The sequence below is a fragment of the Cibotium barometz genome, chromosome 59, assembly GCF_041138505.1.
Source record: "Cibotium barometz isolate CiBa-2024 chromosome 59, ASM4113850v1, whole genome shotgun sequence".
In the NCBI taxonomy this organism is placed as follows: Eukaryota; Viridiplantae; Streptophyta; class Polypodiopsida; order Cyatheales; family Cibotiaceae; genus Cibotium; species Cibotium barometz.
Genome location: NC_141104.1, coordinates 11,320,644 through 11,392,732, shown reverse-complemented (window position 1 = coordinate 11,392,732; position 72,089 = coordinate 11,320,644).

The following is a 72,089-nucleotide window of genomic DNA, read 5'->3' as shown; positions in this document are numbered from 1 at the left end:
TCATTCTGATTCAGGCTCAACCTATTTTTGAAAGGGCTTACATTGCTCCTCACAACGGCTTATTTCCTCTGCTTCATAGAAGTCAGCAGCCTGTTGATACTGCTCTTGCTCAGTACAGAGAAGTGCTTCCTAGCCTTCCTCAAATGTGACCCTTAGCTCCTCTTCTAGCTACTGAGAGAGTAGGGCTTGCTCTTGCTCTCTTCTTCCATAGCCTTGCATGCTTGAGACCAAGCTCTGCATTATTCCCACGATAAGTGGTGCATTCACAAATGGCCTTCCATATCTCATATTTTGTGTGACTATTGTACCCCTCGTAATTTGAAAGAAGTTGTCTAGCTTTGGACCCACCCATGCATATTTTGTTTGGATTATCCGGACCTGTCGGTCCTGACTTTTTAGTATCCTTAGTTAACTTTACAGCACCACCATGAAGCCCCACGCTTGAAAGGACATCTTCTAGCTTACTGATGCATTCGTTTTGTGAAGATGTTCAGGCTCCATATTCCATGGCATAATTGATATGTAACTTCAGTAATTTCTCCATTATGTGTAACCTAGCATGAAGCGTGCAAATATGAACACGGGAAAGTGGAATCTCTAATATAGGGCTCCATGAGATATCTTCTTGATCACGATTAGGCAGACAATTGGTATTACAACTCATAATGCCATTAACCCACTGCATAGGTTTCTTTGGATCTTTGTTTTGTGTTGTACTCATTGAAGGTGGTTGTACATTTTTCTTGCCCTTTGCATGAGATTTGGTTGTCTTGGTGGCTGCAACCTTGCCTGAAGCTTTGCCGCGTTCAATATACTCTGATTTTGAATGGCAGCAATAAATACATGGAAAAAAAGTATTTGCTCCTAGCTTGCATCCTAGCATACACTTCAATGTCTTTAAATCCCCTGCCATGTGCCATTCAACTGTAAATGTTCCTACATCTTCCACATGCAAAGTCTCTCCTTTTGATTACAATGATATGACATTTGGGATGCCTGTTCGGGTAAGGTACCAGCGCAATGTATCATTCGTCTCTTGTTGTGGAAGCTCAAATGCTGACAACCACCATATATTCTTATCTGATTGCACTCCATAGTAATCTTTTCCCTGAGATTGCCTTCCCGTGTTGGAATTTGAGGCTTGTGCACTACAGTCAAGAAGATTATCAACCTGTTCCAGATTTCCTTTGATAGCCCTGTTCATAAGTGTTAGGCTGACTCTTTCTAATTTTTGTCCTTTTACAATTTGACACTCATCAAGCTTTAACACAAACACAGCCTGACCTTGGCACTCATCAAGCTTTAACACAAACACAGCAGCCTGACCTTGGTACTCCTCAATGCTTAGACCAAAATAAGAAATCATAGCTCTTTGAAGGGTCCTTAAATCAATAAAGGCATTGTTGTACTTGTTGTATTCAAATACCTTAGAAGTACATACAGGCAGAGCATCCTCCACATGACGGTAGCCACCTAACATGTTCGCAATGTCTGAGTTTGCACTTTTTCTTGCCATGGTTACACTGTATGGAGTTGGTAGTATGGGTCGTAGAAGTCCTTTAGCACGATGACCTAGTGTAAACACCCTGTAAATGGCTTCATATCCCTTCCTACTGACACCAGCACTATCACATGCATCCATAATTTGTATGGGGCTTACCATATTTTGCAGCTCTCCATAAATTTTGTTTTGGATTTGCTTAGCTATTTTGCATGTGGGATCTTCTAGCAGCTTTGATATGTCTGATAACTTAACATGTTTCAATATGCATGCTCTACATTCCTCAGCACCACCTTCATATCCCATCATATCCCCAGCAATATCTCTACATGGAACATAAATACAAAATAACATCAATATGTTTCACAAAACAGAATGGCCTGCAAAACAATGGCAAGAATAGAAGTTACCTTGTTGCTCGTACACGTCGTTTTCTTGCTCCACTTAGAGTTGCCAAGGTTTCTAGGGACTGACGCTTTCTTTTCCTTTGTCGAAAGCCTACTAGTAGCTTCTTCAGGCTTGCAAGATGTCGTTGCTTGTTTCGTGCATCTTGATTGGCTGCATTCATCTTGTTCCGTTCAATATCAAAGGCCTGCTTAAGCAACAAGTTGTTCTTCTGGAGCTCCTGATTTTGAGTTTTCAAGTTGTTCACCACTTCTTCAAGCCTATCAATGTCCTTCTTGTGTTGCTGCTGCAACTCATGCCATAAGCCTTGAAAATGCACTCTTGAATGCGATTCCTGAGCTGCAACAAAAGAAAGCCTTCTACAATAGCCAAATAGACCATTAGTTCCATCACCTACATACCTAAGAAATGTAGTGATATTAACAAAAGGAGGTGGAGCATTGGTGAGCGGGTCAATAGGGTATATGAATCCATTCGTTAGAGGTCAATACATTTTCACCCTTGTGATCAAAAGTATCCAATGGCACATTGGTCACACCACTTGTTTTTGAGCTGCGAATGGTAGCATACTCAGTAGCCAAATCTACATGTAACCTGAACTTTGGTGCTCTGTTAGATATATCTTCAAGTGGCATTTTCTTTAGGGTTAGGCAATGCTGAAAAGTGCTTCTTGTAGAACACAATGCGAGAGTGAGGAGAGGGTATTCTGAGGAGAGTGCAATGAAGTTTTGCTGTAAAAAATATTAGAAGATCATAGATGGATAGTAATTAGGTAATAGGAGAAAGGACAAGGAAGATGGCAAGAGGCATAGAAGATGGTAGATTGAGGTTTTGCAGCATAATACAGTAAAGAGAGAGAGAGAGAGAGAGAGAGAGAGAGAGAGAGAGAGAGAGAGAGAGAGAGAGAGAGAGAGAGAGAGATGTAGAATGTAGACGGAAGTAGGGGGGATATGTATGCTAAACAATGCAAGAATGGAAAGTGGTAAGCTCTGAAGCTATGGAGGTTGACAGAGGGATTTTTTGCACTTCAATGTGGGAAAGACATGAGAGAGAGAGAGAGAGAGAGAGAGAGAGAGAGAGAGAGAGAGAGAGAGAGAGAGAGAGAGAGAGCAGAAAATGATAAAAAGATGAGGCATGGAGGATGAGAGAGTGTGAGATATTAGCATTTGGAAGTGCAGAGGTTATGGAAGCTTACTAATCAGAGATGCTTGGCCATGGCACGTCCAAATGTGAGAAAGAGGAAGAGAAAGAGGGTTTTAGTGAGATGAGGGCGTCTTAGAGAGAGAATGTAGAGAGAAAGTGGTGGGGGGTCCGAAAAGTGGAGGGAAGGCTTTTCAGCCATTTTGAATTTGGTAAAACCAAAAAGTTACCCCCAATTTAGCTCAAGCAAATATATATTTGAAAAAATAGAAATTCAAATAATGATTGCATAAAGATCCCCTTTTCAAGCCTAGTCAAAGTTTGCTTAGAGTCCTTAAGCAAAAGTACTTAAAAACATAATGTGGCAGCTTAAAGGGCCCCCATAGACCTCAACCTTCCCCTGATGCATCCACACCCATCCTTCACATACATCCACATCCATTCTTTAACATACATCCACTTGTATTCTTCACATACATCCACATCCATCCATCCATTCATTCCCCATCTATCAGATTCACATTACTTCTCATCACATCTATTCACCTCACATTCTCGTCACTCCTATTCTCATCACATCCATCCATCCATCCATCCATTCATTCCCATCTATCTGATTCGCATCCCATCTCATCACATCTATTTACCTCTCATTCTCATCACATCTATCCATCCATCCATTCTCATCTATTTGTTGATTCGCATCACATCTCATCACATCTATTTACCTCTCATTCTCATTCATCTATCCATCCATTCATTCTCATCTATTTGATTCGCATCACATCTCATCACATCTATTTATCTCTCATTCTCATCACATCTATTCTCATCACATCTATCCATCCATTCATTCTCATCTATTAGATTCGCATCACATATCATCACATCTATCTACGGTCTCAATTTTCATCACATCTATTCTCTATTCATTCTCATCTATCTAGTTCACATCCATTCTTAGAATGCAAGAGAATTCTTATTTTTTTTATAAAGATTCTTTACACATCTATTTATGCATAATTTCAATTTTAAGGAGAATAACACTTTCGAAATAAAAATAAATCTTTTATGCATCTTTCTATGCATAAATTCAATTTTAATGAGAATAACTCCTATATTAGGGTAAAATCGCACGTAGATTCTAAATTTGGACTCGGAATTTTAAGATTCTAAGTAGAAATGGCTTGTTTAATAAAATCATTGATTTTTACACCATAAAAACTCATAAATTCATCGATTACAGACATTTCTTTATTAATGAAGATCTCTGATTTTATATTCACGTGATCACAAATTTTTTTTTGTTAATAACATGTGTGAACATGTTATTAACATGTTCACATGTTAACATGTTCTCAAAAAAGCCGGTGGCAAGCGACCTGGTAACCGGGAAAAATCCCGCCGGGCTTTTGCTGTACCCCGGCGGGCCCGCCGGGAAAACCCATTTTCCCTGCGGGAAATTAAAAAAAATAAAAAAAAATAAAAAAATAAAAAAATAAAAAAATCATGTTCACAGTCATTCTTACCATTTTTGGGCCTTCTGGACTCATTTATGATGTCAAAAGTTCAAAATTCTTGGCACAAAAAAAGTTTTGTATAATTTGCTGGCCTTAAGTTCAATTGACACACCAATTAAATCTAACTATACTTACATCAACTGACTCAATTGTCCATGACATCATTGCACTCAATTGAGCCCAATTGGACTCAATTACACTTGATTTACACTCAATTGATATTAATTGGGTGTGAATTGATATCAATTGTGCCTAATTCGACGCAATTAAGCCCAATTTACACCCAATTTGCATAAATTGGGTGTAAACTAAGTATCAATTGAGTCGAATTGGACTCAATTGATAATAATTGGATGTTAATTGATATTAATTAAGCCCAATTGACTTCAATTGGGTGTTAATTTATTACAATTAATGTCAATTAAGCTTAGTTGACATCAATTGGGTGTCAATGGATATCAATTGGGCTCAATTGCGGCTCAATTGCACTCAATTGTGTGATCGATTGTGTGTCAATTGATGTCAATTGAGCCTAATATGATACAATTGAGCTCAATTCACACCCAATTGGATGTAAATTGAGCGTCAATTGAGCCGAATTAAACTCAATTGATAGCAATTGGGTGTTAATTGATATTAATTAATATCCAATTAATACAATTGAAGTCAATTAAGTCTAATTGACTTCAATTGGATAATTTAGGTGTCAATTGAGCTCAATTAGACGTAAATGACATCAATTGGGTGTCAATTAACATTAATCAGGTGTCAATTAACATTAATTGAACCTTATTGACATCAATTGGGTATCAATTGGACTCAATTGACATCAGTTGGGTTTCAATTGAGCCAAATTGGATGCAACTGACATCAATTGGGTGTCAATTGATTACAACTGAGCTGAATTGGGCTCAATTGCACTCAATTGATATTAATTGGGTGTCAATTAAACCTAATTCCATGCAATTAAGCTCAATTGACATCAATTCACGTCAATTGCACTCAATTGATATTAATTGGGTGTCAATTGATGTCAATTGAGCCTAATTTGATGCAATTGAGCTCAATTCACATCAGTTCACATCAATTGGGTGTCAATTGAGTAAAATTGAGTCTAATTGGGTATCAATTGAGTCAAATTGAGTCTAATTGGGTGTCAATTGATATCAATTGAGCCAAATTGAGTCTAATTGAGTTCAGTTAGACTTAATTAAGCCAAATTGAGTCTAATTGGGTGTCAATTAATGTCAATTGAGCCAAATTGAGTCTAATTGGGTGTCAATGGAGCCTAATTGACATCAATTGGGTGTCAATTGATGTCAATTGAGCCCAATTGAAGCTAATTGTGTATCAATTGGATTCAATTGACACATAATTGATGTCACATGGGCTCAATTGACATCAATTAACACCTAATTGATGTCAATTGATATCAATTAGATGTCAATTGATTATAATTGATGCTAAATTGAATGTACCCAATTGATATCAATTGAGTCCAATTGACATCAATTAAGTCTAATTGGATATTAATTGATCAATTGGGCTCAATTGATATCAATTGACACCCAATTGGACTCAATTGACATCAATTGGACTCAATAGGGTGTTAACTGATGTTAATTGAGCCCAATTGACATCAATTGGGTGTTAATTGAGCTCAATTGGACACAATTAATAATAATTGGGTATGAATTGAACTCAATTGACATCAATTAGGTATCAATTGAGCCTAATTACATCCAATTGAACTCAATTGACATCAATTGAGCAAATTACATCCAATTGAATTCAATTGACATCAATTAAGCCTAATTGCATCTAATTTAACCCAATTGGACTCAATTGAATCCAATTGGACTCAATTGACATCAATTAATCCTAATTACATCCAATTTAACCCAATTGGACTCAATTGAATCCAATTGGACTCAATTGACATCAATTAGGTATCAATTGAGCCTAATTGTATCTATTTAGACTTAATTGACATCAATTGGGTGTCAATTAAACCCAATTGGAGTCAATTGATATCAATTGGGTGTTTATTGATGTTAATTGAGTTTAATTGACATCAATTGGGTGTTTATTGATGTCAATCGAGTCCAATTAGATGTAATTGGACTCAATTGGGTGTGAATTAGACTCAATTAATATCAATTGGGCTCAATTGATATCAATTAGGTGTGAATTGATGTCAATTGAGCCCAATTTGATGTAATTGATATCACTTGGGTGTCAATTAGACTCAATTGGCACCCAATTGATGTCAATTGAGTCCAAGTGGATGTCAATTGATATCAATTGAGCCCAATTGATCAATTGACACCCAATTAGACTTAATTGATATCAATTTGACTCAATTAGATATTAATTGATATCAATTGGACTCAATTGGGTACTAATTGATGTTAATTAAGCTCAATTAGACTCAATTGACATCAATTAGGTGTTAATTGAGTGTAATTGATATCCATTAAGCCTAATTTAGCTTAATTGACATCAATTGAGTATCAATTGACTACAATTGATGTCAATTGAGCTCAATTGACATCAATTGGGTGTTAATTAATGTCAATCGAGTCTAATTAATATCAATTAGGTGTCAATAAAGCCAAATTGATATCAATTGGGTGTCAATTGAGCCCAATTCACATCAATTGGGTGTAAATTGAACCTAATTGGACTCAATTAACATGAATTAGGTGCGAATTGATGTCAATTGACCCCACTTGGATGCAATTGATATCAATTTGGTGTCAATTCGACTCAATTGCCACCCAATTGATGTCAATTGAGTCCACTTGGATGTCAATTGATATCAATTGAGCCCAATTGATCAATTGATACCCAATTAGACTTAATTGATATCAATTTGACTCAATTAGGTATTAATTGATATCAATTGGACTCAAATGGGTGCTAATTGATATTAATTGAGCTCAATTAGACTCAATTGACATCAATTAGGTGCTAATTGAGTGTAATTGATATCCATTAAGCTCAATTTAGCTTAATTGACATCAATTGGGTATCAATTGACTACAATTGATGTCAATTGAGCTCAATTGACATCATCAATTGGGTGTTAATTAATGTCAATCGAGTCTAATTAATATCAATTAGGTATCAATAAAGCCAAATTGATATCAATTGGGTGTCAATTGAGCCCAATTCACATCAATTGGGTGTAAATTGAACCTAATTGGACTCAATTAACATGAATTAGGTGCGAATTGATGTCAATTGACCCCACTTGGATGCAATTGATATCAATTTGGTGTCAATTCGACTCAATTGGCACCCAATTGATGTTAATTGAGTCCACTTGGATGTCAATTGATATCAATTGAGCCTAATTGATCAATTGATACCCAATTAGACTTAATTAATATCAATTTGACTCAATTGGGTATTAATTGATGTCAATTGAACTCAATTGGATGTTAATTGATGTTAATTGAGTCTCAATTGACATCAATTGGGTACTAATTGAGTGTAATTGATGTCAATTAAGCCTAATTTACCTCAATTAACGTCAATTGGGTGTCAATTAACACCCAATTAGACTCAATTTGACTCAATTGATATCAATTGACACCCAATTAGACTCAGTTTGACTCAATTGACACCCAATTAGACTCAATTTTACTCAATTGACATCAATTGACACCCAATTGATGTGAACTGATGTGAATTGAGCTCAATTACATCGAATTAGGCTCAATTGACATCAATTGACACCCAATTAATATCAATTGAGTGTAATTGATGTGAATTGATGTCAATTGAGCTTAATTGCATGGAATTAGGTTTAATTGATACCCAATTAATATCAATTGAGTGCAATTGAGCCCAATTCAGCTCAGTTGTAATCAATTGACACCCAATTGATGTCAGTTGCATCCAATTTGGCTCAATTGAAACCCAACTGATGTCGATTGAGTCCAATTGACACCCAATTGATGTTAATTGGCACCCAATTGATGTTGCCAATTGATGTTAATTGGCACCCAATTGATGTCAATAAGGTTCAATTGATGTTAATTGACACCCAATTGATGTCATTTACGTCTAATTGAGCTCAATTGACACCCAAATTATCCAATTGAAGTCAATTAGACTTAATTGACTTCAATTATATTAATTGGATATTAATTGATATCAATTAACACCCAATTGCTGTCAATTGAGTCTAATTCGGCTCAATTGACGCTCAATTTACATCCAATTGGGTGTGAATTGAGCTCAATTGTATCATATTAGGCTCAATTGACATCAATCGACACACAATCGATCACACAATTGAGTGCAATTGAGCCGCAATTGAGCCCAATTGAGCTCAATTGATATCCATTGACACCCAATTGATGTCAACTGAGCTCAATTGAGCTTAATTGACATTAATTGTAATAAATTAACACCCAATTGAAGTCAATTAGGCTTAATTAATATCAATTAACATCCAATTATTATCAATTGAGTCCAATTCGACTCAATTGATACTTAGTTTACACCCAATTTATGCAAATTGGGTGTAAATTGGGCTCAATTGCGTCGAATTAGGCACAATTGACATCAATTCACACCCAATTAATATCAATTGAGTGTAAATCAAGTGTAATTGAGTCTAATTGGGCTCAATTGAGTGCAATGATGTCATGGACAATTGAGTCAATTGATGTAAGTATAGTTAGATTTAATTGGTGTGTCAATTGAACTTAAGGCCAGCAAATTATACAAAACTTTTTTTGTGCCAAGAATTTTGAACTTTTGACATCATAAATGAGTCCACAAGGCCCAAAAATGGTAAGAATGACTGTGAACATGATTTTTTTATTTTTTTTATTTTTTTATTTTTTTTATTTTTTTATTTTTTTTATTTTTCCCGCCGAGAAAATGGGTTTTCCCGGCGGGCCCGCCGAGAAAACAAAAAGCCCGGCGGGATTACTGGCAGAGAAGGTTTTTGCAGGTCATAAAAAATTGCCCGTGAATATACAATGTGATCACAAGTTTTAATATGTTAACAATAGGTTTTGTTAACGTGATCACGAAATTGTGAAGACGTTAATGAAATCCCTGATGAAGATGGGCATGTTACATCCTTCCCCCCTTAAAGAAATCGAGATATCCTCATCTTGTCATGAATTGGGGATAATCCTTTAAGAGTGTAGCTTGATCTTCCCAAGTTGCATCCTCTTTATGATCGAGACTGGGTACATAAGGTTTTAACAAACTTACATGAAATACATTGTGGATTTTGATATGGGCTGGGAGCTGGAGTTTATAGGCACTTTTACCTAGACACTTGATAATTGTGTAGCGACCACAATACCTAGGGCTGAGCTTCTTATATTTCCTAAGCGATAGAGAACTTAGTTTGGGTCGCACTCGTAGAAGAACTTTGTCTCCTTCCTTGAAGATCCTTTCAGACCTCTTGGTATCAACATAATGCTTTTACCGATCTTGAGCAGCTTTAATATCCTTTTGGATTGCCTTGGTCTATTCCTCCATCTCTTCGTGCATTTTCTTGGATGCCTCAACTCTTATGGTCGAATCAAGGAAATTTAGAGGAGATAAACATTCTTGCCCATAGAGTGCCTTAAATGGTGACATTCCTATGCTTTGATGAGATAAGATGTATTGTAGGCAAATTCTACCACAGGAAGGTATTAAATACATCTTCTTGGTTCCCGGCCACAATATGCTCTGAGAATGTCTTCAATTACCTGATTGACTCTCTCAGTCCATCAATCTCTAAATGATAAGCTGTGCTAAAGCAAAGTTGAGTGCCCAAGGCTTGAAATAAGGACTGCCAGAACTTTGAAGTGAAGTTAGAGTCCCGGTCACTTACTATCCTCTTTGGGAGACCATGAAGTTTGAATACTTCCTTGATGAATAATCGAGCAACATCAAAAGCTTTGAAGTTCTTCTTTGTTGGTATAAGATGAGCTACTTTGGTAAGTCCACTACTACCAGAATGGAGTTATATCCTCCTTGTACAGTGGGGAGACTTGTGACAAAATCCATACTAATGCACTCCCACTTCATTTGGGGAATATCCATGGGTTGAAGTTTCCCAGGCATCTTGACCCTTTCAGCTTTGATCCTTTGGCATGAGAGACATTGCTTCAAGTATCGAAGGACATCATTTTTCAGGCTTGCTCAATGAAAGCTCCTCCTTATGGCATTTAATGTTTGTGCATAGCCTAGGTGCCCTACAGCAAGACTATCATGAGCTTCATGGAGGATTAGTTTCTTTAAAGCAGGATCCTTAGGGATACATAGCCTGTGATTGAAGTAGAGGCTTCCTTCATGAGTGGAGTATCCCTTGATTAGATTCTTCTCTTTCTCTGAATTTCCCCCTTCTTCTACTAACTTCACCATCCTGTGATAATCTAGATCATGAGATGAGACTTCTTTCACCTTAACAAGTACGGGATCATTCGGCATCGAAATTGCACTTAAGAAAGATTTGCGACTAAGTGCATCTGCTACCACATTATCTTTCCCAGGGCAAAATTTGATGTCGAAGTCATATTCTTGTAGAATTTCAATCCATCTCCTTTGTTGCATGTTGAGGTTAGGCTAGGTGAAGATCCACTTTAAACTTTTGTGGTCAGTTTACAAGGTGGAATTTGCCCCCCCCCCCTAAGAGATAATGTCTCCATAATTTGAGGCAATGAACAACTGCTAAGAGCTCCAAATCATGGGTGGCATAATTTTCTTCATATTGCTTCAGCTTGCGGGAAGTATAAGCAACTGGTCTTACTTCTTAGCCTAAGACACCACCAAGTGCTAGACTACTAGCATCAGTAAAACCACTTCAAACTCCTTGGTGAAATCAGGAAGTTTTAGGACTGGGGTAGAAGTAATAATGTCCTTGAGCCGACCAAAACTATTTTGCTGGATTGGCAGCCACACTATTTTGCAATCCTTTTTAAGAAGATCTGTCAAGGGTGCAGCTACCAGGGCATAATCTTTGATAAAATCATGTACCATCCTGTGATCCCCAAAAACCCACAAATATCACAAACTGATTTAAGGGGTGGCCACTCTAGTATATCGTTGACCTTGGCAGGATCTACTGAGATGCCATCTTTGGAGACGATGAACCCAAGATACTCAATTTGATGAGTAAAGAAGGTACATTTGCTCTTCTTCTTGGCATAGAGCTTATGTCTGCGCAACAATTGCAGAACCCTATGCACATGCTCTTCCATTGAGTTGGAGTAGACTAAGATGTCGTCAATAAAGACAAGCACAAATTCATCCAAGTACAGATGGAATATATCTTGCATTAGGCGATTGAAGGTTACAAGAGCATTGGTTATGTAAGATTCCTCCCTTCAGCTTTTGAGGTGTGTAGGTATAAGAACCTCCCCTTTTGATCTTATAATTATTCCCCTCTCTAAAATAAAAGAAAGATCTTGTTTTACCCTGTTTTATCCTGGGAGAGAGAAAATGTCTAGAGGGAGGTAATTCAAAATTGAGATATTTTTTGATATAAAAATCCTCCTAGTGTCTAAAATGGTTTCCCCTGAAACAGAAATTCAAAAAGATTTTTCCGATGTGCAATTGGAATTAATTGAGAATAGGTATAAAGGACCTTAGCCTAAGGGTCCAGATTTTCAAAAATTTTTGGATTATGGTCCAATTAAGGTTCCTATGGACCAATAAGATTAATCCAAATGCAAGGAGGAGATAAATTGAAGAATAAAAGAAAAATCCACCAAAAATGAATTCGTTGCACGGAGGAGACAGGGATCTTTCAGCTGGTATCAAAGCAATTTGGCTAAAGTGGATCAACCGAGAAACCAGAAATGTCAAAAAATTTATGAAGTAGCAGAAGTAAAAGGTTGTAATTGTGTGATGAAATTCATACAAATTGATATTCAGAATGAAGATTCATAAATAGGTAATTGGGTCTTCAAAAGGAAGTACCGCAATTGTATGGAATCCCTGACTTGCTTGAGGCGGCCTAGACATGATGGTATTTACCTTAAAATTCCAAGGACCTTGACTAGCCGTATATACTGAGGGTATAATTGCAGCTCTTTACTGGCAGTATATATGAGTAAATCTAAAACCTTGAAATTATAAGCAAAAATGCTATCCAGATGAAGAATTCGAATGTGGTTGATATGATTTTAAAATTCTGGTTGAGAAATGATGAGTTGAATTGGATTCTGATTGAAAAAATGATGATTCCTGAATTTTGGTTGAAAAGCAATAAGCTGAGCAAAACCACAATGAGGATGAATGGGACGAGTCCCTGTGATGATGTTCGTAACTAGAATGATGATAATGACTTCAGCAAATCACTATGAGATTAGTGGATTGTGCTGACAGATTGCTATTGTTAACACTTGACCTAGTGGATCAAGTTAAGGGTTGACAAATTAAAAACCTATATAATTGATATTCCCATGGAGGAATGTTCAGATGGAAATTTCGATCGAATGTACCATTATTGTGTTAAGGATATGAATGATATGATCTAAATGAATTGTTATCTGATGATGAGTTCTATATAAGGGATCTTTATCCCAGGATTCTGTTGGGTTCACCAGAGTTGTCCTCTAATTTGCAAGATGAGGACATCTCGCGTTCTTTAAGTGGGGTAGGATGTAAGATTCATTCCTCGAGCTTTTGAGGTGTGCAAGTATAAGAACCTCCCCTTCTGATCTTATAATTATTCCCCTCTCTGAATTAAAAGAAAGATCTTGTTTTACCCTGTTTTGTCCTGGAGAGAGAAAATGTCTAGAGGGAGGTAATTCAAATTGATATATTTTTGGATATAAAAATCCTCCTAGTCTCTAAAATGGTTTCCCTTGAAACAAAAATTCAAAAAGAACTTTCCAATTTGCAATTAGAATTAATTGAAAATAGGTATAAAGGACCTTAGCCTAAAGGTCCAAATTTTTAAAAATTTTTGGATTATGGTGCAATTAAGGTTCCTATGGACCAATAAGATTAATCCAAATGTAGGGAGGAGATAAATTGAAGAATAAAAGAAAAACCCCCGTAAAAATGAGTAAATGCTCACATAAGATGAAGAGTGGACTAAGGACTAAAGAAAAGAATTAAAAAACTGAATTTTGACACAGTGTGGGGATCTCCCCTCATAAAGTAGGTGCCTTTTTCTCATCATTATCCCCAATTTTTAATCAATAAAATGAGATATTTTCATCTCTCCTCTCTCCTATTTCAAAACTAGATCCAAAAAGTAAGTTGAACTGACCCAAAAATGGTCAAAAATTGACCAAACTAATCTGGAAAATTCTAGAATCAGTTTGCTTGGTTAGAGGCTCACTTTTTCCTGTAAATAGAAACCTCCCCCTTTGTAAAAGCTTAATGGCATTTATGCACTGCTACTCTGCTCCTGTCCTGAGCCATCTACATTGAATTTTTTAATAATTCAATTATTTTTGGCCTAATCCTCTCCAAAGTGAATTGGTGGCCACTCTTGCTTCAAACAAGAGTAGAACCCTCAATCCCTCAAGCCAAAGGAGAGCTTACAAGCCCCATAGCTAATTTTCTTACTTGTTTAATGAAAAATCTATGGTTTTCTTAATTTTTATGTTTTGCAGATGTTGAATTAAATTCAAATGCTATGCCTTTGATAAAAAGGCCACCCCCCTTCTTCTTCTCTTTACATTCCCACCTTTCTCAATCCTAGAAAGATTAACTAAAGGATTAATTAAACTCTTCTTATTGTTTACTCTCTTGAATTTAGAAAATTATGTAGATTAGAGTTTTATAAATCTAATTTGGGTTAATTTAAGTAAAATAAAGAATGGTAAAAATGAGAAATGGTCAGCCATACAAAGGAGGTTATGGCAAAATTTTCCAGAATTTTATGGAAAAGAAAGTTTGTTTTTATGTTATTCCAAAAGAGTAATTCCCACAATTTTTGCATCTAAAAGAAATATTCTAATTACTCCATGTACATATTCACCTATGAATATACATGGATATCACTGATATTAATTATTAAATTTGATTTTTATGCATAAAAAGATGCATAAAGTAATGTTTTTTATTACAAAAGTATTATTCTCATTAAATTTGATTTTTATGCATAGAAAGATGCATAAAGGAATTTTATTTATTACAAAAGTGTTATTCTCATTAAATTTGATTTTATGCATAGAAAGATGCATAAAGGAATTTTTTTATTACAAAAGTGTTACTCTCATTAAATTTGATTTTTATGCATAGAAAGATGCATAAAGGAATTTTTTTAATTACAAAAGTGCTATTCTCATTAAATTTGATTTTATGCATAGAAAAATGCATAAAGAAAATTTTTTTATTACAAAAGTGTTATTCTCATTACATTTGATTTTTATGCCTAGAAAGATGCATAAAGGAATTTTTTTAATTACAAAAGTGTTATTCTCATTAAATTTGATTTTTATGCATAGAAAGATGCATAAAGGAATTTTTTTAATTACAAAAGTGTTATTCTTATTGAATTTGATTTTTATGCATAGAAAGATGCATAAAGGAAATTTTTTATTATAAAAGCGTTATTCTTATAAAAAATGATTTTTATGCATAAATAGATGCATAAAGAAATTATTTTTATTTTAAAAGTGTTATTCCTATTAAATTTTATTTTTATGCATCAAAGGATTTTTTTTATAAAAGTGTTATTCCCACTAAAGTTGATTTTATGCATAAATAGATGCATAAAGAATTTTTATATCAAAATTAGAATTCTCTTAAATTCTATGAGTATTTGATAAATGAACAATTAAATACTCTAAGAGAGAAATTTCTATCGTTTTATATTCGCACGGATTATAAAAAGAGAATTCAAGAAATCTATCGAGATCAAGATATTCAGATAAATGATTAATCTATTCCTCATTGGAATTCGTAACTAATTTAGAAATCTATCGAGATCGAGATATTCAGATAATCTATTCCTCATTGGAATTCGTAACTAATTTAGAAATCAGTTAAGTGAATATTCAAAGAAAGAAATTCAATAAAAGAGTAACTGAATAATCAAACCTTTTCAAGAAAGATAGATCAGGAAAAATCATATCCGACTCGAACCTTGAATCAGACTATGACCAAGACGAAACTCTTTTGTCGGTTTTGAGGAAAGAAGGTATGACCAGTTTAGAAAAATACACTCAAAACTCCCGCCAAATCTGAAACTAAGTTTGAGACCCTTCGAATTGATCTGTGGATCAAGGTTATAGACTTTGAGTAATTTTGGTATGAAATTTAGAATTCCTATTAAGAAGTTTTTGGGATACTGATTCAAGAAATACTCCTTGTATTCAAAAGAAAATCAAACTAAAAACTTGCATAGAAATGAGATGTGATGTGAATAGATGTGATGAGATGCGATGTGAATGAGATAGATGTGAATGAATGGATGGATGTAATATTATGTGAATAGATGTGATGAGATGCGATGTGAATCAGATAGATGTGAATGAATGGATGGATGTAATGTGATGTGAATAGATGTGATGCGATGTGATGTGAATAGCTGTGATGTGATGCGATGTGATGTGAATAGCTGTGATGAGATGTGATGTGAATCAGATAGATGTGAATGAATGGATGGATGTGGATGTGGATGTGTATGTGATGAAAATGGATGTGAATGTGTATGTGAAGAATGGATGCGAATGTTTATGTGAAGAATGGATGTGAATGTGTATGTGAAGAATGGATATCGATGTGTATGTGAAGAATGGATGTGAATGTGTATGTGAAGAATGGATGTGGATGTGTATGTGAAAGAATGGATGTGGATGTGGATGTGAAAGAATGTGATGTGATGTGACATGAATATATGCGGATGTGAAGTGATAGATATGAATGTATGGAAAGATGTGAGTAGTCGTACATGTGAACGATTGGATAGATGTGGATGAATGAGATGAGATGTGTATGAATGAGATATGATGTGGATAGAAGAGATGTGATATAATGTGGATAGAATGTATGTGATGGGATGGTTATGAGAATGAATGTGGTGGATATAAATGAATGAATATGATGGATATAAATGAATGTGATGTGATGGATGTAAATGGATATGATGTAAATGGATGTGATGTAAATGCATGTGATGGACATGAAATATAGATGTGATGTGATGTGATGTGAATCGGGATGTGAATGAATGAGAAGTGATGTAAATTGGGATAGATGTGATATGTGACGTGAATGAATATGATGTGATGAGATGTGGATATGGGTAGATGCGAGTGGATGAGACTTGATGCAGATAAATGAGAAAAGATGTGATGAGATGGAAAATGATGTGATGAGAATGGGAATACATATGAAATAAATAATGATTGATGTGGAACAATGTGGAAAGACGAGAGTTCATTATAGAAACTGTATTTTTATGACCTGTTTTTAAATGACTGTTTTATGTCAAAAATGCTAGGGAAGCATTTTGACCGTCTTGTGAATGAGGTCGTGGAGACCTATTTGATTAAGTTGCAAGAGCTGACGGAGACTCAACCAAGGATGTCTCGCGTAGCAAGGTCGACTGAGGTCTTGACCAACCTCAGTTTGATTTAAATGGTGAGCTTCCGGTACGGTGGATGAGGGACTAAGGAAGCGGCCTATGAGTGAAGCGCTAGGTGACTTGCGAAGGATCCTAAAGGGTGCTGACCATACGGCGCTCGAGCTCTGAGTCGTTGAAGATACCCGCACGTACGTCGTGGAAGATATTGGAACAAGGAGTAAGAGTTGTTTTCTGAATTCGGGCATGGATCTGGTTGATTGACCTTGCTGGTAACGGATGAGTCTATGGCTCTTTTATATGGATCTATTGGTTGATCTTGCTGATCTTCGACGGAGATTCCATTTTGATTTTTATAAGTGAATATATTGCCGGGTACTATGAGCTAGGAACTATTGAAAAGGCCCGTGAGTGGACAGGTGGTGAGCGTTCTAGTTGCCAATGTTGCCATAAGTACACCGCGATGAAGGAAAAATTGAAAATTGGGATTCAACCGAATTAATTTTGGAGGATTATGATTAGTAATACTATAGTTTCATTAAATGATTATTTTAAAGATAGCTGAATCTGTGAAAAAGGCAATTTCATATTGGGTATGTAAGTGGTGTTACTAGTTTTAAGTTTGCATGAATATCCGGTTAGGGGACTTGGGAACTTTTTTCCCTGGTACTCGGGACAAAACCTAACCAAATTCTTAAATGGATCCCATCATTACAGTGGTTGGGTGGTTGGCTAACCCATGGGACTGGATGGGTTTAGGCTAGACTGATGGATCCCTAAAATGAGACTCAATTCTGTTATGGTACGATAGATGAAGTAAATCTTGGATAAAAATTGTTCTATGGAAAAGAATCAATGGCTGTGCCTCTCAATGAGGAAAAAAGCGTTGGTCTCTATGATCCAAGTGCAAGTCTTTTCCTTGATCTGACTATGGGACTTACGGGTTCGGTCAGATCAGCTCAGTTAATTAAGGCTCTTGACTACGTTAGAGTAAAAATATCCTAGAGGAATCGCCCGTGCTTTTCGAGCGAGGGAAGTTTTTTCGGGTTCGGTTTTGGAGGAAGAACCGATGGATTAGTCTCTTGTCCGGATATCCGTGGGCGAGGCCCCGAGTGAGGGACCCTGCCCTGTGCAAGAAGTGCTACTTCTGCTGCTAGCACCCCTCAATTCATTGCACGGAGGGGAGGACAGGGATCTTTCAGGTTAACCCAAATGACATTACAGTAAAGTCGTAGTGGCCATAACGGGTATTAAAGGTTGTCTTGGGTATATCTGCTTCCTTGACTCTGATCTGATAGTAACCAAACCTCAAATCTATTTTTGAGAAAACTTTGGCCACATGAAACTTGTCAAGAAGTTCGTCGATACGAGGGATAGGATACTTATTCTTGACAGTGACTTGATTGAGCCCTCGATAATCTATGTAGAGGTAGAGTTCTGTCCTTCTTCTTTTGGAAAAGAACAAGTGTCCCCCAAGGAGAGCTACTGGGGCATACAAATCCTTGCTCAATGAGTTGGGAAAGTTTCTCTTTAAGTTCAATGGCTTCAGGGAGGGACATTTTATAGGGCACTTTTGGGATGAGTTAAGCTCCAAAGATCACCTCAATTTCATGATCGACTTCTCCAGGAGAGGCGGCAGCCCTGTAAGCTCGTCAGGAAAGATGTCAGAGAATTCTTGGAGCCAATAGGGTTCTGTCTCCTTACTAGGTTCAATGGCTTTCTTTAACTAAGAAAACCTTTTTGACCCTTATGTGCTCCCTTGAGAAGATGTTTTGCCTTGACTACCCTAGATTTAGGTTTACATGTTTCCCCCCTGAATGGATACTACTTGCCATGCTCATTTTCAAAAGTGATACTCCCCTAGTTACAGTGAATGCTAGCTTTGTTTGCAATTAACCAGTCCATCCCAAGGATTCCATCATAAATTCCTAATGGCAGGACTCTAAAGTGGCCATGAGTTTGCTCATTACCCAGCTCAAAATCAAGGTTTCCTATAGAATGGCGAGATACTACTTCTTTCCCACACTAGCTAACTCTACAATCATTCTTCTAGCTATTTTTTGACCCAAGTTTAATTTTTGCAAGGAAACGAGTCAAGTTCTTGGGTACAAATTGGATGAAGAATGCATGTATTATAATAATCGGCTATGTATCCCCAATGATGAGGGAATAAAGGGAAGGATTCTAAGAGAAGCCCATGATAGCCTAATAGCTAGTCATCCAAGGTTTATAAAAAACTATATGTTTGTGAAGAAAAGCTTCTTCTGGCCAGGTTTCAAAAAAGATGTACTTGATCATGTGCGAAAATGGTTAATGTGTGAGAGAGTCAAGGCAGAGAGAGTCAAGATGCGAGGGAAACTGCAGCCTCTAGACATTCCACAGATGAAGTCGGAATGTATCAATATGGACTTTGTCAAACTAGATTACCTTCAGTACAATCAAGTTACAACTCCATTTTTGTGGTAGTTGACAGGCTAACCAAAGTTACCCATCTGATTCCAGTGAGACACTGCAGTGGATGTTGCCAGAGTTTTCCTTCAGTACAATCAGGTTACAACTCCATTTTTGTGGTAGTTGATAGGCTAACCAAAGTTGTCCATCTGATTCCAGCGAAAGAAACATACACTACAATGGATGTTGCTAGAGTTTTCCTTAAAGAGATCTTCAGATTGCATGGCTTACCCAGGAGGATAGTAAGTGACAGAGATCCCAAATTCACATCAAAATTCTGGACTGCATTCTTTGAAGCAGTAGGAACTTTCCTGGATCTCAACAAAGCCTATCATCCCAAAACAGATGGCCATACTGAAAGAGTGAATCAGGTAGTAGAAGATATCCTTTGGTCGTGCTACAATAGGAAACCCAAGAAGTAGTTAAGCCATTTGCATCTGGTTGAATTTTCTTACAACGCTTCTTATCATCGAAGCATTGGGATGAGTCCTTTCAAAGCTTTGTATGGACAAGATTGCCTTACATCGTTGACTTGGTCTGACCCATTGATTAGAGTCGAGATGTCTAGACAAATGCTTGATGACATGGACCAGCAAATGCAATCAATCCGTAAAGAATTTAAGGCAGCCCAAGATAGGCAAAAGCAGTATGCAGATAAAAAGAGATCAGAGAGTGAGGTTGAAGAATCAGATATGGTCTTCATTCGAGTACAGCCAAAAAGAAGTTCCTTATCTTTAGGGAAGTACAAGAAGCTCTCTCTCCCATACTGTGGACTATATGCTGTTATAAAGAAAGTAGGTGATCCAGCTTATAAACTTCTTCTACCTCCCCATCTCAAGGTACATAATGTATTCCATGTCAGTTTTCTTAAGAAATATGTACCTAGCCCGTGTCACATGCTTAATGATAAGCAATTGATTTCTCTGACTCAAGGCCAAATGGTACTCCAACCTGAGGAAATCCTTAGCGTTCAGGAGAAGATTCTTAGGAGTAGAGTCCTTAGAGAATTTTTTGTAAAGTGGAAGTTCTTCCCTCTAGAAGACGCCACCCGGGAGAAAGAAGAAGAGTTGGCAAAAGATTACCCCCACTTTGCGAGATGAGGACATCTCGCATTTTTCAAGTGGGAGAGGATGTAAGATTCCTTCTTAGCTTGAATAATGCATAAGCTTTACTTCAATCCCCTATAATCATTCCCTGTTTCTGAATGCAAAAAACTATTATTTTTTCTTGTTTTTGCCTAGAGAGATAAACAATTCTAGAGAGAGATGATTTAATATTAAGATTTTTTTGATATAAAATTCTACAAATATCAAAAATATATTCCCCTAAAATAGAAGTTCAAAATAAATTATCCTAGGTGCATTAGAAATCAAATAAAAATGATTTAAAAGACCTTAGCCTAAGGGTCAAGATTTTCTAAAATTTCTAGATTATGGTCCAATTAAGGTTCCTATGGGCCAATAAGATTAATCCAAGTGTTGGGATGAGATAAATCCAATGAATAAAAGAAAATACCCAAAAATGAGTAAATTCTCACATAAGATGAAGAGTTGAATGAGTACAAGGTTTATTAGTAAAAAATTAAGAGATATTACTAAAAAAATGAGATATTTTGGAGAAATGATGAATTTTTGACACCTTGGTAAGGAAGGGGAGACCTCTACGGTAGGTGCCTCATTTAAATATGTGGGAGGGTTTTTAACTCAAAAATATTAAGATATTTTTATCTCTCCTCTCTCCTGGATCAAACTGGATCAAAATGGGAGCTAAACTGGTCCAAATCTTGTGCAAATTCAGCCAAATTTAAGCTGGAAAATTCTAAAACTTAGTTGGACTCAGTTAGTGGCCTTCCTCACCTATAAATAGACCCTCATTCTTTTGTATTCTCATCTGTGAACTATACCATGCTAGTATTACATTAAAATACTCATATTTTCTATTATCTCTAAAAAATCATCTACCTCTAGAGAGATTGGAGCTTCTCTCTCTCTTCAACAATCCTTGGAGCTTTCTTCTCAACATACTAAGCCAATTGATTGGTTGGGGGATTCCTTTTACGATAAATAAGCAAGCCAAATTTAGAGGTAAGAAGTAATCTCATGGTTTTCATTAATATTCTCAAAAGATTTCACTTCTCAACCCCTGTCAAGCTTGAGAAGTTTTAAATTAATTGTTTTTAATGCAAATCAATCTTTCTATAAGAATTCTAATGATTAATCACAAAAAGGTTAATCTTTATGCTTAATTAGGATGCTTTTTATGTATATCTCTCTCTCCCAAAAGAATAATCATTCCTATGACTAATTCTTTATTCAAATGGATGCTTCTCATTGATAAATTCTCAATTCAAAAATCAAACTCTATGCTAGTTAAGCTAGAGGTTAAGAAAATGGCTCTTTTATGCTTTCATGCTAATAAGATTATGGCAAACTTATGATTTAATTCCATAAATTAGGTTTAAGTCTAAAGATAGTTATTTTATCATAATTGTGTTACAAAGTCTTATTCTTTTCAGAAATATTAAAAATTATTCGTAATAGAAGAGCGAAGCTATGGTAAAATTTTTAGAAATTAATACATCTCATTTTTATGCATAATGTGAAAAGAGGACTTCCTAACATATTCTAGGATTGGTCATCCTATGCTAAAATAATGATTTTCATCACATTCATGGAAAACTAATTTTTAGTATTTATGCATAAATAATAAATTAGAGAAAAGAGAAATTTTTGGTATTTTTATTTTTATGCAAAAAGAGGAACTCCCATGATAATGAAAATCCATGTAAATAAATGGAAAAAGAGAAAATTTGATATATTAAAGTAATGATTATTTTTATTTAAATTAAAAGAGAAATTTTAGATAAATTTATTTTATGCATGAGAAAATTTAAATGATAAAAGAGGAATTTCCATGACATTTAAAATTCAATCATTGAAATGGTCAAAGTGGAATTCTTGGCATAATTGAATTAATGGATATTTTTATTTAAATTTAAAGAGAAATTTTAGATAAATTTATTTTATACATGAGAAAATTCAAATGAAAAAAGAGGAATTCTCATGACATTTGGGATTCAATCATTTAAATGGTAAAAGTGGAGTTCTTGGTATAATTGAAAGAATGATAAATTTTATTTAATTTAAAGAGGAATTTTATATAAATTTATTTTACGATAAAAGAGGAATTCCCATGACAATTCGAATCCAATCATTAAATGAGAAAAAGAGAATTTTAAGCTTATTCGAAAAAATGGATATTGGTATTTAGTTAAAAGAAGAATTTTTATGGTATTTAAGTAGAGAAAGATTTGAATTAATTTTTGGTGACAAAAGAGGAAAATTCCACCAAAATTCTAGCTAGATAATTAGAGTTGATAAATTAAAGTGGTAGAAAGAATATCTTTAGATATTTATGTGAATAATTCACCAAATTGATATTTTCCAAAATTAGATTAAATGGAAGAAGAGTATTTTCATAAAAATCCGATATTCTCATATAAAACCATTTCTTAATCTATTATGGTTAAGAAGGAATGAAATTCATAAAGTTGAAATTTCCTTACGGTTAGAAGTTCAGTAGATGTTTATCTGAAGAAAATCCTTGTTAGAACTGAACCGAATGATTTTGGTTAGACCACGACTATGAGAGGGACGGTCAGTAAATTACTTGTCCATCTCTCGATCTGAAATAACAGTTCTTAATACAAAGAATAGACTACCGTTGAATTAACCTAGTTTTTCCTTGATCGAAATCACCAAGAATCTAGTTGGACAATCAGTCAAATGATGGGTAGGTTACCCTGATGAGAGATTAATGATTCTCATTAAGAAAATATGGATTAAGGAAAAAGGGTTTTGTAGAACCAATCTCAAATTGGGAATTTTACTTGCATAGAACCTCTGTTTTCTTTTAAATGATTGTTTTAGGCTAGAATGATGAAGGAAGAGCCTCGTTTCCAACTGCTAGAGGGAGTCGTTGAGGGATGTCGCTCACGACAAAGCCTGTCGAGGTCTTCACCAGCCTCGGTACGGTTAAAATGGTGTGCTTCTGGTACAATGGGCAATAACCGAAGCGGTCCCTGAGTGAAGTGCTAGGACACCTAAGTAGGATCCTAGAGGGTTCTAACCAAGTGATGCATGGGCTCGCGGTTGCTAGGATACCCATGCGTGCATCGAGGAAGATTTGGATGGACTAAAAAGAATGACTTTTGTGAATCAAATTTTGATATTGGATCTTGTTGGTTGAGCAGCTGGTCTTCAACGGAGAGTCCAGATGACATATTTTATAATACAATGGACCCAATATTTTGGAGGATTATGATCAGTAATACTATGATTTTCATTGAAGGATTTTTTTAAAGACAACCGATTCTGCTATAATGGCAATTTCATATTGGGTGTGTACGTGGTATGCCTACCTTAAATTTTGCATGAAGGATTTTTTTAAAGACAACCGATTCTGCTATAATGGCAATTTCATATTGGGTGTGTACGTGGTATGCCTACCTTAAATTTTGCATGAAACGCCAGCTAGGGGGCCTAGGAACTCTTTTCCTCGGTACTCGAGCAAAACATAACCAAATATTTATAAAGGAATCCCACCAATACAGTGGTCGGTGGTTGGGATTAGGTTGGATTGGGGGACTCCTGTGATACAAATAAGTTACGATTAGTTACGTTAGTTAGATTAAGTCCTAGGAAGACCCTTATTCTGTGGGAAGGAATCAGCGGATTGTGCCTCATTAAAGGAGGAAAAAAGCGATGATTCTATGGACCAAGTGCAAGTCTCTTCTTTGATTTGACCATGTGACTTTAGGCTCGGTCCGATCAGTTTGAATAGTTAAGACTTTGACTCGTTAGATTAATTCTCCCGTTAGATGATTTTCCTGGCAGAATCACCCGTGCCTTCTGGGCGAGGGAAGTTTTTTCGGGCTCGGTTTTGGAGGAACCACCAGGCTAGTCTCTAGGCGAATCCTCGAGTGTGGATCCCTACCGTGTGCGAGAGGCTGACGCTGCTTCCGCCGCCCCCCAGCGACCTCAGAGGAGGGGGCACCGCAGAGGGGGCGAGGGTCTCACTGTCCTCACCATTCTTCTCTTGCTCAACACTCTCCTCCTCCTTCCCCTAGTTGGGCTCTGGCTGAACAGTTCCATACTCAACGAGAACCTCAACCTCATCTGGGAAAGTAGGTTCGTTCTGTGGGGTCTTCTCATCAGCACATTTTAAGATCATCCGTATCATGGTTACTCTATAGCGCTCCACAAAGAGGTTGTCGTATCTTTCAATATTTGACCTGCTGCTGCGGTGAAAGGAAAAAAATCTCAAGTTTAGTAGAGCATAAATTTATGATTGCTCAGGGAGAAATTATTAACAAGTTTTATTGCCTTGGTCCATGTAGGGTTATGTTGAAACAGGATGTCATGTAGGTACTTTGCATGTATAATAGTTCTCCAGCCACACGAATAGCCATCTGTTTGATATGGCATAGATATTTCCTTGATTACGGAATAAAAAATGCCTTCAACAAGGTAAATAAGGCCAATGGCTACAAGCATTCTCTCAATACAACAGTCAAGGCATACAAATTTAATAACACACCAGAAATTGCAGAAGGTCTTGGTAATTTAGAGTAACATAAATGAGAAAGACTCACACTCTCAATTTAGGGTGTGTGCTTGGTATGGAATTCATAGTCCAGACAATCTTCTTGTCTACCTCCAAACAAACAAGGCTCCAACGATTGCTGAAACATTAAAAACTAGAGTTAAAAACAAGACATTGAATCAATCAAAATTTTAAATAATATCAAAAAATATGTATATTTACCTTGATTCATATGGAAAAATAATCGTGCTGACTTCCCTGAAGTTGCAGCAGGTAAACCATCTTCTTATGTTCTCCAATGGAGTACTTTTGATGCTTAGCAGAGGAGCCAGTTAAGAACTAAGAATAAAAACTCCAGTATGGGACTCTGCAGGGATCTTACACTTTACCAAACTGCCAAATAAAAAATTAAACATTAACACTAGAAATTATCAAACTTGAAGCAAAAAAATACATTAGACTTAGATGAAGAAGAACTTACTTTAGACAAACATACAAAATAGAGTCAGATATCTAATCTCTCTCTTGCTTTAGTATATTTAGATCCACCAAGTCGAGACTAAGTTGTCTCTCCCCATCCTCTAGGGCTACGAAGACATATACACCATTCTGAAATTTTAACAATTCATGTAAATTAACAGCATCTAATTCTGCAGTTTCCTCTTGGTACAACTTGTCCCTTGAAAGCTCAACCTCTGTAGGCTTCTCCATGGCCATTGCATTCTTCTACTTCATTGCTTCTTGCTCTAACTTGGCCTCCTCTTCAACCCTGTCTCTTGTATTAACTTCATGTGTAACCTCTGTGATCTTTATGTCATCGCTCTGCTTCCTAACAGGGGGTATCATAAGAATATTTTGGCAGGAAACAGAAGCTTCTAGAATCTCCATCTTACTCTCTTCAGAGTCTCTGAATATTTAACCATGATGGTTATTCTGTGTGCATGTGCAGCAACTATACACATATCATTGAAATATTCTAGAATAAAATCTTCAGCTGCCTCCTGAAGACAAAGCAAGCATGTTCTCTTCCACCTCATCTCTAAAGAGACATTGATCACAAATTGATCTCACTAACCTCTAGAAAGGAGCCTTAGGAATACAGAGCTCAATACATTTTTGAGCTTTTCTAATCTCCCTTAAAATAGTTACCCTTTGAGAAAATCTACTGCACTTGGCCTGTTTCAAAATATGCATAGGCTTTCCCTCTCTCCTCTGTTTAGCATCAGCTTTCGTACCAACATCAGGACCCTTGCCCTGCCTACGGGCAGTTCTCTTAATCCTCGCCATACAAAAAAATACACATTTTAAAACATATCCATAAGCATATATATATATATCTCTCATATACGCTTTATACACAAACACACACACACACACACACACACACACACACACACACACACACACACACACACAACACACACATACACACACGCACACATATGCATCCACATATACACTTTATGTTTCTATATAAACGCAAGTACAAGCATATGAGAAATTGGTCATGATAGCCTAAAGATGCGATATCCCGTTTGCAACGCTCTTAGATTTTTATATTTGCATCAAATGGCTACGAAGGTGCAAGCAAGAAAATATATGTATATAAGTATATATATATATATGTATGTATGTATATAAATAGAAACATATATATACGTACATATATATATACATACATATATATGTACATACATACATATATATATATATATGTATATATATATATGTATATATATATATGTACATATATATACTTATGCTTGCGCCTTCGTAGCCATTTGACACGAATATGAAAATCTAAGAGGTTTGCAAACGGGATATCATGTCTTTCAGCTATTATGGCCAAATTCTCCTGTGTGTGTGTGTGGGTGTGTGTCTCTATATACACATACACAACTATATTCATAGGTAGGATCATATAGAAATATGGTGCATATAGCCGAAAGACACGATATTCACTTTGAGTAGCTACTAATTTAGCATCTTTTAATTTCGACTATTTTCTTAGAGTAGCTAGAATATATGCATCTAGTAGCTATTTAACGCGAATAAGAAAAAATAAGAAGACTAAAAACGGGATATTGCGCCTTTCGACTATCATAAAGATTTTGGTATATATATATATAAATAGATACGTATATATACGCACACACACACACACACACACACACACATATATATATATGTGCGTATATATACCTATGCTTGAACCTTCGTAGCCATTTGACACGAATATGAAAATCTAAGAGGTTTGCGAATGGGATATCGTGTCTTTCGGCTATCATGACCAAATTCTCGTGTGTGTGTGGGTGTGTGAAAGATCCCTGCCCCCTCCACGCAACAAATTCGGGGGTGCTAGTTGCGGAAGTAGCACTTCTTGCACAGGGCAGAGCCTCTCACTCAAGGCCTCGCCCACGGATATCTAGACAAGAGACTAATCCCTTGGTTCTTCCAAAACCGAATCCGGAAAAACTTCCCTTGCCCTAGAAAGCACAGGCATTTTCTCTAGGATATTTTTACTCTAACGTAGTCAAGGTCATCACTAACCAAATTGATCTGACGGAACATGTAAGTTACTTGGTCAGATTAAGGAAGAAACTTGCACTTGGATCATAGAGACCAATGCTTCTTTCCTCATCGAGAGGCACAGCCATTGATTCTTTCCGTAGAACAAGACTATCCGGGATTTACTTCATCTATCGTACCATAACAGAATTGAGTCTCATCTTTGGGATCCATCAGTCCAGCCTAACCCCATCCAGTCCAGCCTAACCCCATCCAGTCCCATGGGTTAGCCAACCGCCCCCACCAACCACTGTAGTGATAGAATCCGTTTAGGAATTTGGTTATGTTTTGTCCCGGGTACCAGGGAAAAGAGTTCCCAAGCCCCCTAGCAGCAGTTCATGCAAACTTCAAGATAGTCACACCACTTACACACCCAATATGAAATTGCCTTTTTCATAGATTCAGCTATCTTTAAAACAATATTTTAATGAAACCATATATCACTGATCATAATCCTCCAAAATATCTGGTTGAATTCTAATTTTCGATTATTCCTTCATCGATGTAACTATGGCATCATTGGCAACCAAAACACACCACCTGTCCACTTGAAAAGATGCAGGGGAGAAGAGAGCTTGAGCTCTTGCAACAAGCACACACACACTCACAAAACCCTAATAGAGAACACACAAGTTGAGAGGCTAAAAATCTTCTTCTTATTCACTCAACACTCAACACACCATGTACAAAGATAAGAACACTCACATATGAAAGGTACTCAACCAAATACATAATAGGATTCTCTATAGTGTGAACCCAACTAAATGAGCTGGCACTATAACTATGCCAATCTGTAGAATGGCTGTCACATAGCCTGTCATCCCACTGGCTGCATATCACCCATGATCTCACCAACCATGCCAGTGGTGTAAGTGTGGGGCCTATCCCCCAGGTGGCGGGTCATCAGTGTCCACCGCCTCACTAGATGAGCTCGATATCTCAACACTCCCCCTCAAGCTCAACTCCATCTCATGTACACCAAGCAAAGCCCTGAATCTGCGGAGCTTCTCTGTACCCAATGATTTGGTGAAGATGTCAGCTACCTAATCCTATGTGCTGACATAAACAAGGTCAACATCTCTTGTGCCAAGACCTTCTCTCTGGCAAAATGGTAGTGGACCTCTATATGCTTCGTACGAGCATGAAAAGCTGGGTTCCTGGCCAACTGTATACTACTAATGTTGTCACAAAAAATGACAACTTGTCACCCAAATTTGCAAAGTAGCTTTCTCAACCCCAAGCTACCTCACATGCTGCCATAGCAACTCCTCTGTACTCGGCCTCTGTACTGGGATAGAGAAACCGTAGGCTGCTTCTTGCTGCTCCAAGTCACAGCAGCACTCCCCAAAGAAAACACGAAGCCACTAGTAGATCTTCTATCTGAGATACTACTAGCCCAATCAGCATCTGTGTATCCATGTACACATATCTCTGTCCCAGTTTCATAAAATAGTCCACAATGCAAAGTAGACCTCAGATACCTCAGTATGTGTCTCAATGCATCCAAATGTGGCTTTCCAGGAACCTTCATAAACTAACTCACCAACCCAAAAACATAGCTCAAATCTTGCCTGGTGATCATCATGTAGATCAAGCTTCCTACTATGCACCTATACATAGTAGGATCCTCCAAAATCTCTCCTATATCTGCACTCAACTTGCCATTCTGATCCAATGGCACTGGGATAGGCTTACAACCTATCATACCATACTTGGACAACATGTCCAAGCCATTCTATCTATGCAGTAATCCAATACCATGTGGTGACCTAATCACCTCAATGCCCAAGAAATATATGAGCTCCCTCAGATCCTTCATCTCAAACTTCTGTCTAAGCAAGATCTTTACATCAAAGATCTCTACATCATGGTCCCCCGTAATGATCAAGTCATCTACATAGATGACAACAAGCACAACCCCTCTATCAGTGTGTCTCACATACAGCGAGAAATCGGCATTGGCTACATGAAAGCCAATAGTGATAAGATATTCAAAAATCTTGTCAAACCATGCTCTTGGTGCTTGTTTTAAGCCATGCAAGGCCTTCTTCAACCTACAAACATGCTCGGGGTGACTCACATCCTCATAACCAGGTGGCAGCAACATATACACTTCTTCGTGCAAATCCCCATGCAAGAATGCATTCTTTACATCCATCTAATCTAAAGACCATTTCTTTGACGTAGCCACTGCTATCACAACTCTAACTGTTGCCATCTTGGCAACTGGGCTGAAAGTTTCCTCATAATCAATGCCATATGTCTGCGCATATCCTTTGTCTACCAATCTAGCTTTGTACCTGCTTATGCTTCCATCACTGTTATGTTTTACTTTGTACACCCACTTGCATCCAATGGCTTTCTTGCCTTCAGGCAATTGTACTAAATCCCAAGTCTCATTTCCATATAGTGCATCCATCTCCTCATCCATAGCTTTCTCCCAACACACATTTCCAATAGCCTCATCAATGCATGTGGGCTCTACAACCTGCACAACCTTTGCCATGTATGCATAGTGATGTGCCACATAACCATCATAGGTAAACCTATGCACAAGGTTCTTCACTCTCCCAGATCTTCGTAGCTTTTCATTCATGGATTCCATAGCCTTCTTTACACCAAGTGTTCTCATAGCTGGGATCCCAAGCTCCTCATCAAGGCTCATCTCTAAGCCACTAGACTCTCCATCAACATGAGAATGCCCTGCAGAAATGTCAGGCATAGTAAGGGGCTCAACCACTTTCTCTTTTCCTTTACGTGATGTACTAATCACATTTGCAAGACTGGTATTATGATGCAGCCTACCACTCCATGGTCTATCAACTGAACCACTAGATGAGGACTCTCCTAGTCCACTCAAAGACTGTGATTGCTGACTTGCATTTTGTGCTACCACATTTCCACTCACATCAGCCCCAACAGCTTCTTTTTCAGCAGCATACCAGCTTCTCATCTCATCAAAGACAACATCCCTGCTTACCCTCAACTCACGTGTAACAGGGTTATAACACCTGTATCCCTTTTGCTCAAGGGAGTATCCAATAAACACACATTTTTTAGCTTTTGGATCCAGCTTAGTTCTCAGCTCATCTGGCACATACACATATGCAATGCATCCAAAAACTTTTAGATGAGACAAATCAAGTTTTCTGCCAGTAAACCTCTCCTCTGGGGTTACATCATGTATAGCTGCAGTTGGAGTCCTGTTTATGATGTAAACTGCTATAGAAATAGCCTCAGCCCAATAGCTATGTGGTATATTCTTCTCTTCCATCAATGCTCGCGCAATCTTAGCAATGTGCCTGTTTTTCCGCTCAGCAACTTCATTTTGCTGCGGAGTGTATCTGCATGTAAACTATCTCCGAATACCATTTTTCTTCAAAAATTCAGAGAACTCATTGGAGAAGTACTCTCCTCCTCCATCTGACCTTAGGCACTTTACATATTTTCCTATTTGCTTTTCAACCATAACTCTGAAATTCTGAAAGTGAGTGAACACCTCACCCTTCTCCTTCATGAAGTATACCCACACTTTCCTTGTGTGGTCATCAATAAATGTCACATAATACGTGCAGCCTCCCATAGACATGGTCTTTGTAGGACCCCATACATCTGAATGCACAACATCTAGTGCATTTCTGCTCACATATCTGTTACGTGGAAATATCTGTTACGTGGAAATACATGCTTTGTTTGCTTTCCAAATTGGCACGCTTCACATATTTTTTGCATACCTTCAACTTTAAATTTTGGCAGCCCTGTCATAATTCCTTTAGTCTGCATAGACTTCATTCTCTGCACATTCACATGTCCAATTCTTTTATGCCAAATGTCTGTGTCTGCAACAATTCCTGAACCATTCGCAAACATCGCAGCACTCACTTCAGGCATGTTTACATTCAACGTAAACATTCTTCCCATTTGCAAACATCGTAGCACTCACTTCAGGTATGTTTACATTCAACGTAAACATTCTGTTGCCTTTTGCAACCAACCTGCACTCGTCTTTAAAGTCTTCAACATAACAACCATTAGGGTTATACCGAACCTGCAAACCCTGCTCAATCATCTAGCCAACTGAAACCAAATTGTTTGTTATGTTCGGAACATGAAGTACATCTGCAAGGTACTTCACTTTGCCATCCTGCATAGACAATGGCACATCTCCAACATGGGCAATTGGATGAGTAGTGTCATCCCCTGTTTCCACAAAACCTAGTCTTTCAAGGTTTTTCATCTCCTTGAACCACTCCCCATGACTTGTCATGTGGTTCAAAGCACCTGAATCTGTTTCAACATTTTCAAACATGGCATTAACGACATGCTGCATAACAAACAACCTTTCATTATCCTCATTGTTTCTGCTCGAGGATGCATAGTTGTTTTGCTGCAATTTCCCATTTTGCATGTCAGCCTGCTTCTTATAACAATCTGCCTACACATGTCCAGGCTTACCATAATAAAAGCATCCACGTGTATCATTATACTGCCTTTGCCAATTTCCACGACCTCTTTGACTCCCCCTGCCTTTGAATTGGTCTCTTCCACCTGCGTGTTGTTGTTGTTGTTGTTGTGAATTCTGGGACTGTTGTTGTTTTGCTGCTGCTGGCCATAATTCGGATTACCTGTTCGGCCACCTCCTTGACCGCGTCCATGGCCTCCTCTACCTCGTCCTCTTCCTGAACTTGTGTAGAAGGCCTCTTGCTCTGAACTGTTTTTGTTTTGTGAAGACTGTTGGTCTTCGCCCAAGCTCCTCTTCTATAATCAACATAGACACCAAATCTGTGAAATTGGGAATGTTTTCCCGAGTCTGAATAGATGTCTTGAATGCCTTGTATTGTGGCACGAGACCACGTAGACAGACTTCCACCTTGTCATCATCATCTACTACTGAAACACCAATAGATGCAAGGGATTCCACAATACCCTTTATCTTCAATGCATAGTCATTCACAGACATACTCTTTTTCTCCACAGTATGAAGTTCATTCTTCAACTGTATCTTTTGCACCTTGGTATTCGTTTCATAGAGTGTTACCAAGGTGTCCCACGCCTCCTTGGGGGACTTGGCATCCTGTATGTGCCCAACATGGTGTTCTGTATACTGATAGAGAGACAATACATAACTTTTCTGGCTCCTTGGTTCCAGTCCTTGAACTCTTTCACATCTGCAGTAGTCGGGCCGGTATCTCCGGTGCCTCTTCATGCTCACCTTCTATACAGTCCCAATAGCCCTTTCCCATCAGGAAATTTGTCAGCCTGAACCTCCAAGCATGGAAGTTGCTCTTATCAAGCTTCTCAGCAACAATTTGGGTTATGCCATCATTTCACATCTTGCCAGACACACAAATTTACCAGAAACAGCACTTTGGTTTGTCCTACACAAACTGCTGTATTTTCAGCATAGCGGTACTGTAGTAGACTCAAATGTCACAACCAGTGACCTCACTTAATGTGCATACATACACCCAATGGCAACTGTTGACCTCCTTGCAGCACACAGAGTGTCTGCACAGCCAATCTGTCTTCCTGCAGTTCTTAAAACAGAGTTCTGCAAAGAATCGATGATTTACCCGCAGTGCTCAAAATCACATGCTTTTTGAAAAACGGAGGTCAAGACACGCCTAAAACGCTTTTTCGGCCCTTAAATTTTGTCTGAAAGGACAATATAGTTGCCCTATAGCTTTACTCCCGTGAAGAAAGCTCCTCAATCAGAGATCGTTTGCCGGTGCCTCTTGTAGAGCTCCCGACAGGGTGTAGTCACCAACACAAATAGGGAAGAGTGGTTGAAGCTCTTACCCTTGTACCGCTTCTTGTGCTTCTCTTGCTTGTAGCTCAACCCTTAGCATGAACCAGGCTTTGATACCATGAAAAGATGTAGGGGAGAAGAGAGCTTGAGCTCTTGAAAACACACACCCACTCACAAAACCCTAATAGAGAACACACAAGGTGAGAGGTTGAAAATCTTCTTCTTCTTCACTCAACACTCAACACACCATATACAAAGATAAGAGTACTCACATATGAAAGGTACTCAACCGAATACATAATAGGGTTCTCTATAGTGTGAACCCAACTAAATGAGCTAGCGCTATAACTATGCCAGTCTCTAGAATGGCTGTCACACAGCCTGTCATCCCACTGGCCGCATATCACCCATGATCTCACCAACCATGCGAGTGGTATAAGTGTGGGGCCTATCCCGTAGGCGGGTCATCTCAGTGTCCACCACCTCACTAGATGAGCTCGATATCTCAACACCACTCAGGGGCCTTTTCAATAGTTCCTAGCTCATAGTACTCAGAAATATATTCATTTATGAAAATCCAGATGGACTCTCTGTTGAAGATCAGCAAGATCAACCAATAGATCCATATAAAAGAGCCATGGACTCATCCATTGAGGACCAGCAAGGTCAATCAACCAGATCCATGCCCGAGTTCAGAAAACAACTGTAACACCTTATTCCATTTTCTTCCTCGACGCACGCTGTCGTGCCATGGCACGTCTATGATGTGAAACCGTGCATGTGAGTTCATCGAATACACATCCAGATGCATGGGGTTAAGTGCCATGACGAATCATTATATGATGCCTGAGTATATATGTTCATATTGTAGATAAGGTTCAATAAGATGAGCTGAGGCTGAGCCAGGTTTTGAAGCCTTTGACAGTGTGGTGTGAATTGTGGAGGATTTTTTTTTTAATTCTTATGGAGAATTTTGGAGCTAGCAGATATCTTGTGCCTTGATAGGACTGGATTTTGCTTGTGACATTAGCACTGAGACAGAGAACTTAATGGTGCATATTGGTCGGGATCTTGATCGTATGCTTTAAATGGCAAAATCATATGCACAATAAGGATGCTAAATGGAGCTAAGGCGTGAGAAAAACCTTTAGAAAGGTTATGGTGTAAAGGTGAAAAGGAGTTTGATTATATATATATATATATATATGGTCAACACTCCATAACAATGGAAAAAAGGGAAATAATAGGTGCATTGAGGACTTTAACCTTAATGCTAAGGTTATGCTTTGTAACCTTAGTGCTAAGGTTAACAAAGCACATTGGGGATTTTCTAGAAAACGCGCAGCTTTTTTTTTAAATGGTATGTACAGCTGGAAAAAAGGTGGTATGGGGAGCGCCGAGTTCACCGCGGGAAAGGGAGAAAACAACCGGAGAGAGACGACGGCGAACCAGAGGAAATAGGAAAAATCTGCAGAGTGAATGAACAGCGTCCATTCGACCAGAAGGATTGATTTCATGCAATGATCGACTGTGTATGGTGTGTTGGAGCTCGAAATGAAGAGCAAAGTTGCCTCTACCATTTGATATGCTTACTGTAATTTCTCTATCTCAACTATGCGCCGGGTGTACGCTGGTTGCAGCGAAGCGTGGAGTGATTTATTTTAAAAGAAATTCGAAAAAAAATCGCTTTCCCCGCCATCAGATAAGTAAACCTTTATGGATAAAATCTCTTTATATTTTCCTACCTACCTCTTGTAAAGAAAACGATGTAAACAAACCTTCAAAGGTTTTGTTAAAAAAGTAAAAGGTGGGTTTTGATGTGAAGTTATGTGAGGAATTTCCCTCAAGTGACATGGAATTAAAGAGTCAGAAATACAGCAACGACTCTAGTGAGAACTAATTTTGATTCTATCCTAGTGGAACTAAATGCAGGCCATGGATTTCTTTAAAAATCATATGAAAATGTTAAAGCTATGCCATGTATTGTTTTGTGTTTGTGAGTTGTTGGAATTTTAAGCCAGATTTTCAGGTGATAAAGAACATTATGAGATGTTGGGAATGATGACACTGGTCGTAATGGATGTAACTGGCCACATGTATATTGGAAAAATTGGAAAGCTTTGTTATGCCCACATGTGAATGGTTCAAAGGATTTCATGCAATTCTGTGCAATCATCTGGATGAATTCAAGGATGTATTGAGGCAAGTTGACACATGTATTTGTCACTGGAAATAATGATGTTCAATACTCCTTGGGAAATTTTGTGCGTGAGATTCCTTGTTGGATTTGACATTCACTCTCACAGCTAGAAGTTTCGTACTTTCCTGGCTGTACCGCACACGTCACGACAGCTTTTTGGTGAACCCGACGTGAAACTGCTGGGGTGAGAGTGTGGTGAAATATACAGGGAAGCTATGGCTGAGAATTCTGAGGGCCAGGGGGTTCATTTTGACCCCGGAGTTATGCAGATGTTCCAAATGTTTACCATGTACATGCAACAGCAACAAGCTACTGAGAGGGGACAGATTTCCACGACCAAAGCCTTACAATCAATTGTGAAAAAGGTGGATCAATTTGATGGGAAGGACATTACAAAGTATCTGCGCAATTATATAAAGGAGATGGAGCTAAACAGGGTAACTGAAGAGGATATGGTTCGAAGTTTCGAGCTGGTGTGCGTTCCTGAAATAAGAGAGCGTATAAAAGGATTGCAGACAGCACAGGGTGGCAGAAATTGGGAAGAGTTCAAGCTTGCTTTAAAGGATGAATACTTCATGGAGGATTCTGAGCGAGTGACCAAACGAACTTTTTTGGAATGGGTCACAAAACCTAAAATGGGAATTTCTGCCACAGAATTGCTAAGGGAGTTTGAGAAGCGTTATGCCCAGTTGTCAAGAATAGAGCGTGCAACTTTGGACAGAGAAAAGACAGAGCTCTTCTTGCAAGCAGCTGGGAAAGATCTCCAGGAGAAATTAGAAATCCTCCTTGAGGATAAAAATACAGAGCAAGGATTAAAGAGTGATTGGAATGATGTTGAGGATGCAGTCACTATGTTAGCAAAGCGGCAGCGGAGGAGGGATAAAATGGTGATGGGCTCTGCAACCCCCATAGCTGCTGTTACCCCTGAGAATTTATCCAAGCCAGCTGCCACAATTCCTAAGATAGATGGGCCGATGGATGAGCTTATCAAGGGTATGCGTGATTTAAAATTGAAGATGTCCAGGATCGAAGAAAAAGGTCTACCATTGGGGCAGGCTTCTATGCAAAGGCCTCAAATCAAAGAAGGGTTTACATATAGATGCATATGGTGTGATGACCCAGAGCATGCAAAGAAGGATTGTACCAGCTATAAAGAAGCTCTTAAAAATCAACTTGTGTTCTTCAAAGATGGGAAAATCCATCTTACAGAGACTGGTCTTCCATTGAGTACAAACTTTGGGAAAGGAGGGATGAAAAAGCTGGTAGAGGATATGGCTGCTAGTCATGCCATTTCTATGGTTGAGGCAGCAACCTATGGATTAAAGGTTGGTCAACAAAAGCAGGAATTTGAGAATGATGAGGATTATGAGAATGAGAATTTTTGGCCGTCAACAATGGAATTAATTGCATTAAAGAAAGTGTCAAAGCAAGCTTTGCATGAGGCAGGTGATTGTATACGTCTTGAGACTGGCTGGGAGGAGCCTGTGGATTCTTTATCCATTCATGCCTATATTGCCAAATGCCAAAATAATGAGGCACAGGTAGAGGAGAAACGTAAAAGGGAAAATGAGGAAGGAGGGCCATCAAAAAGAGTTACACGTGGAAGTGAAAAGAAGGATCCTGGGCCATCACATATGCCTCCACAGCATAGCAGACCTCCACATGATGTTTCAATGGAAGAAGTGCCAGCAAAAATGAAGGAGAAGGGTAAAGGGAAAAGTCCACTCTACAAGCTTCAATCTGATATTGAGGTTGCAACAGATCTCAAAAAGGTGCTTGAAGAGAGAATTCTAAATAGCAGGGTGGAATTCACACTAGGGGAAGTCTTGGGGATTGCAAAGAAAGAATTTCATGATGAGATAATTGATATTATACGAAGAAAAAGGCAGTCCATAATTGAATCTATTCCATCACAAGGGGAGGCAAGCACTTCCAAGACTCATGGAGTTCAGGTACAGAAAAAGGAAGAGAGAGAAAATGTGGTGGAATGTAATCACTCTGCTGATGGGGCACGACAAGTGCGTTTTGTGGAAGAGGATGATGAAAAAGAAGTTCTTACAAAGAGTCATTACTCCAGGAGTCATTGGGCAAGAGCAACCACTGAAACCCTTGTCAAGATAGGTGATTTGGAAGAGCCGTATGTCGCTCTAATTGATCATGGGTCTGAAATAAATCTTATGGCTAAAAATCTCTACAACAAATGTAAGTGGCCAATGGATGTGGATCATGGGTGGATGATTAAAGCAGCTAATAATTCATCTGGAGAACTTTATGCAGCATGTCCAAATGTAAGGGTAACTATAGGGGATGTGAAGGATGATCAGAATTTCTTTGTTCAGGAGATGTCATCGTATCCCCTCATTCTTGGGCAACCCTACATTATAGCTGTAAGGATGGAAACAAAGGTTTTGGATGATGGTTCAGCTTATGCAAGAATAAGGAGTAAAGATGGCAAAAAAGCTGTTCAGTTTTTGACAGTTTGCATTAATCATGAAAGGAATCGTGAGTCTCTTAGGGCACAGTCACTCCCGAAGATAAACAGAGAGTTTATGAATTACAGGGAGATGAGGGATTTTGGCCAGGTGCCATTGTAAAGCGGGATTCCAATGGTACAAGGGGAAATGAGTTCTCGCAGGACTCAATCAATGTAAATAGTTTTTCAGCAAATTTTCAGGGATTCTCCAGCTATGGGTCACTGGTATTTGTAAAAAGCAAGGATTTAAAGCGTGGCATGCAAAAACATATACAAAATGAACAAAAAAGTTTTGAGCAGTGTGGTCTTTTGGAGAAGAATGAGTTTATTTCAGGGGTGCTTGATGAGGTGTCATTTATAGATACTATGGATGTGCTTTTTGATATGGGAAGAGCATGCTTATAGGATGGAAATGAAATGATAAAGGTGTCATCTGTGGAGATGTATGATATAATCCAGGAATTTGAGGGGGTGGAATGTAAAAACATGAATTGTGAGATGGATGCTCATGTGGATACAAAGTACAAAACGGTTGCAAAGAAGGTGAAACCAGTTGCCTTGCCCTTGCCACCAGGAAGCAAGGAGAAGATAGATGAAGCTTCTATGCAGCCAAATCTTAGAGATCCGAAGAAAATTGGGCATAAATTTACTCAAGAAACTCTGAAAGAGCTGAAGATTGGTGAGAGGGATTTTCTGTTGCCAGATCCAAGTGTAACAGCACCAATGGTGATCTTTACTGTTCCACATGTACCCTGGAACCTGCGGCCAATTCCAGTACCAAAGGCTCTCTTGCCAAAGTTGATGGAATTACTAAAGGAAAAGATCAGGATGGGAATCTTGGAGCCTTCATGTGCCCCATATTCCAACAGATGGTTTACTGTACCAAAGAAAAATGGGACATTGCGCTTTATTCAAGACATGCAACCTGTAAACAAAGTCACAATCAGGAATGTGGGAGCAGGTCCAATTGTGGATGAGTTTGCAGAAGCATTTGCAGGGAAAGCTATATACTCTATGGGTGATCTGTATTCGGGATATGATCAGTTCCAGCTGGATATACAAAGCAGGGACTTGACCACAATGAGAACTCCTTTGGGATTAGTAAGGATGTGTACCTTACCACAGGGAGCCACTAACTCAGTGGCACATATGATGAATGGAATGAATAAAGTCTTACGGGACTTCATACCACAAAAAACTATGCCATTTTTGGATGATGTGCCAATAAAGGGCTGTGATGAGAAAGACAAAGATGGGAATTTGGATTCAAAAGGGTGCCGCAAGTTTGTGGCAGATCATATAAAGGATTGTGACATGATTCTATCCAGGCTTGAAGAAGTGAATCTTACTTTATCTGGGCAGAAATCAGTGTTTGGGGTTGGTGAAGTGCTAATAGTGGGACATCTTTGTAGTACTAGTGGACGCCATCCTTGTCCAGCCAAGATAGATGCAATACAAAGAATGAAGGAAATATGCATTAATGTTACAGAGCTGAGGAGATTTCTTGGAGCATGCGTCTTTTATGTTATTTGGATCCCACATTATGCACATGTAGCAGATCCTCTTTATCAGCTTTTGAGGAAAAATCAAAAATTTTTGTGGAGTGCAGTACATATTAAAGCTATGCGGAAGCTAAAATATTTGCTCCAATCATCACCCATTTTGAGAAAGGCAGATTATGAGTGTGGCTGTTACAGTTGATACTAGTCCTACTGGGATAGGATGGGCAGTAGGGCAAGATGATGAGGGTGATCATAGGTATGTAATTAGATTTGGAGCAAAGGTATTAAGCTTTCGGCAGCGAAAGTATCCACAGATCAAGAGAGAATTATGGGGGATAGTCACTGCTCTAAAATGTGAAAAAGAATATCTTATTGGGGCATCTGTACTTGTGGAGACTGATTGCTTGCCACTTCTTGGGATGATAGCAAGTTGTACCACTCCAGATATTGCTATGCTTAGGTGGATTGCTTATATCAAGTCACTAAATCCTGAGTTTGAGCATATTGCGGGAAAAGATAATCCAGTTGCAGATATGCTATCACGAGCCAGGTATGAAGATGAGGAAGAGATGATTAGTGACATTGATGATGTGGGTACAAAGTTCTATACTACAGCATATGCAAAGGGGGATCATATTTGCCTATCAAATGCACTTGAGTCTTTTATTGAGGAAATATATGAAGGAGATTGGTTGCTTATTGGTCAATATTTGAGCACTCTAACAAGGCAAGAAAATTGGTCTGATTCAGAATTTAAGAGGATCCGCAGAAAAGCATATGGTTACTTTCTAAAGGATGGATATCTCTGGAAGCATCCTAAACAGAGAAATGCTATGCCACAGAGAGTTATATGTGATAAAGAGACTCAAGGAAAGCTTGTGAAAGAATTCCATGAGAGTCTCTGGGCTGGGCATAGAAGTGTGTGGGCCACCTTTACCAAAATAAAGGAAAAATATTGGTGGAGAGGAATGTACAAGGATATTTCCCAATATGTGGAAACATGCATAGTATGCCAAATGTACTCAAATGTGAGGCATCGTGATGGCTTGCAACCAACCTACCCACCTGCCATGCACTACAAATGGGTAGTGGATCTAGTTACAATGCCTTTGGGAATTTGGCAGATGCGGTATATAGCACTTGCAAGAGAAGATTTGACAAATCAGGTAGAAGGGCGTGCTCTTAGAACAAAGAGTACGGAAACAGTATGCAAATTTCTCTTGGAAGATGTGATCTGCCGATATGGTTGTGTTGGGAAAATAACAGCTGATAGAGGTGAGCTAGATGTTGGAGAAGCAAAGGAATTCTTCTCTAGAATTGGTATCAAACTGTCTCTAACATGTGCTTACAATCCTGAGGGCAATGGGAAAAGTGAACGAGGACATCCTCCAATCATTAAAGCTTTGGCTAAGGCATGCAGAGAAAGGATGAGAGAGTGGCCAAAGCTGCTACCATATGCCTTGTGGGCTGACCGTACAACTCATAGCTCAGTGACAGGATACATGCCTGCAGAATTAATGTATGGTCAGAAGCCAGTGATGCCAGTTGAAGAAGTAATTCTAACTTGGAATGTATTGCCCTGGGTGGAAGGATTGAGCAGAGATGACCTCCTTGCATTGCGAATAAGACAGTTGGAGAGGAGGCCTGAAGATGTAGAGCTTGCTAAAGCTCGCCTGAAAGATGCAAGGTTGAAAAATAAAGAAAGATTTGATAGTAGACACAGACTCCGGCCAAAACCTATTGAAGAAGGTGATTGGGTTCTAATGTATGATAGTAGCCTTGACAACCAATTCACTGTTCAAAGAAAATTTGCAAAAAGATGGTTTGGCCCTTACATTGTCAGGCATGTGCATGGAAATGCCACGTATACTCTGTGTGAGCTTGATGGAACAGAAGTAAAGAATCTTGTGGCTGGCAAAAGAATCAAGATATTTAAAAGAAGGCATGATGGTGATCCTTTTGATTCACAAGAGATTCAGGATGAGAGGCTTGACAGTGGTAGTATGGATATGGTTGAAGAGGAAGAGGATGATTTTCCTGACAATGCAGAAGATGAAAACGACATCCAGCTATATGTAGATCTTGATGATGATTTGGCACATACCAGAGGATGTGCAGGTTTAGAGGGGGTGGATGTCGTGCCATGGCACGTCTATGATGTGAAACCGTGCATGTGAGTTCATCGAATACACATCCAGATGCATGGGGTTAAGTGCCATGACGAATCATTATATGATGCCTGAGTATATATGTTCATATTGTAGATAAGGTTCAATAAGATGAGCTGAGGCTGAGCCAGGTTTTGAAGCCTTTGACAGTGTGGTGTGAATTGTGGAGGATTTTTTTTTTTATGCTTATGGAGAATTTTGGAGCTAGCAGATATCTTGTGCCTTGATATGACTGGATTTTGCTTGTGACATTAGCATTGAGACAGAGAACTTAATGGTGCATATTGGTCGGGATCTTGATCGTATGCTTTAAATGGCAAAATCATATGCACAATAAGGATGCTAAATGGAGCTAAGGCGTGAGAAAAACCTTTAGAAAGGTTATGGTGTAAAGGTGAAAAGGAGTTTGATTATATATATATATATATATATGGTCAACACTCCATAACAATGGAAAAAAGGGAAATAATAGGTGCATTGAGGACTTTAACCTTAATGCTAAGGTTATGCTTTGTAACCTTAGTGCTAAGGTTAACAAAGCACATTGGGGATTTTCTAGAAAACGCGCAGCTTTTTTTTTAAATGGTATGTACAGCTGGAAAAAAGGTGGTATGGGGAGCGCCGAGTTCACCGCGGGAAAGGGAGAAAACAACCGGAGAGAGACGACGGCGAACCAGAGGAAATAGGAAAAATCTGCAGAGTGAATGAACAGCGTCCATTCGACCAGAAGGATTGATTTCATGCAATGATCGACTGTGTATGGTGTGTTGGAGCTCGAAATGAAGAGCAAAGTTGCCTCTACCATTTGATATGCTTACTGTAATTTCTCTATCTCAACTATGCGCCGGGTGTACGCTGGTTGCAGCGAAGCGTGGAGTGATTTATTTTAAAAGAAATTCAAAAAAAAATCGCTTTCCCCGCCATCAGATAAGTAAACCTTTATGGATAAAATCTCTTCATATTTTCCTACCTACCTCTTGTAAAGAAAACGATGTAAACAAACCTTCAAAGGTTTTGTTAAAAAAGTAAAAGGTGGGTTTTGATGTGAAGTTATGTGAGGAATTTCCCTCAAGTGACATGGAATTAAAGAGTCAGAAATACAGCAACGACTCTAGTGAGAACTGATTTTGATTCTATCCTAGTGGAACTAAATGCAGGCCATGGATTTCTTTAAAAATCATATGAAAATGTTAAAGCTATGCCATGTATTGTTTTGTGTTTGTGAGTTGTTGGAATTTTAAGCCAGATTTTCAGGTGATAAAGAACATTATGAGATGTTGGGAATGATGACACTGGTCGTAATGGATGTAACTGGCCACATGTATATTGGAAAAATTGGAAAGCTTTGTTATGCCCACATGTGAATGGTTCAAAGGATTTCATGCAATTCTGTGCAATCATCTGGATGAATTCAAGGATGTATTGAGGCAAGTTGACACATGTATTTGTCACTGGAAATAATGATGTTCAATACTCCTTGGGAAATTTTGTGCGTGAGATTCCTTGTTGGATTTGACATTCACTCTCACAGCTAGAAGTTTTGTACTTTCCTGGCTGTACCGCACACGTCACGACAACGCGTGGGTATCTTCGGCGATCTAGAGCCCAGCACCATATGGTGAGCACCCTCTAGGATCCTTCGTAGGTCACCTAGCGCTTCACTCATAGGCCGCTTCTTCCTTGGTCCCTCATCCACCGTACCGGAAGCTTACCATTTAAATCGAACAAAGGCTGGTCAAGACCTTGGTCGACCTTGCTTTTCGCCGTCATCTATTGCAACTTTATCACTTAGGTCTCCCCCACGACCTCATTCATAAGAAGGTCAAAATGCTTCCCCAGCATTCTTGACATAAAACAGTCATTTAAAAACAGGTCATAAATACAGTTTCTATAACAAACTCTCGTCTTTTCTCATTGTTTCTATAACGAACTCTCGTCTTTTCTCATTGTTTCACCTCAATCTTTAAATACAGTTTCTATAACGAACTCTCGTCTTTCCTCATTGTTTCACCTCAATCTACATTTCTTAATCCACGCCCAATCATATGTATTCCCATCGTCCTTCATCGATTCTCATCCAATCACATCATATTCCATCTCATCACATCTATCCACATTTATCCTTATCACATCTCATCCATTCACATCTACCCATGTCCACATCTCATCACATTACATTCATTCACATCTCATCACATTACATTCATTCACATCTCATCCATTCATATCTACCCCGATCCACATATCACATCCATTTCACATCACATCTCATCCATTCATATCTATCCCGATCCACATATCACATCCATTTCACATCACATCTCATCCGTTCACATCTATCTCGATTCACATCACATCCATTTCACATCACGTCTCATCCATTCACATCTATCCTGATTCACATCACATTCATTCACATTCATTTATATCACATCACGTCTCATCCATTCACATCTATCCCAATCTACATCACATCACATCACATCTCATCCATTCACATCTTATTCCCATTTAGTAGCTTTTCCTACTTCAATACCGGTAATGGGACTTTTTCTTGGCCTAGATAAAGATTCTTTTTCTCGATGGCTATTTCCATATTCTTTCTCAATTTCTCAAATGAATTATATTCAATATTCTTCTTTTGAATAAAAGAATTCATGGGATTTACAAAAATCAATTCTACCTATATTTTTCAATAATGCTCAAAATTCTACTTTTGATAAATACTCATAATTTGAATTATGCTAAAACTTCCTCTTTTTCTCTTTTAATTTCTTGGATCTCAATTATCATGGGAATTCCTCTTTTTGTGTTTAAATGATTACATTCAAATGTCATGAGAAGTCCTCTTTTATCATAAAATAAATTTATCTAAAATTTCTCTTTTCTTTAATAAAAATATCCATTAATTCAATATGCCAAGAATTCTACTTTTACTACTTAAATGATTGAATTCTAAATGTCATGGGAATTCCTCTTTTATCATTTAAATATTTCTCATGCATAAAATAAATTTATCTAAAATAAAATATCCATTAATTTAATTATGCTAAGAATTCCACTTTGCCCATTTAACTGATTGAATTCCAAATGTCATGGGAATTCCTCTTTTATCATTTAAATAAAATTACCATAATTTTCTCTTTTCTTAATTATTTAATCATGCATAAACCTTAAAAATTAGTTTTCCATTGAATGTGATGAAAATCATTCTTTTAACATAGGATGACTAATCCTAGAATATGGTAGGAAGTCCTCTTTTCACGTTATGCATAAGAATGAATTATGTATCAATTTCTTAAAAATTTTACCATAGCTCCGTTGCTATTACTAAATTTTTTTAATATTTTTGAAAAGAATAGACTTAGTAATACAATTATGATAGTATAACTATCTTCTATACTTAAATCCAATTTATGGATTTAAATCATAGGATTATCATAATTTTAGACGCATAAAAGTATAAAAAGCCACTTTCTTAACCTCTAGCTTCAATGAGAAGCATCATTTGAATAGAGAATTGGTCATAGGAATGACCAATCGTTTGGGGAGAGAGAGAGATAAATATAAAAGCATCCTAATAAAGCATAAATGTAAACTTTTCTTAATTATTCATTACAACTCTTAAGAAAAGCTTGATTTGCATTATAAACACTTAATTTAGAAACTTCTCAAGCTTGAGAGGGCTCGAGAAGAGGTGAATACATTGAGAATAGTAGAGAAATACCATAAAATTATACTTTACCTCTTGTTTTTGCTTGCTTCTCTATCTTAGAAGAAGCCCCCAACCAATCAATTGGTTAGTGGGTTGAAAGGAAAACTCCAAGGATGGTTGAAGAGAGAGAAGCTCCACTCTCTCCAAAAGTAGAGGATTTTTAAGGGATAGTAGAAAATATGAGTATTTTAATGTAATACTGGCATGGTATAGCTCAAAGATGAAAATACAAAAGAATGAGGGTTTAATTATAGGTGAGGGAGGCCACTAATTGAGTCCAACTAAGTTCTAGAATTTTTGAGCTTCAGTTTGGCTGAATTTGGACAAGATTTGGACCTAGTTTGGCTCCCTTTTTTATTTGGTTTGATCCAGGAGAGACAAGAGATAAAAATATCATATTTTTTTTAAGTTAAAAACTCCACCACATGTGTGAAATAAACGCCTCCTTGAAGTCTCCCCCCTCCTTACCAAGGTGTCAAAAATGTATCATTATACCAAAATATCTCTCTTTTTTTTAGTGATATCTCATAGCTTTTAACTAATAAACCTTGTACTTAGTTAACTCTTCATCTTATGTGGGCATTTACTCATTTTTGGGTATTTTCTTTTATTCATTAGATTTATCTCCTCCCCACACTTGGATTAATCCTATTGGCCCATAGGAACCTTAATTGGACCATAATCTAGAAATTTCAGAAAATCTGGACCCTTAGGCTAAGGTCCTTTATACACATTTTCAATTAATTCCAATTGCACATTGGAAAGTTCTTTTTGAATTTCTGTTTCAGGGGAAACCATTGTAGACACTAGGAGGATTTTTATATCCAAAAATATCTCAATTTTGGATTACCTCTCTCTAGACATTTTCTCTCTCCAGACCAAAATAGGGTAAAATAGGATCTTTCTTTTATTTCAGAGAGAGGAATAATTGCAAGAATAGAAGGGGAGGTTCTTACACCTTTACACCTCAAAAGCTCGAGGGAGGAATCTCACAATGTGTGTCTCTATATACACATACACAACTATATTCGTAGGTAGAATCGTAAAGAAATTTGGTGCATATAACCAAAAAACACGATATGCACTTTAAGTAGCTACTAATTTAGGATCTTTTAAGCTTGACTATTTGCTTAGAGTAGCTAGAATATATGCATCTAGCAGCCATTTAATGCGAATAAGAAAAAATTTAAGAAGATTGGAAACGGGACATCACGCCTTTCGACTATCAAAAAGATTTTGGTATATTGTGTTGTATGTTAAAATATATTTAAGTATATTTTTGTACAAGTATGCCGATACAGTTATCGTTGTACATATATGTATGTAATAAACATACATATATTTTTATGTACAGGGACGACTGTATTGTCAAATTTTTAAAGAAACAAGCATAAATAATGACTTCTTCACTCGACATGTGTTACCCTTAAGAAATAAGGAAACAGATGTGCTTTTGATGCATTCTGGTTTTTAAAAGGTATATTTAATGCTATTTTTGTGATGGTAATGTGATCTGGAATAGGCACCTAGTAAGAGATCTTGTTGAGCTGAAGCGTTGGTCATGAGGCAGATGGAGTATTGTCGTGAGGCAACTGGAGCGGTGTTCTTGAGCTAGAGCATTAGAGGCTGAGCTGGAGCCTTGGTCTTCGGCTTAAGTCAGCTTTTGAGAAAAAAAACCAAACACGCGTTCACAGATTGCAAGAAATAAAATGACATTAAATAATGGGAAAGTGCGCTTTAAATGCGACACTTGTAGAGAGTACTTTTTGCCACATATCATTGTTTTATTCGTTGCATGCAGATTGACTGTTTGACACAAATATCAAAGCACTCCACGTGTCACGCTGCGATTGAATGTCATATGGTCACTTTTAAATATCACGTTCGAACTTAAATAGCACGGCCCAATAAACTATTCTCACAGAAACTCACGGAACTGGAGTGTTTTTTGCCCCAAATTTCTCTAAGGTTTCTTGAAAAGTCCAGATTTTGACACACTTAGAGTTTCTACACCCCACTTTGCGAGAATCTAGCTATCACTTGCTTCCGAGAGAAACGACTTAAATTGCGCTAATGGAGGAAAAGTGTGACAAAATGGAAATAGACATCAATCAAAATATATATTCCAGAGCAGGTAGGTGTATTATGCTTTTTCATGTACCTTCTTTAAAGAAATTATTTTAAAATATTTAGATGCTTTTAGATCTCAAGGAATCCCTGCATGCAACAACCATATGACATGAATAGGCTAATCCTAGATATTTCAAGACAAAATACCTCGTCATTTTGCTTCCCAAAAAAATTTCGGTTTCGATAGCCAAAAGATATAATATTCTGTTTTGAAATCCCTTACTTTTTTGTTTTCGTGTCAAATGGCTACATACACAAACACACACACACACACACACACACACATATATAGATATCCTTAAGTATATACAAAAAATATATATATATTTATCTATATACATATACATATATATATATATATAAGTGTATATATATATATATATATATATATATATATATATATATATATATAAGTGTGTGTGTGTGTGTGTGTGTGTGTGTGTGTGTCTATATGTTTTTATATGTGTAGATATATTTTTCTGTGTGTGTGTCTGTATATTGGTATATCTATGTAATTGTAAATTTGTATATATGCATAGATACACCTCTACGAGATTTTGCATGTGCACGTAAACTATATTCAAGTTTGTTTTTGATAGTCAAAAGACGCAATATTTTGATTTCAAAGATCTTGTTTTTGTATCTTCGTGTCAAATGGCTACTTGTATTTTCTCTCTCTCTCTCTCTCTCTCTCTCTCTCTCTCTCTCTCTCTCTCTCTCTCGCTCACACACACACACACACACACACACACACACACACACGCGCATACGCACACACATAGATCGACACATAGCTATTTTGCAATTTGTTTTTATAAATTAATCATATATCTATTTCTTATAATGCAGGGTCGAGGGGATTTAAAAGGAAGTCTTCTGAAATGGATGCAAAGTATAGCTTTAGAGGACGAAAAGATGTACGTGATAAGAAGCCAAGGGAATCAAAGATTTCGAAGAGGAGTTTGATCAAATTTTCATCAGGTTTAGTTGTTTCTTCAAGCGACGCTCCTCTTATAGTGCAAAGTGAATTACCTGAATCTGCTCAACCAATTGCAGCAATGTCTTTTGTATTTGATTATGGGCATGTCAAGAGTTCTACAGGTCTTGTACTTTATAGTGAGTCTGCAGAATTAAGCAGGTCTTCAAGTGTTGTTCCAAAGATTTGTGCCTTTAAAGTAGAGGATCCTGATTCTGAGGGAACAAATTAAGGCCAGCAGGGATTATGACAGTAGTGCTCACAGCTTAGATTCTGTGGTAGAAGCTAATAAGGATTTGCCAAACTTGTCCTTGATTCCTATTGTGGTGGCAAGGAAGTCAGTAAAAAGGGATGTTGATTTCTCTATAGGAACTCGTAAGAAACATGAGGTTGTAACAGGGATTTTAAAAGATGAGTCCCTATCATTTGATAAAAAATTGTTTGATTTTATCTACGCTTCTCGGGCTAGTGAGCAGTATCATATATTGGCTGATATTCTCAATAGGCCACTTGACATTTTGTTAATTTTGGAGCAGCATGTAGATTTTCTCTCAAAGGAGAGGTCTGATTTTGAAGCTTCTCTCATGAATGGGAGAGTCCCTATTTGTGAGAGAGCTTATGTAAATATAATGGATTGCTCTCCAAGTTCCAAGTACCTAAATCTTCTCCAAAAAAGGTATCTACAATTTCCTTCTGACCGCAAAGCAACATGCTCCATACAGCCCAAGCACTGTAGGCTGCTAGAGGAGTCGATCGGATTCCTATGTTTCCTTCACTATCTATACACAATTCTCCCTTCATTAGGGGAAGTGTTCTACGAGGAGACTGTTGATGAGGATGTGCCTGCAGATGAGACCGGCCGGCCTAATGACATAGAAGTTGTGAATGAGGTCCAACTTGAATGGGAGGCAGAAGAAGCGAAGACCCTAGACCTGGTTCTTCTTAGGAGTCAAGGTTTGAAGATGCTAGATGATCTACAAGAGTTCAATGTTGAAGACAGCCAGTTGATCCTACGTGTACTCCCGTAGCTTGAAATTGGTGGGAAGGTGTATCTCCTTTTGAGTGATACAGAATACATTTAGGATACGTGAAGACTACGCTCTATCTGCCATAGCGAGTTTTTATGTTTTTATGATGGAGAGGAGGGATTTGTTTCAGAGGACTCTAGTGAGATGAAAGGCAAGGCCGTATATGGATGATGGATAAGTCCCGGACGAGCAGTATTTCAAAAAGTTTGAGGAGGATCATGGTTTTGATAAGCTGGAGGACTCTACACAAGGCTAGGTGGACAAGAAGATGCCAGCAAAAGAGAGGCCAATTGATCTCTGGATCAACAACACGTTTGTAGTAGCAGATGAAAGCACTTAGGTACTGGAATCTCTCTCTCTCTCTCTCTCTCTCTCTCTCTCTCATATTTCTGCGGTATTCAAATTTCTTGCAGCAGACCTTTATGGAGGAGCCAGATCAATTTTTAGAGAGGCACAATCGGAGCTATCGTGGTAGAGATGCTACATTATCTTACTACCTAAAGAGATTATCAAGTACAAAGATTCTGATCTACCATAATTCTATGAGCCAACAGGGTGTCTTAGCAAATTTCTTGTTCAAGACACTCTCTCGCTTTCTTGGTGGTAAAATAATACCCAAAACATACGATAAGATAATTCTTGTAGAGAAAGTAAGTGCAGTAGATATTTTTGGATACTACCCTAGCTTAAGAGCTTCTAGGAGAGCTTACTTTCTTACATACACTGCTACTTCTTTATCCTTAAGTATAGAGAATATTGAGGAGTTAGATGAGTATGGAAAACATTTTCTACTTACATTCAAGCAACGAGCACACTGTGTTAGCAAATAATAAATTACTTAGGGATAGAGAACCCTGAGATTGTATTAAAAAATTTCTTGTATCATTACATTTTATTAATCCAGCAGCGGTGATTCACATAAATCTTTTTTTCTCTCCATGTGTTTTGTGCTTGGATAGCACTTGAGTTTGTAAAAGCTTCAGATCTTTTCTGTTTTCTCTTTTCTATATCTCTAAGTGTCTGAAGCATCTTAGACGACTTTAAGGTTTCTTTCCTATGTAGTTGTTGGAGTATTCTGCGGCGGGCGGTAGAACCATTGGAATACTTCATGCATGTTGTTTGCTTTTCTCCTTCCTCCACCATGTTGTGTATGTCTGAAATATGCGTTTTGTGCCATATAGTGTGACTTTTCCATCCCTTGAGTGTTCCGAGTACTAGGGTTTCTATATTTTTGGATAAAAAATGGCATATGGTTGTAGAGAATATGTTGCATATCAACAAAGAGAGAATCAGATGTGCATCAATCAGTTGTGCATGTCAACTAAAAGAACATAATCATGAACCTTACCACGAAGTGTGTTATGTTGGAATCTGTCCAAGCTATCTTCATGACTCTTTTGAAAGTTTGCAGGTTGTCTTGAAAGCTCTTTTTATCTTGTTGTGTCCAGTTAACTTTGTCACACATTCTGAAAAGAACATCAGTTGATCACCAAACCTCTGCCTTTGCATGCCTTGATTCACTCTCTTGATCTTTCACTGCATTATGGAGATTTTTCCATTGTTCGTACTTGATTCTTCTAATGTAGTTTGATTTATATACTTTTCTTGTCTTTGTGCTTTTGTGTTTCTAGCTGTGGAGGGGTTCTGATAGAAATCTTCTTGCTTTAACACCTCCATTTGATGGTTTCATTGGTACATCCTTCTCATTGGTTGACTTCTTAGTGTCTTTCAAAATTCGAATGTTCCCTCCATGTAGTCCAATCTCAGACAACACCTTTTCCAATGAGCAAATGGGTTCTTTTCTCTTTGGCACCTTCTTTATCTTCCAAGGAAATCCAATGTAGAGAAACACCAATTTCTTAATGATACAGCACAATGCATGAAGGGTAATAATATGTACATTGATGAGAGGAATCTCAAATACAAGGTGAAAGTTCTCATCAATCAAATTTTGGTTTGGTGGTCTTCTCCACCACTTGGAGCTCAGCTCTTTTGCGGAATCCATGAAATAAAGACAGGGTTACCTTGCGTTAGCTCCCTTGCTGCAATTGAATAAGCACTTGAGTGTGTTGAGGTCACCTACAAGATGCCACTAAACTTGGAAGTCTCCCTTGTTATCGACGCTAATGATTCTTTCCCTTCATCTGCTCGCTAATCAATTTAGGAATGGGTGTATGATGAAACACCCAAAACAATGTTTCATGATCTTCTTTCTTGACCTATATAGATAAATAGATAATGTCAACTTTCTTCCTAAACAAGAGAAAAACAAGTCTGTAGATAAATGCAATATGATTTACCTCAAATGATCCTAGCCACCATATATTTGTTTTATATTGCACGCTGAAATATTGCAGATTATCATCCTTTATGCATTTATTGAGTGCTTTATTCATTAGTGTTATTGTCACTCTTTCTACCTTTTTCATTTTGATAATCTCACATTCATCAAGCTTGATGACAAATTGAAGCACACCCCCTGTCTCCTCATAAGTGATGTCATAGAACTCTGCCATTCTCTTTTGCAAAAGCTCCATATCTAGGAATATATTGTTGAATTGATTGTATTGAATGCTGCCACTTTCTCCATTGAACTCCTCTTCAATGTGGTAGGGTTTATCGATGTATTGAATGCTGCCACTTTCTCCATTGACTCCTCTTCAATGTGGTAGGGTTTATCGATGTATTGCAATACCTCTGCATTCAGCTGGTCCCGAAATCTCCAGACATCTATAGGAGTTGGAAGTAGTTTCCCTTTGATTCCCTTGGCATCAAGAACTGAAGATAGTGACTTCTGAATAGCATTGTAACCTCTTCGACTGACTCCATTACTGTCCATAGCATCCTGTATTTCTGTTGTGGAGACTACATTACTATTGTGACAAATTGTTCTATTATATCTCTTTTAACCACCTTGAACTTCTTTTCCTGCAACATTTCCTTTGCCATTCTTGATGTAAGCAGAGGTTTAAATTGCTTTGCTGGATGCATATTTGGATTAGTATTTTCCTAGTCAGGATGCAGTACAACCCTGTAGTTACAACAATGATAATATCTGACATTAAGAACATAGTCAATGAAAATTTCTAACACAGTCATACCTTATTGCTTGAATTCTTTTCTTTAAGCCACCTAATGAAAAGTCCTAACATCAAGAACACAAAATAAACAGAGCTTTAAATACATCTCTTACCTTATTGCTTGGATTCTTTTCTTTAGCCCACCCGATCCAGGCTTCAGGTTCTCAAAGTTCTTGAGCTTTCTCTTCCTTTGTCATAGTCCAACGCTTTTTTCCTTTTGCCTCAACTGTTTTCATAGTCTTGCAAGCTCAATATCATTTTTATCCATTCTCAATTTTAGTGCCATGCATTCTTCTGTTAAGCAAAGAAGTTGAGATGCTTGAGTATTGCCTTTCACTATTTGCATAGGCAGTAATGGATTGACAGTATCCTAGCAATCCATTCACTCCATCTCTTGTAAAATGTAATAGAGTTGTGGGATTAGAGAATGGAGGATGGGAAGCGGTTGTAGGGTTGATAGGATAGATTGATCCATCACACCAAAGATCTATGTGCTGCAAAAACCAGACCCTCTCATGTTTGCCTTATCATTTGATGAGAGCATTGCAGATTGTTTTCTATGCTTTTGAATGGGCTCATACTCACTATCAAGATCAATGTGAAGATGATATTTTTTGTTATTATCTACTTCATTAAGCACATTAGTAGAATGGTTGCTTACACTATTGCTCTCCATGGACTACGTGAAGATAGGGTGATAAAATCTTGCTTATACTATCAAGGGGTTTATTAGAATTTCAATTCTAAGAGCGAAATGCTTCATTAAAGAGCCCTATTGTGAGACCCCGCCTGCTCCGCGATGCCCCCTCTGAGGGCACTGGCGGCAGAAGAAGCACCGTCAACCTCTCGTGCAGGGCAGGGATCCACACTTGGAGCCTTGCCCATGGATGTCCGGACAAGAGACTAGCCCGACGGTTCCTTCGAAACCGACGAACCCGAAAAACCATCCCTCGCTCGGAAGGCACGGGCGATTCCGCCCACAAAAATCATCTAAGGGGATAATTTATCTAACGAGTCAAAGTCTTAAATAACAAAACTGATCCGACCGAACTTGAAAAACACATGGACAGATCAAGGAAGAGACTTGCACTTGGTCCATAGAATCGTCGCTTTTTTCCTCCTTTAGCGAGGCACAACCACCGCCGCTGATTCCCTCCCACAGAACAAGGGCCTTCCTATAGGACTTATTCTAACTAACGTAACTTAATCGTAACTATTTGTACCGCTGAAATCCCGTGATCCAATCGGCTCATGGGTTAGCCAACCGCCCAACCACTATATTGGTGGGATTCCTTTATAAAAATTTAGTTATGTTTTGCCGGGGTACCGAGAAAAAGAGTTTCCACGCCCCCTAGCCGGCGCTTCAAACAAAATTCAAGGTAGTCATACCACTTACACACCCAATATGAAATTGCCATTTTAACAGATTCGACTGTCTTTAAAACATTCTTTCAATGAAACCATAGTATTACTGATCATAATCCTCCAAAATATTGAGTCCATTGTTTTACAAAATATATCATCCAGACTCTCCGCTATCCGGACTCTTCGTTGAAGACCAGTTGGTCAACCAACGAGATCCAATATCAAAAATCCATTCACAAAAGTCATTCTTTCGGTTCATATGTATCTTCCTCGACATACGCATGGGTGTCCTAGCAATTGCGAGCCCGTGCATCACCTGGTTAGAACCCTCTAGGATCCTACTTAGGTGTCCTAGCACTTCACTCAAGGACCGCTTCATCGGTCCTCGCCCATCGTATACCGGAAGCGCACCATTTTAAGCATACCAAGGCTGGTCAAGACCTCGGTAGGCTTTGTCGCAAGCGACGTCCCTCGACGACTCCCCGCCAGCTATTGTAACGAGTCTCTTCTTAGTAAATCACATACCAAATGCTTCCTCCACGTAAAAGAGTCCTTTAAAATAAAACAGAGGTACTATGCAAGTAGAATTCCCAGTTCGAGATTGGTTCCACAAAACCATTTTCCCTTAATCCATATTTTCTATGAGAATCATTGATCTCTCATCAGGGTAATCTACCCATCATTCAACTGAATTTCTAACTAGATTCTTGGTGATTTTGGTTCAGGAAAAATTACACTAATTCAATAGTAGTCTATTCTTTGTGTCAGGAATTGGAATTGCGCACGAGGTTTTTGCTTGATTCAGATTCAAGAGATGGGCAAGTAGTTTACTGGTCGCCCCTCTCATAGGTGTGGTCTAACCAAAATTATTCGATTTACTTCTAACTTTGATTCCAGATTTTTTTTCAGGTAAACATCTACTAAACTTCTAACCATAAGGAATAACTTTCTCTTCGTCTAGTGGTGGTGAGTACTTGAGGAGAAGAGAAAATGCCTGATGATATTCTTCAATAGTCTTGCTCCCCTCGTTTAGCTCTAAGAATTCATTCATCTTGGTTTCTAAAAATCCGTGGGGACAAAATCTCTTCCTTAGATAGGCTTTGAGATCATTCCAAGACTAGGCATTCCTATCTAGATGGTTGGTGTCGCAATGATTTCTCCATTCCACCCTAGCTGTTTCCACAATCTTAAGCCTAGCAAGAGCCATTTTGCTCCTCTCATTGTATCTGGTGACATCAAAATATTCCTCTTGTTGTATCTGGTGACATCAAAATATTCCTCCATGGCTTCAAACCACTTCTTAGCCTCGGCCAGCTTCTCCCCTTCACTTTTGAAGGGTGTTGGCTGAGTTCTGTGAAGAGCCTTGCGAACATCAGGGTCAAGCTTGAAAGATCCCCGCCCCTCCGCGCAACAAATTTGGGGGTGCTAGCAGCAGAAGTAGCACTTCTTGTGCGGGGCAGAGCCTCTCACTCGAGGCCTCGCCCACGAATATCCGAACAAGAGACTAATCCCTCGGCTCTTCCAAAACCAAACTCGAAAAAAACTTCCCTCGCCCAAAAAGCACGGGCGACTCCTCCAGGATATTTCTACTTTAACGTAGTCAAGGTCATCTCACTGATGACCAAACTGATTCGACCAAACCTGTAAGTCACTTGGTCAAATCAAGGAAGAAACTTGTAGTTGGATCATAGAGACCAATGCTTTTTTTCTCATCAAGAGGCATAGCCATTGATTCTTTTCCATAGAACATTTACTATCTGGGATTTACTTTGTCTATCGTACCATAACAGAATTGAGTCTCATTTTAGGGATCCATCAGTCCAGCCTAACCCCATCAAGTCCCATGGGTTAGCCAACCACCCAACCACTGTAGTGATGGGATCCAATTAGGAATTTGGTTATGTTTTGTCCCGCGTACAGGGAAAAGAGTTCCCAGGCCCCTAGCCGGCACTTTATGCAAACTTTAAGATAGTCACACCACTTACACACCCAATATGAAATTACTTGTTTCACAGATTCAGTTGACTTTAAAACAATCTTTTAATGAAACCATAGTATCACTAATCATAATCCTCCAAAATTTCCGGTTGAATTCTCATTTCCAATCATTCCTTCATCGGTGTACCTATGGCATCATTGGCAACCAGAACGCTCACCACCTATCCACTCAGGGGTCTTTTCAATAGTTCATAGCTCATAGTACTCGGTAATATAATCACATAAGAAAATCTAGATGGACTCTCGGTTGAAGATCAGCAAGATCAACCACCCCAACAGATCCATATAAAAGAGCCATGGACTCATCCGTTTGAGGACCAGCAAGGTCAATCAACCAGATCCATGCCCGAATTCAGAAAACAACTCTTACTCCTTGTTCCAATATCTTCCTCGATGCACGTGTGGGTATCTTCGGCAACCCAGATCCCGAGCACCGTATGGTCAGCACCCTCTAGGATCCTTCGCAGGTTACCTAGCGCTTCACTCATAGGCGGCTTCCTTGGTCCCTCATCCACCGTACCGGAAGCTCACCATTTAAATCAAATCGAGGTTGGTCAAGACCTCGGACGACCTTGCTACGTGAGACGTCCTCCGTTGACCCTCTGTCAGTTGTTGTAACTTTATCAGTTAGGTCTCCAGGACCTCATTCACAAGACAGTCAAAATGCTTCCCCAACATTCTTGACATAAAACAGTCGTTGAAAAATAGGTCATAAATACAGTTTCTATAACGAACTCTCATCTTTCCACATTTTTCCACATCAATCCACATTACTTAATCCACGACCATTCCATATGTATTCCTGTTCTCATCCAATCACATCATTTTCCATCTCATCACATCTTTCCTCATTTATCCTCATCACATCTCATCCACTCGCATCTACCCATATCCACATCTTATCACCTCACATTCACTCACATCTCATCTATTCATATCTACCCCGATCCACATCACATCACATCACATCCATTTCACCTCACATCTCATTCATTCACATCTATCCCGATTCACATCCCATAACATCTCATCCACTCACATCACATCTCATTCACTCACATCTATCCCGATTCTCATCACATTCATTCACATCACATATCACATTCATTCACATCACATATCATCCATTCATATCTATCCCAATTTACATCACATCCATTCTACATCACATCTCACCCATTCATACTTATCCGACTCACATCACATCACATCTCTTTACATTACACCACATCTCATCCACATCCACATCACATTCAGATCCACATCCCTTTACATCACATCACATTCTTTCACATACACATCCACATCCATTCTTTCACATACACATCCACATCCATGCTTTCACGTACACATCCACATCCATTTACATCACATTCTTTCATATACACATCCACATCCATTTACATCACATTTTTTCACATACACATCCACATCCATACCACATCCTATCACATCCCATTCACATCTTATCTCATCCATTTACATCCCATTTACATCTATTCACATCCCATTCACATCTTATCACATCCTATTCCAATTTAGTAGCTTTTTCTACTTCGATACAACTGATAATGGAACTTTTTCTAAATTTTTGCCAATTGCTTGGCCTAGATAAAGGTTCTTTTTCTTGATGACTATTTCCATATTCTTTCTCAATTTCTCAAATGAATTTTATTCAATATTCCTCTTTTGAATAAAAGAATTCATGGGATTTACAAAAATCAATTCTACCCATATTTCTACTTTTGATAAATAATCATAAATTGAATTATACTAAAAATTCCTCTTTTTCCCATTTCATTTCTTGGACCTCAAATATCATGGGAATTCCTCTTTTTGCATTTAATTATTTGCATTCCAATGTCATGGGAATTCCTCTTTTAAAAAAAATCTATCTAAAATACCTCTTTTCTTTAATAAAATATCCATTAATTCAATATGCCAAGAATTTCACTTTTTCCATTTAATGATTGAATTCCAAATGTCATAGGAATTCCTCTTTTATCATTTAAATATTTTTCATGCATAAAATAAATTTATCTAAAATTCATCTTTGAATTTAAATAAAGTATCCATTAATTTCAATATGTTAGAAATTCCAGTTTTGCATTTAAATGATTGAATTCCAAATATGGTGGGAATTCCTCTTTCATCATTTAAATTTATCTATGCATAAAAAATAAATTTAACTAAATTTTCTCTTAAAAAATAAATAGAAACCTCCATTAATTCCATTATACTAGAAATTACTCTTTTCTCATTTAAATGATTGAATTCCAAATATGGTGAAAATTCCTCTTTCATCACTTAAATTTATTTATGCATAACAATAAATTTAACTAAAATTCATCTTTAATAAAATATCCATTAATTTAGTATTCCAAATTTTATCTTTCTTCATTGGAATACATGGATTTCCATTGTCATGGGAATTTCTCTTTTATCATAAAAATGAATTACTAGAAATTATGCTTTTTCCTAAATTAACTATTTATGCATAAACATTAAAAATTAAATTTTCCATGGTTATGATGAGAATTATTCAATTAACCTAGGATGACTAATCCTAGAATATGGTAGGAAGTACTCTTTTCATATTATGCATGAAAATGATTTATGTGTTAATTTTTCAAAAAAAATTTCGCTCCTATTACTGATAATTTTCAATAATTTTGAAAAGCATAAAGTTTAGTAATACAATATGATAGAATAACTATCATTTGGATCAATATCCAATTATGGACTTGATTCCTAAGCTTTTTATAATTTAAGTAGCATAAAAGCATTAAAAAGCCACTTCTTTGGCCTCTAAATTGACAAGCATAGAGTTTACTTTTAGAATTAAGAATTGCTCCATGAGAAGCATCATTTGAATATAGAATAGGTCATAGGAATAACCATTCTTTGGGGAGAGAGAGATATGCTTAAAAAATATTTTAATTTAAGCATAAATGTAAACTTTATGTGATTTATCACTAAAATTCATTAGAGAGCTTCATTTGCATTGAAGAATCATTCAATTGAATACTTCTAAAGCTTGAGAGGGGTTGAGAAGTGAAAAACATTTAGAAGATTAAGAAGAAGACCATAAAATCACACTTTACCTCTTGTTTTTCTTGATTCTTTAGTCTTAGGAGAGGCCCCCAACCAATCAATTGGTTTAGTATGTTGATAAAGACTCCAAAAAAGGTTGAAGAGAGAGAGAAGCTCCAATCTCTCCAAATTGTAGAGGATTTTTAGAGGATAATAAAAAATATGCTTATTTTAAAGTAATACTGGCATGGTCTAGTTCATAGAGATGAGAATACAAAACAATGAGGGTCTATTTATAGGTGAGGGAGGCCACTAACTGAGTCCAACTAAGTTCTAGAATTTTTGAGCTTCAGTTTAGCTGAATTTGAACAAGATTTGGACCAGTTTGGCTCGCCTTTTGATTTGGTTTGATCCAGGAGAGAGAAGAGAGATAAAAATATCTTAATATTTTTTAGTTTAAAACTCCTTCACATGTGTGAAATAGGTGCCTCCTTGAAGGCTCCTCCTTTCCTTACCAAGGTGTCAAAAATGAATGATTACTCCAAAATATCTCATTTTTTTAAGTATTATTTCATAATTTTTAACTAATAAATCTTGTACTCAGTCAACTCTTCATCTTATGTGGGCATTTACTCATTTTTGGGCATTTTCTTTTATTCATTGGATTTATCTCATCCCAACACTTGGATTAATCTTATTGGTCCGTATGAACCTTAATTGGACCATAATCCAAAAATTTCAGAAAAAATCTTGACCCTTAGGCTAAGATCTTTTAAAACATTTTTAATTAATTCCAATTGCAACTTGGAAAATTTATTTTGATCTTTTGTTTCAAGGAAACATATTTTTGATATTTAAAGAATTTATATATCCAAAAATATCTCAATATTGAATTACCACTATCTATAAATTTTCATCTCACTAGGTAAAAACAATGAAAAATAATATTTTCTTGTATTCAGAAACAAGGAATGATTACAGGGTATTGAGGTAAAGGCTTATTCATTATTCAGGCTAAGGAGGAATCTTACAAAGCTCTTCCTCATCATCAGTGAGAGGATCTCGTTGTCGGCCAAGGTTCCCTTGCCTCATAATTCTACCAAAAATAATACATTATTAAATTTTTATTTTGATTTTGTCAACGAGATCCTAAGACTTAAGAGGTTCAAAAAATAATTTCTTAAACAAGATAAACAATCTTATTGGAGATCTACGACATATGTCCGAGTAACAGATTTGGTTTCATCAATTCGTCATATAATAAACAATCACTTATGCCTCATAATTCTACCAAAAATGATACATTATTAAATTTTTATTTTGATTTTGTCAACGAGATCCTAAGACTTAAGAGATTCAAAAAATAATTTCTTAAACAAGATAAACAATCTTATTGGAGATCTACGACATATGTCCGAGTAACAGATTTTGTTTTATCAATTCGTCATATAATAAACAATCACTTATACAACAAGGAGTTTTTCCACAAAACATTTCTTTATTTATTTAAAGGTTGCAATATGTACATAGAGCATCTCGGCTCCAGAAAGTCAAAACCTCCTCGACAAATGCATAAGACGGCGATACTGGGCTACAGACATGCCCCGATACAAACATTCCCTTACTGCCGAAGGGAGCTACTATCTTCTTCTTTGGAATAAAGCGGCTAAAAAGTCTATAGATATGGCAAGAAAGTATGAAATCTCGAGGCGTAGGGTGATATAAAATAACACCATCACACGCTGGTTGCAAGAGGCGTGGACATACTGCCCTGCAAACTACTTGTGCTGTCATCTCTCTGCTGGGTCTGGGAAATATAAATCCTCAAAATGACTTGCGACTTTGGTTTGGCTCGTTCGAGTTGTAGCGGAAGAGATGAGATGCTCGAAGGCAAAAGCAATCATATCTTGTGAGACAGGGGAATACCGGATAAGTGTGGAACCTCCATCTATAAAACCAAATTCTTCAATTAAAAATCTTTATTAACAAAGCTTAAGGAATAAAAATACAATATTTAAATGCTCTTTCTGAGTTTTTATTATAAATTTAATATAAGAATTCATTTTTCCTTTTATTATCTTTCAACAAAGCTCTGATACCAGCTATGAGACCCCCGCTCCATTCGCGATGCCCCCTCCGAGGGTGCTCACGGCAGAAGCAGTGTCAGCCTCTCGTGCGGGGCAGAGATCCACACTCGGGGCCTTGCCCACTGATGTCCAGACAAGAGACTAGCCCGACGGTTCCTTTGAAACTGAACCCGAAAAAACTTCCCTTGCTTGGAAAGCATGGGCGATTCCGCTAGGAAAATCATCTAACGGGAGAATTGATCTAACGAGTCAGAGTCTTAACTAACCAAATTGATCCAACCAAATTCAAAAGTCACATGGTCAGATCAAGGAAGAGACTTGCAATTGGTCCAAAGAATCACCGCTTTTTTTCTCCTTTAGGCGAGGCACATCTGCTGATTCCCTCCCACACAGAACAAGGGCCTTCCTAGGACTTATTCTAACTAACGTAACTTAATCGTAACTATTTGTATTGCAGGAATCCCCTGATCCAGCCCATGGGTTACCAACTGCCCAACCAGTGTATTGGTGGGATTCCTTTATAAAAATTGATTATGTTTTGCCTGGGTACCGAGGAAAAGAGTTCCCAGGCCCCCTAGCCAGCACTTCAAGCAAAATTCAAGGTATTCATACCACTTACACACCCAATATGAAATTGCCATTTTAACAGCTTTGGCTGTCTTTAAAACAATCTTTCAATGAAACCATAGTATTACTGATCATAATCCTTCAAAATATTGAGTCCATTGTTTTACAAAATATATCATCCAGACTCTCCGTTGAAGACCAGTTGGTCAACCAACGAGATCCAATATCAAAAATCCATTCACAAAAGTCATTCTTTCGGTTCATCTGTATCTTCCTTGACGTACACATGGGTGTCCTAGCAAACAACTGCGAGCCCGTGCATCACCTGGTTAGAACCCTCTAGGATCCTACTTAGGTGTCCTAGCACTTCACTCAGGGACAACTTCGTTGGTCCTCGCCGCCCATCGTACCGAAAGCACACCATTCTAAGCATACCGAGGCTGGTCAAGACCTCAGTAGGCTTTGCCGCGACGAACGACGTCCCTCACACGACTCCGCGCGAGCTGTTGCAACAAGTCTTTTCTTAGTTAATCACATACCAAATGCTTCCTCTAGCATTCTGGCGTAAAACAGTCCTTTAAAAGAAAACGAAGGTACTATGCAAGTAGAATTCCCGGTTCGAGATTGGTTCCACAAAACCCTTTTCCCTTAATATCATTGATCTCTCATCAAGGTAATCTACCCATCATTTGACTGAATTTCTAACAAGATTCTTGGTGATTTCGGTTAAGGAAAAATTAAGCGAATTCAATGGTAGTCTATTCTTTGTGTCACGAATTGGAATTGGTCACGAGGTTTTTGCTTGATTCAGATTTAAGAGATGGGCAAGTAGTTTGTTGGCCGCCCCTCTCACAGTCGTGGTCTAACCAAAATTATTCGGTTTACTTCTAACTTTGATTCCAAGGATTTTTTTCAGATAAACATCTACTGAACTTCTAACTGTAAGGAAAATTTCATCTTTATGAATTTCATTCCTTCCTAGCCATAATAGATTAAGAAATGGTTCTATATGAGAATATCGGATTTTTATAAAAATACTCTTCTTCCATTAATCTAATTTTGGATAAATATCAATTTGGTGACTTATCTACATAAAATATCTAAGAATATTCTTTCTACCAATTCAGTTATTAACCCTACATTTCTAGGTGAAATTATGGTAAAAATTTCTCTTTTGTCACCAAAATTTATTTTAAACCTTTCTCTAATTAAAATACCATAAAAAAATTTCTTTTTAAAATTAAATACAAATATCCATTTTTTTCAATATGCTTAAAATCCCTCTTTTTTGCATTTAAATGTTTGAATTCCAAATATCGTAGGAATTCCTCTTTTATCATTTAAAAATTTCTTATGCATAAAATAAATTTATCTAAATTCCTCTTTTTTAAATTAAACAAAAATATCCATTATTTTACATATGTCAAATATTCATCTTTTTGTATTTAAATGATTGAATTTCAAATGTCATGGGAATTCCTCTTTTATCATTTAAAAATTTCTTATGCATAAAATAAATTTACCAAAAATTTCTCTTTTCTTTTAATTAAATATTTATGCATAAATACTAAAATTTAATTCACATGAATATGATGAAAATCATTATTTTTACATAGGATTTTCAATCCTTGAATATGGTAGGAAGTCCTCTTTTAGCATTATGCATAAAATAAGATATGTATTATTTTTTGAAAATTTTGCCATAGCTTCCTTGCTATTACTGATAATTTTGAATTTTTTTCTTTAAAAAAAACATTGTAATGCAATATGATAGAAAATCTATTCTTAAACTTAAATCTAAACTATGAATTGTTTTCTTAAAACAATAAAACATTGTAATGTAGTCTGAGGTGGAACTCTCTCTCTTTGGTTACCCCAAGTCTGGGAGGGAGTTCGAAGACTGCTTTGCATGGAAGCTGCAGGCTCAACTGGCACTCTTCTATCTAGGTTTGCCCTTATTTTGGTGCGGGGGACCCTGATTGGACTGATACAAAGGAGTTTGTCTCTGAATTGTAGGACCCTATCTTCCTTGGCCCACAGAAGGAGATGGGCAATCCTTGGGGGGTTGGTGCCCAAACCCATGACATTTGAAGCACTTGTTCTCACTTCAAAGCTCTTCCCTCTACATTCTTTGAAAGAACCGGAGTTCTTGAGAGAGAGCTTCAAAGAAAAGGTCTTCCTTCATTCCTGAAACTTCCTAACTCCAAATTCTGGTTGGGACCTTGGTGTCGCTTTGGAGCTAGAAGGGTGGAGGAACTTCCCGGTGTCTGGAATCTCTTGAAGGATGAGGGAGCTAGCTTTGGCAGGACTTTAACGATGAAGGCTTTGCTGAAGTCCTTTGCCATTCTTATAGCTTCAGCCATGGAAACTGGCTTGGCATTCTTGATCAAGGTGTCTAAAGGTTCATTCATTCCCCGAATAAACTTGGCCATAAGTTGCTCTTCGTCTAGTGGTGGGGTGAGTACTTGAGGAGAAGAGAAAATGCCTGATGATATTCTTTAATAGTTTTTCTCCCCTGGTTTAGCTCTAAGAATTCATTCATCTTGGTTTCTAAAAATCCGAGGTGACATAATCTCTTCGTTAGATAGGCTTTGAGATCATTCCAGGACTAGGTACTCCTATCCAGATTGTTGGTGTCGCAATGGTTTCTCCATTCCACCCTGGCTGTTTCCACAATCTTCAGCCTAGCGAGAGCCATTTTGCTCCTCTCGTTGTATCCGGTGACATCAAAATATTCCTCCATGGCTTCAACCCACTTCTCCATAGCCTCGCCCAACTTCTCCCCTTCACTTTTGAAGGGTCTTGGGGTTGAGTTCTGTGAAGAGCCTTGCGAACGTCGGGGTCAAGTTCTTCCTCATCAGTGAGAGGATTTGGCTGTCGGCCACGGTTCCCTTGCCTCTTAATTGTGCCCAAAATGAAACATTATTAAATTTTTATTTTGATTTCGTCAACGAGATCCTAAGTCTTAAGAGGTTCGGAAAATAATTTCTTAAACAAGATAAACGATCTTATTAGAGATCTATGACATATGTCTGAGTGACAAATTTTGTTTCATCATTTCGTCATATAATAAACGATCACTTATACAACAGGGAATTTTTTCACAAAACATTTCTTTATTTATATAAAGGTTGCAATATGTACATAGAGCATCTTGGTTCCAGAAAGTCAAAACCTTCTAGAGAAATGCATAAGACGGCGATACTGGGATACATACATGCCCCGATACAAACGTTCCCTTACTGCCACAAGGGAGCTACGTGATATAAAATAACACCATGAATCATGGCCAACGAGATATTTTCCCTGAGCATCATGCGCTAGTCCTAGAGGCATGGACATACTGCCCTGCAAACCACTTGTGCTGCCTTCTCTTCGTTGGGTCTGGGAAATATAAATCCTCAAAATGGCTTGCGAGTCTGGCTCAGCTCGTTCAAGTTGTAGCAGAAGAGATGGGATGCTCGAAGGTAAAAGCAATCATATCTTGTGACTGGGTGAGATCGGGAATATCGGATGTGTGGAACTTCCATCTATAAAACCAAATTCTTCAATTAAAAAATCTTTATTAATGAAGCTTAAGGAATGAAAATACAATATGTAAATGCTCTTTCTGAGTTTTTATTATAAATTTCGGATAGGAATTCATTTTCCTTATTAGCTTTCAACAAAGCTCTGATACCAGCTGTGAGACCCCCGCCTCCTCCGCGACAATGCCCTCTTTGATGGCGCTGGCAGCGGAAGCAGCATCAGCCTCTCGTGCAGGGCAAGGATCCACACTCGGGGCCTCGCCCACGGATGTCCGGACAAGAGACTAGTCCGACGGTTCCTCCAAAACCAAACCCAAAAAAACTTCCCTCGCCCGGAAGGCACGGGCGATTCCGCTAGGAAAATCATCTAACAGGAGAATTGATCTAACGAGTCAAAGTCTTAACTAACCAAACTGATTCAATCGAACCTGAAACTCACATGGTCAGATCAAGGAAGAGACTTGCACTTGGTCCATAGAATCACCACTTTTTTCCTCCTTTAACAAGGCACAACCGCTCATTCCCTCCCACCCACAGAACAAGGACCTTCCTAGGACTTATTCTAACTAACGTAACTTAATCATAACTATTTGTATCGCAGGAATCCCCCGATCCAGCCTAACCACAACTGGCCCATGGGTTTGCTAACTGCCCAACCATTGTATTGGTGGGATTCCTTTATAAAATTTTGGTTATGTTTTGCGTGGGTATCGAGAAAAAGAGTTCACAGGCCCCCTAGTTCGTGCTTCAAGCAAAATTCAAGGCAGTCGAGGTTAGTCCTAACCCATGCTCCACTAGAGCTTGTTCCCATGCTCCCATGCTCACAAGCCTAATGTGGGTTAGCCTCCTAGTATATGCACACATAATGTGCATATAACAAGGGGAAAGCCGTATTAAGAGACTAAGGTTATGTAAAAGGGAAAAAGAAGGGTGTGTGTGTGAAGGGACTTAAGGGTGTGTGTGTGAAGGGACTTAAGGTCCACTAGCTCATCTATTTAAAGGTGGAAATAGAAGGCACTTTTTGTATGGAGCAAGAAGCCTAGTTGTATTTGAGCAACTTAATAAGCAAGATATTTTCTTGTATTTTGTGAGTCTCTCTCCTCAACATAGTTGATCTAGCATGAGCACCATGAATTCTAACATGGTATCTAGAGCTTGGCAAGAGTAGGTCACCTTTGTGGTGTAGAATAGGTCAATTTTCTTATCTTCTCCCTTGTGGAGCTGAACCTCCTGGCAGTGGAGGCCCTCTAGCTACTCGTGGAGGCAAGATCTCAACGTGCTTTCAACTCGAGAAGTGAAGAGGAGGCTCAGGTGCTCACAAACGTACCGGCAATCATGGAGTTTTCTCTCTCGCTGCCGTGGCATTGCCGCCTGAGTGCGTCGGTGCCAGTTTCTGCACCGTTTGATGTCGTACAGCCATTCGTCGCCTACAGGCGATTATTGGCTGCATGGGCTTAGGGCTTTTGAAGCCCATAGCCTCCACTATCTACAGCTTGAATTTCAGCTCGCCGACGCATTTGCTACAAGAGAAAAACCAAGGCTGCCCTCTTGAAATCCACTGAAGCTCATCATTAAAGCTTCAAAATCAAGTCTTTTCTTGCTCTAATCACCTAAGTGCTCTTGTGAGGGCTTGTTGCTGATCCAATTTTTGATTTTGAAGCAGTGGCCATACACCATGAGGTATTCATGAGCCTTATTCTCATCAAGCTCCATCATCAACATCATCTTCAAGTGCACAAAGCTTTTCAAAGTGTGCTTATAAGCACTAATAGTGTTGAGATAACACTAATGAGGCTTCTAATCCAGCAAAGGGGAGTTATTCCAAAGTGTTTTTAAACACTAAGAGTGTTCCTAAACACTAATGGTGAATCTAATCACCAATGCAAGTGTCATTAGATGCTAGAAATGTGCTCTTAAGCACTAATCGTGTTTTTAAACACTAATGGTGATCTTAATCACCAAACAAAGTGTTGCTTAATACTAATGTGGTCTTAACCATCAAAGGAGGAGGTCTTTAACACTAAGGAGGCTCTTCTTCATCAACATTGGAGGCCGGGCACACACCATAAGTGCCACATTATAAGTCTTCATCGTCAACCCGCTTCTATGCTTACCTTGGCAAGCTTCCAAGGAGAAATGGTGCAACCATAAGCCATTGTCTTCATCCCATAAGCCAAAGAGGTTGAAGTTTTTTGGTTTTTAATCAAAAAAATCAGTTTTTTTGAGTGGTTTAAAGTTGGGCACATATACACTAAGTGCTCACCTTTAATGTTGTTGTGTATCACCCTTGAGGCTCGTGTTTGTAAGAGGCATAGGCATGTCATAAGCCCTGTCATTTCCCAAGCCCAAGGCATGTTATTCAACTGCATATTCAACATTTTCATCTTCTAAGATGAGTTTTAAGGTTGAGCATAGCATCACTAAGTGCTCTACCTTGTTGTTTGTCATGTTTTTAAGCATCTCTTGGCATTATCTTTGTAAGGAGCATAGGCAACATAATGAGCCATGCCCTCACCTTCTTGAGCCAAGAATGATGTACCTTATTGGTTTGAGCATTTACCTCAACCACTTACTCACTTTCATTAAGCTTGTACCTTCAAACCCTAATGGGTATCATGTAACCAACATACATGTACAAAAGCTTTTGTTGTAATTATGGAGTAGACATTGCCCTTGACCAATCTATAAGGCAAGTGGTAAGACCCTCCCTTTCCCTTTCCCATATAAAGCTACCTCATAACCATTACTCTAAGGAATTCCCTCATTGCCCATGGAGGAGGTATGGTATGCAGAAAAGCATCAAGCATGTTGAAGGAACATCTATGTGCAAACCACGTACGCAAGGGTAGCAGCCTTGTTTTGATCATTGTGTGAGAATGGTCAAGGTGAAAAGCATGTGGAAGCAATGGTCAAGATGGAAAGCATGTGGAAGCAATGGCATGTATGTCTAAAGCATGTTAACTAGAAGAGGTCAAGCAAGCACAAAGAGTGGGGTGCACCATCATTAAGGTGTACATCTTCATCGTCGACATCAACTAAATACTTAGATGGCATCATTGTATTGGCCTCTAAGGCTCTAGGAACATAGTTGTAAGTCCTAGATAACCACACCACCATTCTTGTAAGCCTAATGTTATAAAGGCAATCTTTTTCATATGTCCAATACCACCTATCGAGTCTAGACACTTTCATAGTTGGTATTGAGGGGGGGTATTAAGAGACTAAGGTTATGTAAAATGGGAACATGCCCGAATTTAAAAAACAACTCTTACTCCTTGTTCCAATATCTTCCACGACATACACGTGGGTATCTTCGGCAACCCAGAGAGCCCGAGCACCATATGATCACCGTCTAGGATCCTTTGCAGGTGACCTAGCCCTTCACTCATCATAGGCCGCTTCCTTGGTCCTTCATCCAACGTACCAAAAGCTCACCATTTAAATCGAACCGAGGCTAGTCAAGACCTCGGCCGACCTTGCTATGCGAGAGGTCCTTGACTCTCCGTCAGCTATTGCAACTTTATCAGATTAGGTCTCCACGACCTCATTCACAAGATGGTCAAAATGCTTCCCCATGATTCTTGACATAAAATAGTCTTTTAAAAACAGGTCATAAATACAATTTCAATAACGAACTCTCGTCTTTCCACATTGTTCCACATCAATCCACATTATTTAATTCCACATCCGTTTCATTTGTATTCCTATTCTCATCCAATCACATCATTTTCATCTCATCACATCTTTCGTCAATTTATCCTCATCAGATCTCATCCACTCGCATCTACCCATATCCACAACTCATCACATCACATTCATTCCCATCTCATCCATTTAGACCACATCACATTCACTCACATCACATCTCATTCATTTTACCTCACATCTCATTCATTCACATCTATCCGGATTAACATCCCATCACATCACATTCATTCACATCTATCCGGATTCACATCCCATCACATCACATTCGTTCATATCCATCACATTCACATTCATTCATATCCATCACATTCATTCTCATCACCATTATATCACATCACTTCTATCCACATCATATCTCATTCATACACATCTCATCTCATTTATCCACATCCATCCAATCGTTCACATGTACAACTACTCACATCTATCCATACATTCATATCTGTCACTTTACATACATATATATTCATGTCACCTCACATCTCTTTACATCACATCACATTCTTTCACATACACATCTATATCCATTCTTTCACATACATCCACATATTCTTTCACATACTCATTCAGGTCCATTCTTCACATACACCTTCACATCCATTCTTCACATACACATTCACATCCATTATCATCACATACATTCACTCACATCCCATAACATTCATTTACATCGTGATTCACATGACATCTCATCTCATCTCATCCATTCATTTACATTTATCTAATTCACAACACATCTCATCACATCTATTCACCTCACATTCTCATCACCTCTATTCACCTCACATTCTCATCACCTCTATTCACTTCACATTCTCATCACCTCTATTCACATCACATCCATCCATCCATTCATTCACATCCATCTGATTCACATCACATCTATTCACCTCACATTCTCATCACCTCTATTCACATCACATCCATCCATCCATTCATTCCCATCTATCTGATTCACATCACATCTCATCACATCTATTCACCTCACAGTCTCGTCACCTCTATTCACATCACATCCATACATCCATTCATTCCCATCTATCTGATTCACATCACATCTCATCTCATCTATTCACCTCTATTCACATCACATCCATCCATCCATTCATTCCCATCTATCTGATTCACATCTCATCTCACATTAGGAACTCAATGGAGTCTTCTTGGGCCCTTTAATTTGCCATGAGGTTATGGAAACGTTTAACGTTTTGACAAATAGGAGCCCGCCATGTAAGCAAAAACTAATGGTTTGTAAGAGAGGTGTAAGAGTGGTCAAAGGGTGCACTTTTTCCCCCAAAAAGGGGAGGGGGCAATTTTACAATTTTCGGACCTCCATAACTTCTACATGCAAGCTCCGATTTGAGCGGAGATTATAGATCCATGATCTACGCATCAAGAGCTTTCCATAGATATGTTACATGATATGGTTTTATCCGCCAGATTTTAAATTCCATTTTCCCCCCAAAATTCAAATTCGAATAAAGTAGCCGTTTTGAAGCTTCTAATTAGAAAACGTTTCTTCTTAAGAGAAAAGGTTTGACTCCCTTAAACTGCCAAATAAAAGGGCCCAAGAAGACTCCATTGAGTTCCTAATGATCACATCTATTCACCTCACATTCTCATCACCTCTATTCACATCACATCCATCCATCCATTCATCCATTCATTCCCATCTATCTGATTCACATCACATCACATCACATCCATCCATCCATTCATTCCCATCTATCTGATTCACATCACATCTCATCAAATATATTCACCTCACATTCTCATCACCTCTATTCACATCACATCCATCCATCCCTTCATTCCCATCTATCTGATTCACATCACATCTCATCACATCTATTCACCTCACATTCTCATCATCTCTTTTCACATCACATCCATCCATCCATTCATCACATCCATCTGATTCACATCACATATATTCACCTCACATTCTCATCACCTCTATTCACATCACATCCATCCATCCATTCATTCACATCTATCTGATTCACATCATATTCATATAATTTAAACATAGATTTTAAGAGAACTCTAATTTTGATATAAAAAAATTCTTTATGCATCTATTTATGCATAAAAATCAAATTTAATGAGAATAAAACTTTTGAATTAACCTCCTTTGTATGGCATAACCTCCCTTGTATGGCTGACTCTAATCTACACAATTTTTAATTTCTAAGAGAGTAAACAAAAAGAAAAGTTAATTAATCTTTTTATTAATCATTCTAGGATAAACAAAGGCTAGAATGTAAAGAAGAGAAGGGGGTGGCCTTTTCATCAAGGCATAGAATTAGAATTTACTTCAATCATCTATAAAACAAGAAAATCAAGAAAACCATAGATTTAAAATTTAAAAGTAAGAAAATTTAGCTTACATGGAGTTGTAAGCTTTTCTTTGGCTTGAGGGATTGAGGGTTCTACTCTTGTTTGAAGCAAGAGTGGCCACCAATTACTTTGGAGAGGATTAAGCCAAAAACAATTGAATTATCAAGAAAATTCAATGTAAATGGCTTTGGGTAGGAGTAGAGTAACAGTGCATAAACACCATTAAGCATTTCCAAAAGGGGAGGCTTCTATTTATAGGAAAAGGTAAGGCTCTAACCAAGCAAACTGATTCTAGAATTTTCTAGATTAGTTTGGTCAATTTTTGACCATTTTCGAGTCAGTTTAGCTTACTTTTTGGATCTAGTTGAAACATGAGAGAGGAGAGATGAAAATATTTCATTATTTTTTAGTTTAAAACTTCTCCACACATGTGAAATAGATGCCTCCTTCATGAGGGGAGATCCCCACACTAAGGTGTCAAAAATGCATCATTTCCTCTAAATATCTGTTAATTTTTAATTAATAAACCTTGTCCTCAGTCAACTCTTCATCTTATGTGAGCATTTACTCATTTTTGTGGGTTTTTCTTTTATTCTTCAATTTATCTCCTCCCTACATTTGGATTAATCTTATTGGTCCATAGAAACCAATTCAAAAATTTGTGAAAATCTGCACCCTTAGGCTATGGTCCTTTTTACCTATTTTCAATTAATTCCAATTGCACATTGGAAAGTTCTTTTTGA